Below are 72,089 nucleotides of genomic sequence, written 5' to 3'. Positions count from 1 at the left end.
GCCTCGTCTTTGAGGAGGAGCGATTGCGGGCTCCGGCTTCTTCATCCCTTCCGGTCGCCCTGTCCTCTAGCCCGTTCTCCTCTACGCAGTGCTGGTCTAGGAGGAACCAGCCTGGGTTGCACCGGGGGTTGTCCCGCTTTTTGTCTTGTTGAACTTTTGTCCGGCAAGCATGTCCCTCGCCAAAAGACAATATCATAGGTTAGAGTAGTAAAAAAAATTCATGTAATACGTCTGAGTTTGCCCCAAACAAATGAATGAAATGTTGTTTTCCCTTTTGTCTGACCCCCCTCTTTGTATGATACACCCTTTGCGTTTTCCGGAAGCTTGCCAGCGTGACCGATCTTGCCGCAAGTGCTTTGAGGAAGGGATTCTTAGCAGTTTGTCGATGGGGTCGTTACCAGCAAGACTCCTTGCCGCGCTAAGTGCAACCGTTAGATCATCGAGCGCGACTCGAGGCGAAATAAGGCGCTGCGTAGCCACTTGGTCTGTTGAGCAAGTTTCAAACAGTATGAAGGCGCTGTGTGGACATTCAGGTCGTTGAACAAGTTTGAAATAGAGTCAAGGTGCACTGATCCTCGCAAGGTTCCATCTGCGCGCGGGTTTCTAAAATGAAGATTGGGATTTCTAGAAAGGAAACAACCTATCTACTCGAAAATTTCATCTAAATTTTTTATCACTTATCTGTTGTGTCGCGACACTTCTTACCGCGACGGCTGGATCTTTTGCCGGGGCTTCAGATCCCCGACAAGCAGGATGTTACACTCTCCCAACAACCTCCCCGCCGACAAGGTTCTTGCCGATAGTCTTTGACTATTGCATAGGAAAGGGGTTGCCGGGGTATAAATCCTTTTTCTCTTTTGCCAGGTCGTGCTGGCGGAGCCCCCGAGCGCATCTTCGGTGGGGACGCGACACTTCCCGGGGAGAAAACGTTTCCGCTGGAGTGCGTGCCGGGGCCTCGGGACCTGTTGGCGCATCTTCGACGGCTATGCATCACTCAACACAGGTGCGTCCGCCGGAGGCCTCGCCGAAGCCCCCAGGCACACCTTCGACAACAACGCACTGTCCTGGAGCGGTGCAACATCCTGATGCCATCGAACTCAGGGTCTCCGCCTCCTTGGCCTGCGCTTGTGCAGCGGCGCGCTCGCGCAAGCGTTAGGAGGCCATAGCAAAGTGGAGCGACCACCGCTGCATCCCGCTTTGAGGAACCGTGACGGTGCCCTCAACTTCCAAAGATCTGGTGCAGAGCTTGCTCGAATTCGCGAAAAACCTCTCAGCAGCTCCCCTACCTGGCGCGCCAAAGATGTTGGGAAAAGGACACCTATGGGAACCTCCAAGGATCCCTTGATCATTCGGTGGAGGGAGAGAGGTGGAGCCAAGAGCAGAACTAGCGATCATCACCGACAAGGTCTTTTACCCAGGTTCGGGCCGCTTGGTGCGTAAAACCCTACTCCTAGTTTGTTTGTTGTATTGGATGCTTACTGTAGGGTTACTTGCTACAGTCATTGCCTTTCAGCTGGTGATCAAAGAGTCTAAACCCCAAAAGGTCCAACCCCTAGAACTGAGCTTTGGGCCTCCTTTTGTAGGCAAAGGGGTCACCAACAGTGCTCTGAAGTGGGTTCATGAGTCGCATATTGAACAGGGTTCACCGCTATCTATCTACCGCAGTGTCAGGGGCAGTAAATGCGTTGTGAAGCCCCCTGACCTGCATCTAGGTGGCATCGACACGTACCCAGGTGTATCGACACCTGGGTTTTGTGTTGGCACATGAGGGATGCGCTGGAGTGGTGGCAGTCGGTGGCACTATGGCAGGAGGGACACATGGCGGGTGAAAGGGAGCCTGCCGGCCTGGTGTCCTTGTCGGTGGCCTAACCCGTCTTCCCGGCAAGGAGGGCTTGTCGGGGTCTTGCGAGTCTTCCCGGGAAGGAGGGCTTGCCGGGTTTTTGTAGCTTGGGTTGGTTCTTCACACCCTTGGAGGGGTGTGATCTTGGCGAGCCTGGGTTACCTTCCCATCGGTCCTTCTTCGCGTACTGCCGCCAAGGGTGTTGCTGGCGCCGATGCACAAGTCTAGGGCATAGGAGACCCCAGTCTCTAGTGCACTAACACATGCTCCTTGGAAATGCAAGACAACGCGACGTCATTTGGGCGCCTGTTGTACAAGTTGCCGTCACTCAAGTAGTAGGTCGAGGCTTGTCGTGCTCCTTTTCCGGCAATGTGCCGTGGAGCAGGTATGCCCCAAGTTCCAGCATCCAATCATCGGCTTGTGCCTCCAGGGCTAGGAGCAGTCAAGCCCCCGAGGGCTGACCGCAATCCGGAGCCCCCGAGGGCGGCGCCGGGGGTAGCTCCTCTCCTCGTGGTGCCGTGCCCTGAGGTGACGGCGTCGCAGAAGGCTTGAAGAGTTGCTCCTCGAAGAGGCTTGGCTCTTGAGCCTCGCGATGCGAAGCTCTTTTGGCGATGTCGTCTGCCTCCCTGTTCTCACAACGCGGGACGTGTTGCAGCTCCAGGCCCTAAAAACATTTCTCAATCTTAAGTACCTCTTGCTGATATGATTCCATGTGCTCGTCCTTGGGCGTGTACTCTTTGTTGGAGAAGTTGACGAGAAGCTGGGAGTCGCCCATCATAGTGAGGCACCGGATCCCCAAGGCCTCCACCACCTAGAGAACGGCGATGATGCCTTTGTACTTCGCGATGTTGTTGGAGACCTTCTCCCCATGCTGGAAGCAGAGCTCTACGGTGTAGCAGAGCGTGTCTCCCGTCGGGGAAGTGACCACGACTCCAGCCCCTGCTCCCTTGTGCATGAAGTCTCCATCAAAGTGCATGGCCCATCCCTCAGGTGCCTCCTCACCGGGGGCAATGAATTGGCTCCCTTCCAGCCCCGGTCCGGCGCGTTGATACATCTCCATCGTATCTACTTTTCCAAACTCTTTTGCCCTTGTTTTGGACTCTAATTTGCATGATTTGAATGGAACTAACCCGGACTGAAGCTGTTTTCAGCAGAATTGCCATGGTGTTGTTTTTGCGCAGAAATAAAAGTTCTTGGAATGACCTGGAAATTTAAGAGGATTTTTTGTGGAATATATAAAAAATAGTGGCGCAAGAATTACCTGGAGGGACGGAGCCAGGAGCACACAAGCCCAGGAGGCGCGCCCCCTAGCCGCGCCTAGCTGGCTTGTAAGGCCCTCGTGGCTCCGACGCCTCCAACTCCAGCTCTATATAGTCTCTCTGGCCCAGAAAAAATTAAGAGAGAAGAGTTCATCGCGTTTTACGATACATAGCCATCGCCACCACCTGTTCTTCCTCTGGAGGGCAGATCTGGAGTCCGTTCTGGGCTCCGGAGAGGGGGAATCGACGCCTTCGTCATCACCAACCATCCTTCATCGCCAATTCCATGATGCTCTTCATCGTTCGTGAGTAATCTCATCGTAGGCTTGCTGGACGGTGATGGGTTGGATGAGATCTATCATGTAATCGAGTTAGTTTTGATGGGGTTTGATCCCTAATATCCACTATGTTCTGAGATTGATGTTGCTACTACTTTGCTATGCTTAATGCTTGTCACTAGGGCCCGAGTGCCATGATTTCAGATCTGAACCTATTATGTTTCATCAATATATGTGTGTTCTTGATCCTATCGTGCAAGTTGTAGTCACCTACTATGTGTTATGACCCGGCAACCCCGGACTGACAATAGGCGGAACCACTCCCGGAGATGACCATAGTATGAGGAGTTCATGTACTCACTATGTGCTAATGCTTTGTTCCGGTTCTCTATTAAAAGGAGACCATAATATCCCTTAGGACCCCGCTGCCACGGGAGGGATGGACAATACATGTCATGCAAGTTCTTTTCCATAAGCACGTATGACTATATACGGAATGCATGCCTACATTACATTGATGAACTGGAGCTAGTTACAAATCACCCCATGTTATAACTGTTACATGATGGATGTCATCCGACATAATTATCCATCACCGATCCAATGCCTACGAGTTTTTCCTACTCGTCCTTGCTACGTTACCTTGTCGCTACTGCTGTCACTATTGCTACTGTTAACGCTGCTATCGTTACTATCACACTACTTTGCTACTGAAACTTTGCTGCAGATACTAAGTCTTTCAGGTGTGGTTGAATTGAAACTCAACTGCTAATACTCGAGAATATTCTTTCGCTTCCCCTTGTGTCGAATCAACAAATTTGGGTTGAATACTCTACCCTCAAAAACTGTTGCGATCCCCTATACTTGTGGGTTATCAAGACTATTTTCTAGCGCCGTTGCCGAGGAGGCCTAGCTGTATTCTCTGAGTCACTTGGGATTTACGTATGTTGATCACTATGAGGAATCCGAGAGATCCAAAAACTAAAGTCTTGCCCTCAACTACGAGGAAATGTAAGGAACTGCCATCTAGGTCTGCACTTGATTCACCTTCAGTTATGAGTAAGTTTGTGACACCACCACCTACTAGAAATTTTGATGTGTCGCATGTGCTTGATGATGCTACTTCTGCTATCCATGATGCTTATGATGATGCTTTGCTTGATACTGCTTTGCCACTCGGTGCATTCCTTTATGCACAAATTTCTAGAGTTGCTATTGAATGTGATGATACTTCTGAAACTGCTGAAATTATTGAAGTAGAACCTGCTGTTTCACCTGTTAGAACTAGCTCTCCTAGATATGAATTGCGTGATATACCTGAGGGTTATGTTATGGAGGGAGAGGTAGCTGAGGACTTTCTTGCTTGTAAGGATAGCTATGATCTTGAGAATTTACTGTGCAAGTGGAAGGAAAAATCTCTGAATGCTAGAATGAAATACGATCCTAAGTTTGCTACTTCACCCATCTTTGTAACCAATAAGGATTATGAATTCTCTGTCGATCCTGAGTTAATCACTTTGGTCGAATCTGATCCTTTTCATGGTTATGAGTCTAAAACATTTGTAGCACATCTTACCAAACTGCACGATATAGCCACCCTATTCACGAGTGAGGAAAAGATCTGCCACTACTATATCCTTAAGTTGTTTCCTTTCTCACTAAAGGGTGACGCTAAGACTTGGTTTACTTCTCTTGCTCCTGGTTGTGTGCGTAGTCCCCAGGATATGATCTACTACTTCTCTGAGAAATATTTTCCTTCCCATAAGAAACAAGCTGCCTTGCAGGATATATATAACTTTGTGCAAGTTGAAGAAGAGAGTCTCCCACAAGCTTGGGGAGGCTTGTCCAGTTACTGAATGCTTTGCCTGATCACCCTCTTGAGAAAAATGAAATACTTGATATCTTTTATAATGGACTAACCGATGCTTCCAGGGAGCACCTAGATAGTTGTGTTGGTTGTGTTTTCAGGGAACAAACTGTGGAACAAGCTAAAATTCTATTGAATAATATCTTGAGCAATGATAATTCTTGGACTATTCCCGAACCACCTCCGAAGCCAACTCCGAAGAAAAGAGGTATTCTATTCCTCGGTCCTAAAGATATGCAAGAAGCCAAGAAATCTATGCAAGAGAAAGGCATTAAATCTGAAGATGTTAAGAATCTACCACCTATTGAAGAAATACATGGTCTTGATAACCCAACACAGGTAGTAGATGTAAAATATCTTCGTAGATTCAATGAGAGTGATATTCCTTTTGATAAACCTGCTAGCTTATGCTTAGATGAATTTGATAACTTTGTTGCCAAACAACAAAGTTTCAATGATTATGTTAGCAGACAATTGGAACAAAATGCTTGTATGATTGATCATATAAGTGCTTGTGTGGATAGAAATGTCAATGATCTTAAGCTTTTGAGTAAACATGCCTCTATGGTCACTACTCAAGTAGAACAAGTACTTAAGGCTCAAAATGACTTGCTCAATGAGTTGAATGACAAGTCTGTTGGAGTTATCACTAGAGGTGGTAGAATGACCCACGAACCTTTGTATCCTGAGGGTCATCCTAAGAGAATTATACAAGATTCTCAAGGAGTTAGCACTGAGGCACCTAGTCATCCTAGTAATAGGAAGAAAAAGAAAGATGATAGTAACTTGCATGCTAGCAAACCTACTGCCTTTACACCTGAGAATCCAAATTATATCTCTGTTTCTGATGCCGAAACACAATCTAGTGATGAACATGAGCCTAGTGATAATATCGATAGTGGTGTTCAGGATGATGCTCAACCTAGTAATGATAAGTATGTGGAGATTGAACCTGTTGATCTTGATAACCCACAACCTAAGAATAGGAGATATGATAAGAATGACTTCATTGCTAGGAAGCATGGTAAATAAATAGAACCATGGGTTCAGAAACCCATGCCATTTCCTCCGAAACCATCCAAGAAAAAGGATGATGAGGATTTTGAGCGATTTGTTGAAATGATTAGACCTTTGTTTCTGCAAATGCGTTTGACAGATATGCTCAAAATGTCTCCTTATGCTAAGTACATGAAAGATATTGTGACTAATACAAGGAGGATACCTGAGGTTGAGATTTCCATCATGCTTGCTAATTACACCTTCAAGGGTGGAACTCCTAAGAAACTAGGTGATCCCGGAGTGCCCACTATACATTGCTCCATTAAAGGAAACTACGTTAGAACTGCTTTATGCGATCTTGGAGCTGGTGTTAGTGTTATGCCTCTCTCTCTTTATCGTAGACTTGAATTGGATAAGTTGACACCCACCGAAATGTCTTTGCAAATGGCCGACAAATCAACTGCTTTTCCTATCGGCATTTGCGAGGACGTGCCTGTTGTAGTTGCTAACGTTACTATCTTAACGGACTTTGTTATTCTGGATATTCCCAAGGATGATACCATGGTGGTCATCCTTGGAAGACCCTTTTTAAACACTGCAGGGGCTGTTATTGATTGCAACAAAGGCAATGTCACTTTCCATGTCAATGGTAATGAGCACACGGTGCACTTTCCAAAAGAAACAATATCGAGTTCATTGTATCAATGCTATTGAAAAAACTTCATCAATCCTTATTGGGAGTTTTGAATGCCCTATATCTACTGTCAAGATGAAGTATGATTTGCTTGTTGGGGATATGCACATCCCCATTGAGGTAACTTAGTGATTATTCAAAAATTCTCTGGTTTAATGTGATTCAAAAAAAGTTTGTCAAGGAGACTTGATCAACTTCATTGTCGGATTTGTTTTGATGACCATGAGATGGATGAATCTAAGAGTCACAACCTTCTGTTCCGAACTTTTACTTTCTGTTGTTTAGAAGAAAAATGACAAATTTAGCTTTATTTTCCTGTTTTCTGCTTTTTGCATCCCTTAGAAAAGTGTCCTGAAAATAAAAGTTCTTCAAATGCCCTGAAAATCAAGTATGATTTTTTCTGGAATTTTGAAAAATTCTGAGACACAGAGCTAGTCAAGGGGATGCACCAGTGGGCCACAAGCCTAGGAGGCGCGGGCACCCCCTGGCCGTGCCTGCCAGGCTTGTGCGGCCCACGTGGCCCCCCTCCACTTATTCCAGCTCCCATCACCTTCTCCTACCTCCACAAAAAATCATTCCACAACTCAAACCCATGTTCTTGCTCTTCTTGCTGCATTTTTCGATCTCCTTGTGCAAAGCCCCTTTCACCAAACTGTTTTAGGGGAATTGTTCCTTGGTATGTGACTCCTCCATTGGTCCAATTAGTTTTTGCTCTAGTGCTTTATTCGTTGCGTATTATTGCTGTCTTGATGACCCTGTTCTTGAGCTTTGCATGTTAATTTTTGTTGGTCCCAAGTAGTTTTGATGCATGATTTGGCCTCTAGGCACTTGTAGGAGTAGTTGCTATGAGTTTCGTTGAGCCTTGTTCACTTTTCTTTTGAGTCACTAAAAATTTCAGAAATTTTTAGAGAAATAAAATGGAAAAGATGAGGAGGTTCCTAAGAGGCTCTTCAAGCCGTGACCCCAAGGATGATGAAAATGAGAAGAAGAAACCCAAGTATCCGGTCCCCCGAGTTGCAGAAGTTCGAGCGTGCGAGTGGCCAAGCGATGTGTTCTTACGTGGCTCCGGTCTTTATGAGGATTTTTATTACTTGGTGGAGAACGCAGGCCTTACCGCATTTGTTGAAGATAAGTGTCCACAATACCTCCTCCTCACTAATATTTTCGTGCAAAGCTTTAATTTCTATCCAAGGAAGAGTCCTCCTATGGTTGAATTCAAGTTATATGATATCCCCCAACGCATGTCACTTCAGGATTTTTGCAATGTTTGCAAATTATCTTATGTTGGGGATATTCATGAACCTCGTCCACGGGACTTGGAGGCTTTCATTGATACTATTGTTGTAGGAGAGGAGAGAGGAGTATCTTGCGCTAGAGTTGCTAGCATACATTTTCCCGTGCTTCGGTATTTGTCATTATTTGTGGGAAAGTGTTTGATTGGCCATGGGAAAGCAGGGGCTCTTAGCTCCCCAGATCTTGCGGTTTTTGCGCGAAGCCCTTTATAATGATAAAACTTATAGCTTGGCCGCTATAGTGGCTCAACGGCTGAACACGTACCGTACTAAAGGCGTTGTTTATGGAGGTATCTATGCTACCCGTCTTGCTAGACATTTTGAGATACCTATTAGACTGCACGAGGAAGAAGAGATGCTTCTTCCTGAGATATATCTAGATTATGATAGCATGATTCGCCATGACTTTCTCGATAAAGATATAAATAAGAAGATTATTTATAACTTGGTATTTAGCCAGGGTACTTGTGAGACTATTACTTTGCGTGCTCCTTCTTTGTTCAATATTCATCTAGGCAGGTACATTATTATGCCTCGGACATCTACGCATATTGGGGCATAACGCCACCACAGGCGCCCGTGCCCGAGCTACCAGTCGAGTACCAGACGCGAGTTTATCAGTGGGAGCCAGAGGAGCTCACCCAGCAGTGGCATCCTCAGTACACTTCGGAGTACCCCGGAGACGGTTATTTCCCTCCATGGGAGTAGACCAACTTAGGACAAAATCCTAAGCTTGGGGGAGTACGTGTTTCTCACCGACTTTATATTCTTGCTCACGCTTTCACTTTGTTAGTCGGTGTTCACACCTTGCCACTGTATCATCCATGCTAGTTTATTTCTTTTTCTCGCTTTCTTCTCGTGTTTTTGTTTAGATTGAAAAAAACAAAAAAAATAAGTTGTAAGTTTACTTTCCAGCTTGCTTACTGGTGTTTAAAAAGAAAACCCAAAAAGATTTCCCGTTCTTCTTTTGCTTGTTGGGAGCTTTCCCATGTAAATTGTTTTCTTTTTCTTTGGGTCAAGGTAGAAGACCATGGTTACAATGTTTAGTGGCTCTCGTATGCATTATTGTTTATCCTTCAAAGAGCCATATTACTTTGTCTTCTTCTCTGAGTTTGCTTGCAGATTCCAGCTTAGTCCAATGCGCGAACACTCTCATTATTATTCACATCATTCAGTCGTGCAAGTGAAATGCAATAATGACGATATATGATGAAGTGAGTGAGCCTGGAAAAGATGGTATGAACTCGATCTATTTTGTTTTTGTAAATATGACTAGCTCATCGTTCCTAATTCAGCTTTGTTATGAGAGAAACATGTTTGCAATGACAACTTAGAGATCATAGTTTCTAATGCCATGCTTAATTTGCTAGGAGCTTATAATGGTTTGTCTTGGATGACAACATGAATTTCAAGATGATTATGATGTAGTATGAGAGGATGGTATCCTCCTTTGAATGATTCAAGTGGCTTTGACTTGGCACATGTTTACGCATGTAGTTGAAACAAAATAAACATAGCCTCTATGATATTCATGGTTATGGTGATTTATGTCCTACTCATGCTTGCACTCAATGTTAGTTACTCTCAATGCATTTTGATGACTGTTGTCGCTGTCTAGTTGGTCGCTTCCTAGTCTTTTGCTAGCCTTCACTTGTACTAAGCGGGAATACTACTTGTGCGTCCACTTCCATAAACTAAAAGTTGTTCCATATGCATCCACCATACCTACCTATATGTGGTATCTACATGCCGTTCCAAGTAAATTTTCATGTGCCACTCTCTAAACCGTCAAGTAATAATCTGTTTTGCATGCCTAATCCACTCATGTGGTGACAAGGGGCGGTCAGTATCTTCCATGCTAGGTATTTTATCCTTGATATGTGTTTATTCACTATCACTCACGAGAAAGGGGCCGGTAATTGGAATGCCCAGTTCCATGCTCAAATCGAAAAGATAATTGCAAACAAAACTCCCCCTGGATTGTTGTTGGTATGGACGACACCCGAGGATTCGGCTAGTCGTGGAGTGTGATTGATCGTGGGGGAGTCAAAACTTTACTTTTCTGTTTGGGAACCGCCTATAATTTGTGTAGCATGGAAGATGGTGAAAACTGTTGGTCATTGCGTTGACAATGAGAGCATACCACTCATAATTATTTATCTCTGTTTTAAAAGCTTGAGCTCTGGCACCTCTGCAAATCAATGCTTCCCTCTGCGAAGGGCCTATCTATTTATGTTTCTGTTGAGTCATCCTCTCCTTATAAAGGCACCAATTATAGAGCAGCTCCATCATTTTTATGCTTTGCTATTAATTGTTATTGAGTATGACTGTGACTGGATCTTCTTTGCCATGAATTACAATGTTCACTCAACCCTTGGTCTTTGAAGGTGCTCTGCATTTATGTTTTGCGGTCTCAGAAAGAGCTAGCGAGATACCATCTGTTCATATTGCTTCATGATTGTTTTGATTGAAGTGTTGACGTTTGAAACTTATTATTATTCCTCACTAGTTGATTTTTCCATTGATATGAGTTTACCATGAGACCTAAATGTCATTGCTTATGTGGTTAGCTTATGATCTTGCTGAAAATCTGAATATGAGTTAGACATAATTACAACAAGAAGACCAAACAGAGTTCGCAAAAGTTTTTCCTTTGTCTCTTTCAGTTTGTCAACTGAATTGCTTCAGGACAAGCAAGGCTTTAAGCTTGGGGGAGTTGATATGTCTCCATTGTATCTACTTTTCCAAAGTCTTTTGCCCTTGTTTTGGACTCTAATTTGCATGATTTGAATGGAACTAACCCGGACTAACGCTGTTTTCAGCAGAATTGCCATGGTGTTGTTTTTGCGCAGAAATAAAAGTTCTCGGAATGAGCTGGAAATTTACGAGGATTTTTGTGGAATATATAAAAAATATTGGCGCAAGAATTACCTGGAGGGACGGAGCCAGGAGCCCACAAGCCCAGGAGGCGCCTCCAACTCCGGCTCTCTATAGTCTCTCTCGCCTAGACAAAATTAAGAGAGAAGAGTTCATCGCGTTTTACGATACGGAGCCGCCGCCACCACCTGTTCTTCCTCTGGAGGGAAGATCTAGAGTCCGTTCTGGGCTCCGGAGAGGGGGAATCGACGCCTTCGTTATCACCAAACACCCTTCATCGCCAATTCCTTGATGCTCTTCAACGTTCGTGAGTAATCTCATCGTAGGCAAGCTGGACGCTGATGGGTTGGATGAGATCTATCATGTATTCGAGTTAGTTTTGATGGGGTTTGATCCCTAGTATCCACTATGTTCTGAGATTGATGTTGCTACTACTTTGCTATGCTTAATGCTTGTCACTAGGGCCCGAGTGCCATGATTTCAGATATGAACCTATTATGTTTTCATCAATATATGTGTGTTCTTGATCCTATCTTGCAAGTTGTAGTCACCTACTATGTGTTATGACCCGACAACCCCGTAGTGACAATAGCCGGAACCACTCCCGGAGATGACCATAGTATGAGGAGTTCATGTATTCACTATGTGCTAATGCTTTGTTCCGGTTCTATATTAAAAGGAGACCTTAATATCCCTTAGTTTCCATTAGGACCCCGCTGCTACGGGAGGGATGGACAATAGATGTCATGCAAGTTCTTTTCCATAAGCACGTATGACTATATACGGAATGCATGCCTACATTACAGTGACGAACTGGAGCTAGTTACAAATCACCCCATGTTATAACTGTTACATGATGAATGTCAACCGACATAATTATGCATCACCGATCCAATGCCTACGAGTTTTTCCTACTGTTCCTTGCTACGTTACCTTGCCGCTACTGCTGTCACTATTGCTACTGTTACCGTTGCTACCGTTACTATCACACTACTTTGCTACTGAAACTTTGCTGCAGATACTAAGTCTTTCAGGTGTGGTTGAATTAACAACTCAACTGCTAATACTTGAGAATATTATTTCGCTTCCCCTTGTGTCGAATCAACAAATTTGGGTTGAATACTCTACCCTCGAAAACTGTTGCAATCCCCTATACTTGTGGGTTATGACGCGTCCGTCCACTGCGCCACGAAGTCAGCCAAGGCTGCTCCCTTGATGACCCTGGTTGTGCTGAATTCAATGTTGAAGGCGTGAAGCTCGATATTCCATGCGTCAACCCTTCCCGCCGCGTTTGGATTGTGCAGGATCTTGTCTAAGGGGTAGGCGGAGACAACCTTGATTGGGTGCCCCTGGAAGTAGTGGCACAGCTTGCGCGAAGCAACGAGGAGCGCTAGAAGGAGTTTCTGTTGCATGGGGTAGCGTGAGCGCGCATCCCGCAACACCGTGCTGACGAAGTACACGGGTGCTCGATGAGGACGCGGCCCTCCGGACGTCATGCTCCTTGGCGAGCTTAGGGGGTTGGGGCGTCTCGCGATCCGGAGGAGGGGCCCGGGCCTCAGGACGGCTAAGTGTCTCATGGCCCGACCGTGCGATCTGAACCTGCTATCCCTCCGCGTGCGGGGGAATCGGAGCTCGCGAGTCGTGCGGGCTTCCAGACTCCGCGGGTGGCGGCCCGCCGGGGTACCCGAAGTGGCCCCTTATCGGCTCGCTCCTCCCTTACCGCCACCAACGCGGCGCTAGCGGAGTGGGGGCTGGCAGCAAGGTACAGAAGCAAAGGCTCCCGTGGACGAGGCGTCACCATGACCGGTGGGCTCGTGAGGTATTGCTTAAGTTCATCGAATACTGCCTCGGCCTCCTGGGTCCATTCGAAGGCCCCCTTTCTTTTCATGATCTTGAAGATAGGCAGGGCCCGTTCGCTGAGCTTGGAGATGAAACGACTCAGGGAGGTAACACACCCTGCGAACTTCTGCATCTCCTTGAGGGTTGTGGGAGCACTCATCTTGTTTAAGGCATTGCCTTTCACCGGGTTTGCCTCGATCCCCCAGTGCGACACCAGGAAACCAAGCAGTTTCCCTGATGGGACCCCGACGACGCACTTCTCGGGGTTGAGCTTCACGTTCATATCTCTTAGGCTCGCGAAGGTCTCCTCCAGGTCCTCCACCAGGGTTTTTACGTGACTTAACTTGACCACAATGTCGTCGACATAGGCCTCTGCGTTCCTCCCAAGCTGTGGTCCCAGAGCGATATGCATCAACCGTTGGAAGGTGGCCCCGTAATTCCGTAGCCCGAAGGGCATGCACTCGTAGCAGTACACCCCACATAGGGAGAGAAAGGCTGTCTTCTGGACGTCCTCCATCGCCATCTTGATCTGGTGGTAACCCGAGAATGCATCCAGGAAGCACAGGAGATCGCACTCCGCGGTGGAATCCATGATCGGGTCGATGCATGGTAGTGGGAAGGGGTCCTGAGGGCAAGCCTGGTTGAGGCTCGTGAAGTCGACACACATGCGCTCCTTCCCCCACTTCTTCGGGACGACCACCGGGTTGGCCACCCACTCCGGGCAGCGCACCTCCCAAACGACCCCTGCCTCCTTTAGTTTGCGCACCTCCTGAGCGATGAACACCTGCTTCTCCGGGGCTTGCCTCCTTGCCTTCTTCTTAACCGGGCGCGCGTTCGGGCACACCATGAAGTGGTGCTCAATGACATCCCTCGGGACCACCACCAGGTCGGAGGCACTCGAGGCGAACACGTCCTTGATCACCCCGAGGAAACCCACCAATGCCTTCTCCTGGTCTCGGGGGAGGTTTGCACGATGGTGAAGGTGGGAGCCGAGTTTCCTTCATCCACCGGCACTTGCTTCATTTCCACCCGGTCGTGGGAGAACAACTGCTTCTTTTTCACGGGCGCGACGTTGGGGACGTCCCCCAGGTCTTCTGCGGCATGCGCCATGCCCTTGGGGTTGGCATATGCCATGATTGCAGCCTTGTGGGGGAGCTCGAGCACCAGAGATGCGTCCTTGACGTCCCCCACGACGGTGAGCACGCCGCCGCTCCTGGGCATTTTGACAACGTTGTAGCCCGGGTGCGTTGCCACCATGAACTGCGCGAGGGCAGGGTAGCCGAGTATTGCATTGTATGGAAGGTGGATGTGGGCAACATCGAAGTCGATCTCCTTAGTTCGGAAGTTGGAGTGAGTGCCGAAAGTGACGGGGAGAAAAATCCGTTCTACAGGCGTGACAGATCCTGCCACCACCCCACAGAAGGGCTTGGAAGGCGCAAGCTGTTCTCGGGTGAACTGCAACGCGTCGAAGGACTCTACTGAGATGACGTTGAGGCCCACGCCGCCGTCGATGAGGGTCTTGGAGATGGCCACACCGCTTATGGTCGGCGTGCACTACAAAGGAAGTGTCCCGGCGGTCGTCGTGGCCTTGGGGTGGTCGTCGGGGCCGAAGGTCATGTCGACCTCCGACCACAATAGTTGTTCCACGAGCTCGGGCCTTGGGTGAACCGCCCCCTCGCGCTGTAGGAAATGCTTGACGTGATGGACAGAGGGTGGCGCCTTCGATCCGTCGAGGATGCAAGCGACTGCAGGGGCGACCGTGCTCGCCCGGACGCTGTCCACCGGCAGGGACCGGCGGCTGTTGGTGGCCACGCTCGCCATGGAGTCGCCGAGTCGAGGCTTGGCTCTTGCTATTGGCGTGGAGGCTCCGCCACGCACCCCCTTCCTGGCGCGCCAAATGTCAGATTTTGGGCTGCGTAAAACCCTAAAGATTCGAACTCGGGGGTGCGCGTGGAGACCACAAAGCATCTTTAGCTCGCCTGACTCGTTACTCGCCGAGGATGGCAAAGAACTCACTCGATGGTGAGCAAGACACATAACACGGTAGTTTACCCAGGTTCGGGCCACTGGGAAGCTTAATACCCTACTCTTCTTTGGTGGATTGCCTCTTGTGGAGGTTGGTGGATGAACTAATACAGTGCACGGGGGCCTCCGGAGGCTAGCTGGCCTTGTGCGGTTCTAGTGGGTGAGCGAATGAATCAGATCCCCTTCTACGAAGTAACTTATCCTCTATATATAGCGACGGGCCTGATCCTCTTCCCTTAACATTTCGGCGGGAAGGGATCCCACAACGGCCAATTTCGAAGGGGACAGCGGAACGTGCTTCCCCTGTCCAAAAGCAGTCTTCGCGTGCAAAGTGGGTGTCAACGTAGCAGGGACGGGTCCAGGGATGACATCCATCTTGCTGAGGGGCGGTGGTCGCCTTGTTGCACCAGAATGGAAACCTTTGGGAGATACCTTTGAGACTTGCGTGCGTCCTTGTCCCCTTCGCGCTAAAGAGGAAACTGCTCCGCCCTGCTGTCCGCTGCTCGCGTCTCCTTCTCCCGCGTCATCCTTGACTCCTGAGGCTAGGTCTCGCCTCGGAACATCCTCCGCTCCGGAGGGGTACTGAGGAGCCCCCCTGTGGGTCTTGATACCGTCGCTCCTCGCGAGGCTTGCTCCCTCACGAGGGCCTTTCCTTGAGTGGTGCCAAGCCTGTTGGTTTTTGGTTGATGAAGTGGGCCAGCCCTAGGTCGCATGCAGGCAGGTCTGGGTACCCCCATTCCCAGGACGCCGACAAACATGTACATGCCAATTCCCCACACGTTCTTGGCTACTCACAAGCTTGGCTCGGTGTTCTTATTGCCAGAAGGTATACCTACAACCAATACCATTCTGAGATACACCTTGATGCCTAAATCTGGTGATGACAAAATGGTTAGAGGTCACTCCATCAACATGCTGCCCCATTTGGACTCTCATACTAGATTCAAAGTGATCTTTGATGGACTTGATAGTAGAGACTATCAGGAGGACTGTTGCTGATCAGAAAAGATCTTGTGGATATGCCCCGTACATTCAGATGCTTATCAATGCCAATCTAGGCAAGCATGCATTTCTACTTGATCATCCCCATTTACCCCTTCAACCATAATTTGAAGACAATGAAGTAGTAATGGATGACAATGATCCCCGGTCAACTGCAGCTAGAATGGCAGCAGAAGCTGAGGCTGCTAAAAATGTGCCACCACCAGTTCCACATCTTAGAACTCAAGCTGAGAAAATGGCATTTCTAGTTAGCTCTGTCCAAGGTATGGAGAAGAACATCTCGGAGATCGTGCAAAATCAAAAGAGCCTAGAGATAATCGTGGAAACAAAGTTCCATGACCTGGATGTGAAGGTAACAGAAATGACCACTACAGTCAAACAACTTCAACATGAAGTTGACTAAGTGAAGATTTGACACTCAAATAATGATGATGATGACGTTGATGATGATGATGATGAGTCGCCTCCTCGCACTACCACTCAGTTCAGTACCAAGCCCCCGTCAGCAGTTGTGCTAGTGTCGGAAGCAAGACCAACTTCATGATTTCACGCATCTGCACCTTCAGCTTCAGCTCCAGCTCCAGCACCTCCAGTATCCACTCCTCCAGCTCCAGGACATTCAGCAGAATCCTTCGTGGACGCTCTTCTGTCAACTCCTTCATAATCTACCCAGAGAGACGATTATCTCTATACTTTCGAACTTTTTGGTAACTTGTTGCCAAAGGGGGAGAAATGTATAGATCACAGGGCTGAGAGAGAGAGAGATCTTTTGCCTTTATTTGCTCTCATTTGGGTTTTACAAAACTTTGGTCTTTTGTATGACCTTATACTTGTTTCTGTGTGTCATCATACACTTTGATTGGTTGATGCTACTACATCATTATATTTTAGCTATCCATGTGATGATCATTCACTTATCTTGTTGGTGTCATGCCCATTACTATTCATTCTTATCTTTTTTGCGCACCACCAAGATGTATGTGACATGGAAGAGTGACCCATGATCGTAATTGATTGTGCATTTGCATTCAAATGCAAATTATAATGAATGCACAAATTTAGGGGGAGCTATTGCTTTTCACATACTTGTCAAAGCGTCGATGCTAACCTTGATTATATCTTTTGTAGAAGCTTTGATCTATATGTTGTCATCAATTACCAAAAAGGGGGAGATTGAAAGCACAATTGCTCCCTAGGGTGGTTTTGATAATTGATCACAACATATGCATCATTGGACTAATATGTTTATCCAAGTATATTTGAGAAAAGTTCACAAGATGTATTGGCTAAAGGCTTACGTGGAGATCCCCCTTGATGCAATAAAGGAATAAGATTGGCTCAAGCTTCAAGCTAGAAGACACTTCATTTTATATTCGTGAGAAATCACTTTTGAGTCGAATGGAAAGCCAATACTATTAAAAGGGGGTGAGGTATTAAAATGAACTAGTTGCTCAACTGCTCAAAGTTAGTCACCAAAAATACTCAGTCATTTTTGCTCATAATCTTTCTGTCCAAAGCCTCATACACAAAATCGGTGCCACCAACTTTCCCATTTGGGCACTACCGATTTTCATCTCACACAGAACCCTATCCATAGACACCAAATCGGTGCAACCCAAACCATATCGGTGCTACCAAGTTTAGGTGACCAACTTTCTGTTGCCTCGGTACACAAAATCGGAATTTCTGAGTTTGGGTATCAGTGTCACCCAGTTGTGTCATCTAACCGTTAGCCACCTTTTCGGTGCCACCAAGTTGTGTATATCGGTTCCACCGAGATTCAAAAGTTGCTGCCTTTTGTACAAATCGGTTGCACCGGGTTTATGACTTTGGTGTCACCGAGTTATCCGCTTTAGGTGTAACGGTTGGATTTTAGCCGCTGCCTATATATACCCATCCACCCATCCCCCATTCTTGGGAGAAGCACTCAGAACACACACTTCATTGCCAGATCCATTTTCTGAGAGAGAGCCACCTACTCATGTGTTGAGATCAAGATATTCCAAAACAACCATTTGAAACTTGATCTCTAGCCTCCCCAAACTGCTTTCCAGCAAATCAATCTCTCCTACCCATACCTATTATGTGATAGAGTGATTTTGTGTTGAGGAGACTATCTTTAGAAGCACAAGAGCAAGGAGTTCATCATTCTACCACATCTATTACCTTTTGGAGGGTGGTGCCTCCTACATTGGTTAGGTGTTGCTTGGGAGCCTCCTACTTCGTGTTGTGGGGTTGAACCAAGATGTTTGTAAGGGGAAGGAGATTGCCTACTTCGTGAAGATCTACCGTGAGTGAGGCTAGTCCTATGTGGACGGAAGCCATGGTGGAATAGACAAGGCCGCTTCTTCGGTGACCCCTTGTGGGTGGAGCCCTCTGTGTACTCTCGCAGCTGTTACCCTCCATGGGTTGAAGTCTCCACTAACATGGACGTACGATAGCGCCACCTATCAGAACCATGACAAAAATCGGCGTGTCAACCTCATGCGTTTGATCTCCCTACCTTACTCTTTGACTTTACACTTGCAAGTTTTTACTTTCCACTTATATGCTCTTAGAGCTGCATGTGTAGGCTGTACTTGACTTGCCATAACCGTAAAAACTGACCCTCAACTAAAATTAGGAAAAGGCTAAGTTTTATCATGTCAAGTAGTCTTATCACCCCTTCTAGACATACTTTCGATCCTACACAACGGGATGGTCGGTAGGCTCGATCGCCTCCTTGGCCTAGATGTCGAGGGGGCAGAAGTAGAAGAAAATGACCGTCGCATCCTCGAGATGGTAATGCATGACGAAATAGCGAGCTTGGAGCTTGAGATCACGCTCCAGGCGTACCACGGGCGTGTCAACCGCATGGACGAATGTGTGACCAGATTCAGGTAGAGCCAGGAGCTTCCATAGGTTATGGTGGTAGCCATGGATGCTTTTTATTTTGTTGAACTGTTTCGATGTAGATCCTAACGTGTGCACAACAATCATAATACTGATATGTTTCGATGTGTTAATGATTTATGTTCTATTGTTATGTTTCAATATGTGTAACAACTAGAGCCAGAAAATGAATACGAAAACAGATAGAAATGTGATACTACTAATATATATTAATTGTTCAATAGGTCATTGCACACATCATACATATATCATCACATATATGTGATGATAGTACTTAACTAATACGTATAATGAATAAAAACTAAACTTATAATAACCCCTCCTTGAACGGGGAGCAATAAAGTAGCCTCTTGCTAGCATCTCCGTGGTGCATGACGACTTCCCAACACGTAGGGAGTTTGCTGCGTGCTCCACCTCGCAGCGCTCGATGTGCCTATCAGCCTCTTGCTGGCGAAGGCATGCGACCAGTGGAGATCTTTGGCGGTGGCACGCTCGAGACTATCGGGCCACGCCCACGCAGCGATGAGGCGCCTACCACCTGTGGATTTCATTTGCATGTTACTGACACACCCGCTGCCAAATCCCTAGGTCCTCCTTTTCCGATGCGACACTAAGGGCATTACATGCCGTGAGGTTCCTGTCGTGCTCCTGAGACAACTCCTTCTTGAACGCCACCTGTCTGGCTCTCTCAGCCGGTGACACCGCGTGAAATCTTGACTCCTCACTGATTGCGTTGGTTTCCCTCCAAGCTTAAAGGGTGATGTAGCACAACGAAGATAAGTATTTCCCTCAGTTGTGAAACCAAGGTATCAATCCAGTAGGAAGATCCACAAGACAATGTAAGCAACACCTGCACACAAATAACAAATCCTAGCAACCCAACGCATGGAGGGGTTGTTAATCCCTCGTGGGTAAAGTAAGTATATATTGATATATGCACATAACAGTGATAGCAAATAGAACACAATAAGGTATTTTTGGGTTTTTCGATAATATAGATCTGAAAACAAAAGAGCAAATAAAATAGAAACGCAAATAGCAAAGTAGATATTGCAAATAAATGAATTGCAGTAGACCCGGGGACCGTAGGTTTCACTAGTGGCTTCTCTCGATAAAATAGCAAACGGTGGGTAGACAAATTACTATTGGGCAATTGATAGAAGAGCAAATAATTATGACGATATTAAAGACAATGATCATGTATATAGGCATCACGTCCAAGACAAGTAGACTGACTTCTGCCTGCATCTACTTCTATTACTCCACACATCGACGCTATCCAGCATGCATCTAGTGTATTGATTTCATGGAGAAATGAAGTAATGCCTTAAGAATGATGACATGATGTAGACAAGATCTATTCTTGTAGGAATAGACCCCATCATTTTATCCTTGATATCAATGATACATGCGTGTCATGTCTCTTTCTGTCACTGAGATTGAGCACCGGAAGATCGAACCCATCACAAAGCACATCTTCCCTTTGCAAGATAAAAGATCAAGTTGGCTAGACAAAAACCAAATATCATAGAAGAAATATGAGGCTATAATAATCAAGCATGAATATGATTTCATAGATCTGATCATAAACTCACAATTCATCGGATTCCAACAAACACAATGCAAAAGAGAGAGTTACATCGTATGGATCTCCAAGAGACCATTGTATTGAGAAACAAAACGAGAGAGAAAGCCATCAAGCTACTGCCTACGGACCCTTGGGTCTGGTATGAACTACTCACGCATCATCAGAGGAGCACCAATGAGGATGGTGAACCCCTTCGTGACTGTGTTCCTCTCTGGAACATGCTATAGATTGGATTTCGTGGCTTATGGAACTTGCGGCGACTCAAATGATTTTTCATCGACTCCTCTAGGGGTTTTGAATATTTGGGTATTTACAGAGCTCAGAGGCAGTGGACGAGGTGCCTGTGGGCCCCACTAGATACCAGGCCGCCCAGGGGCCCTCGGCGCTCCTTGGTGTCTAGTGCCCCCTGGCCTCGTTTGCTGCTCATTCTTGGCTCCAAAGTTTCCTTCTGGTCCAAAAACAATCTCCGTAAAGTTTGTCGCATTTGGACTTCATCTGATATTTATTTTCTGCGAAGGAAAAACAGCAAACAATAAAAACTCACACTAGGCACTATGTGAATAGGTTAGTCCACAAAAATGATATGAAGTTTCTATAAAATGATCATCAAACTTCCAAGAATGATAATATAACAACATGGAACAATAAAAAATTATAGATACATTGGAGACGTATCAATGTCCACTTCAGAACTTTATTCTTGTAGACTATGTTGGGCATCGAAGAGTAAAGTTTTGTAGGACAATAGCAATTTTACCTCAAATGGATGACCTAAGGTTTATCAATCCATGGGAGGTGTAGGCTGAAGATGGTCTCTCTCAAACAAACCAGCAATCAAATACAAAAAATCTCTTGTGTCCCCAACACACCTAATACAATGGCAAATTATATAGGTGCACTAGTTTGGTGAAGTTATGGTCATACACGTGTAGTATGGATAGTAGATATAGGTTTTTGTAACCTGAAAATATAAAAACATCAAGGCAGGAATTGTAAAAGAGTGAGGAAAAGTTGTATAAATGGTTGGTAATAAGGTATAGGGTCCATACTTTAACCAGTGCAATCTCTCAACAATGCTAACATAGTAAAATCATATGATCACCCTCAACATGCAAAAAAAATCACTCCATAGTTCCTATGCAGCGGAGAATAATAACATGAAATTGGTGTAGGTGGTAGAAGCAACTCAAAGTTATTCTTCGTCATCAATCTTTTGAGCTATTCCTATAAGTGTCACAAACAACCCTAGAGTTCGTACTAGAATAACACCCACGATACATATAAATCAATCCTAATATCACCTAGATACTCCAATGTCACCTCAAGTATCTGTGGGCTAATTATATGACATGCATCAAATAATTTCAGATTCTTCATATTCAATCCAACAAAGAACTCCAAGGAGCACCCCAAGATTTCTATCAGAGAACATAGTATGAAAATGTGCAATCAACCCCTGTGCACAGATTCAGAAGGTCACTGAAACCCGCAAGTTGATGCCATAACATATATCAAGTGAATAGTTGAATAACCAAATGTCACTATGGGTATCCACATGCAAGACATATCAAGTGTTCTCAAACATGAATATTCAATCCAACATAACAATATCTTAAAGTGAAAGATTAAATTCATCACAACAATAGCAAGGGACAAACACCATATGATCCAACTATATTAACAAAACCCGTGATACATCAAGATTATGACATCTCAAGAATACAAGATAGAGAGATTAAACACATAGCTACTGGTACAAAACCCCAACCCCGAGGGTGAACTACTCCCTCCTCGTGATGGCATGTACTGGGATGATGAAGATGGACACCGGAGATGATTTCCCCTCTCTGGCAGGGTGGTGGAATGTCTCCTGATTAGTTTTTTGTCGATACACTGATTTGCGATGGCGGTGCGGAAGTTCTCTCTTTATTTCTAGGGTTTCTGGTATATATGAGATTTTTCAGCATTGGAATCACGCCAAACGGAGCCACGTGGGCCGCACAAGCTATCAGGCATGACCTAGGGGGTGGGTCGCGCCCTGTTATCTTGTGTCCCACTGGTGGCTCCCCCCTGGGGTTCTTCGCTCCAATATTTCTTATTTCCTCGAGAAAAAATATACAAAAGTTCGGGCTATTTCGAGAATTTTCATTTTCTGCACAAAAAAAACACCATGGTAAATCTGCTGAAAACAACGTTAGTCTGGGTTATTTCTAAATAAATGATATAAAGTGCATCAAAACCATATAAAAGTTTTGTAAAGATAGGCAAACATGGCATGAATACTTCGTTATCGATACGTTGGAGAGGTATCAACATTCCTAAGCTTAATTCCTACTCGTCATTGAGTAGGTAAATGATAAAAGAAATAATTTATGAAGTGTGAATGCTAGCATAGTATATAAGTTTGATCAATGATAATTCCAATCACTTTTTATAGCATCATACCCAACAAATTTTTCATAAAAATCATCATGGTTGAGTAGCAATCAATTCACATGTCATGGTTCAAACAATGCATTCTCTTGAAACTCAACATCATATCTTCTTAGTCTTCAAACCACCGTGATGCATCATGAAGTCTAAGTAAGAGCTCCACATACTCAATTATCTTATAGTATTCTATTATTGCTAATACTCAAGGCATATTTTTATAACAAACAACATCCGTTGGACAGAGAGAAAGATAGGGGCTTAAAGTTTTGCCTCCCAACATACTTATCATAAATATAATTGTCAACAATAATGAATCATTATCAAATATATTTGAGTGGATATATATGTTGATCTTTCTCCACCACATGGTGCTTGCCAACTAATATATTTAGGTTCAAATAAGAAGTTGAATCAACATGAAAGTAAATAGATTTAGGTTGAAAGGGAAGCAGGGATTTGCTGAGGTGCGAGAGCTTGTTGTTTTAAAAGAGAGATGAATATTTAATTTTGGCGGTGTGCCTTTCATGTCAACGTCACAATAGAGTTTTCAATATCTACCATGCTAATCATATTATTGGTGGTTCCGAAACAGAATTGAAATTTTACTGCCTCTCCACCATTCAATTACATTCCATGGCCAGCTGTATCCACGGGTGCCCTCCAAACAATAAACTTTCTAGGGGAGTTCCTGTTTATTATTTTTGTATTATGAAGGACTCGACATCGTGTTTACCGGCCTCTCTCGTGCAATGACAACTGAATAAACACTCATCTTGAGAATAACTCGCTTAACATGGAAGATAATGACCGCCCCGTCGCTCAATGAGCGGTACAGACACACAGAACGGATGTTTATTTGAATGTTTAGAGGTGGCACATGCAAATTTACTTGGAATAGCAGTGAAATACCATATATAGGTAGGTATGGTGGACTCACATGGAAGAAACTTGGTTCAAGGATTTGTATGCACAAGTAGTATCTCTACTTAGTACAAAGTTTAGGCTAGCAAAAGGTTCTAAACAAGCACCACATGTTGGAGGATCCACAACAATATGACTTCTATGCAAATATACCCAAACATAACCATTATGTTGTCTTACTTGCCCAACTTCAACAATTTGATCAAGTATGAAAATAATTAATGGGTATTCACAATCATAAAATATGTCCAAGATAATATTTTCGTATGTGAAAGTTCTCTTTCTTATACTAATCATTCATGAATTGCTTGTATGAGTAATATTGTGATTGTGAAACTTCAACAGATTTTTATTTCTAAACCAAATGTTAAACTACTACAATGCATAATGCACATTGATAATTTCATATTTATTATATTCAATTCATTCACAATTTACTCTTAGGGTATAAGTGAAGCACAAGAGTAAACATCAAACTACTCTCAAAAGATATAAGTGAAGAACAATGATTAGTCAAATGAATAAGTAGTTATGTGAGGAATATCTCAATAAAGATTTCCAGATCTGATTACTTTATTCAAATAGCAAAGAAAACAAAAATGCACTCCAAGAATAGCATGTACCAAGTGGACAAGTAAAAATTTAGGCTCACCATAGGCTAACTTATAATTGTTGACGAACAGAGGTGTGATGTGTAGCATTCCGAAGCTTAGATTCTTGAGACTTCTTGAAATATTTACTTGGGATGAATTGGGCATACCCAAGCTTGAGCTTTTGTATCTTGTTCGATCCTCTCGTATCTCGGTTTCACCTAAGTCTCAAAAACTTCATCCACACAAAACTTGAAAAGAACTCGTGAGATAGGTTAGTACACATAGGAATAATCAACACTTCATGTACTGCAAAGACAAGTTTCATAATAATTTTCAAACATTAGGTACTGTATACTATTATTTCCATAATATATATCCACTAATATAAGCCATGAAAACTCTAGGATAAGTAGATAACAAAACTTTGACAACAATGTGTCCAAACAGAATAGTTTGTAGCAATCTATTAAAATAGTATACTTTTGTAACTCCAAAAATTATGGAAATTTAGGACATGATATATAATTTGTACTAAAGTATTATGTAAAAAATTCATAAGATTTTCATGTTCCACTAAAATCTGATACTTCAAATACTACATCACAAGTTTGTGTTTTTGTACAACACACATCACACATGCAATTCAAGCATTCTAAAGGCTATTATCGGAACTTCTATTGAAAAAAAGATTATAAATAACACCTAACAGATAAAAATAACATAAAATTATGCTCCAATAAAAACACATATCACGTGACGAATAAAAATATAGCTCCAAGTAAGATATGCCTATAATGTTGGAGACGTAAGAGGGGATGCCTTCGTGGGCATCCCCAAGCTTAGACCTTGAGTCTTCCTTATATTATTACCTTGGGGTGCCTTGGGCATCCCCAAGCTCAGGTTATTGCTTCTCCTTATTCTCCTCATATCAAAATCTCAAGCAAAACTTGAAAACTTCAATCACACAAAAATTGACGGAACTTCATGAGATGTGTTAGTGAAATAAAAATAGATTGAAGATCCGTCTTATTACACTAACCCATCTCACGCTTTAGACTAAAAAATTCAATTGCAAGATCTAAATATATACCTTCAAGCACTCACCTCGTGGGCTACTGCGCCAGAAAAGAGCTTGATGTCTACTATACAACTTTATTCTTGTAGACTATGTTGGTCCTCCAAGCGCAGTGTTTTGTATGACAGTAGAAATTTTCCCTCAAGTGGATGACCTAAGGTTTATCAATCTGTGGGAGGTGTAGGATGAAAGTGATGTATCTAAAACAACCCTGCAATCAAATACAAAAAATCTCTTGTGTTCCCGACACACCCAATACAATGGCAAATTGTACACGTGCACTAGTTCGGTAGGGAGATGGTGATACACGTATAGTATGGATATTAGATATAGGTATTTGTAAACTAAAAATATATAGAAAATAAGGTAGAAAGTGTAAAACAATGAGCAAAATGTTGTATAAATTCTTGGTAATAAGACATAGGGTTCATACTTTCACTAGTGCAATCTCTCAACAATGCCAACATAGTAGAATCATATGATCATCCCTCAACGTGCAACAAAGAATCACACCAAAGTTCTTATGTAGCGAAGAACAATAAGATGAAATTGGTATAGGTAGTAGAACCACCTAAAAGTTATTCTTTGTGATCAATCTTTTGAGCTATTCCTATAAGTGTCACAAGCAACCCTAGAGTTCATACTAGAATAACACCCATGATACATATCAATCAACCCTAATGTCACCTAGATACTCCAATGTTACCTCAAGTATCCGTGGTCTAATTATACGACATGCATCAAACAATTTCAGATTCTTCATATTCAATCCAACACAAAGAACTTCAAGGAGCACCACAAGATTTCTATCGAAGAACATAGTATGAAAATGTGCAATCAACCCCTATGCATAGATTCCCAAGGTCACTGGAATCCACAAGTTGATGCCATAACATATATCAAGTGAATCACTTGTATACCTGAATGTCACTACGGGTATCCGATGCAACACATACGTCAAGTGTTACCATTCCTAAATATTCAATCTAACATAATGAAATCTTAAAGTGAAATATTCAATTCATCACAACAATAGCAAGGGACAAACACCATATGATTCAACTATATTAACAAAGCCCGTGATACATCAAGATTGTGACATCTCAAGAACATGAGAGAGAGAGACAGATTAAACACATAGCTACTGGTGCAAAACCTCTGTCCCGAGGGTGAACTACTCCCTCCCTGTCATGGCCTCTGCCGGGATGATGAAGATGGCCACTCGAGATGATTTCCCCTCTTCGGCAGGGTACTGGAATGTTTCCAAATTGGTTTTTCATGGATACAGAGTTGCGGCGGCGGAGCGGAAGGTCTCTCTTTATTTCTTGCTTTTCTGGTACATATGGGATTATTCAGCGTTGGAATCACGCCGAACGGAGCCACGTGGGACCCACAAGCTATCAGAACGCGACCTAGTCGTGCCTTGATAGCTTGTGGCCCATTGGTGGCTCCGCTCCGGTGGTTCTATGCTCCAATATTGCTTATTTCCTACAGAAAAATTAAAAAAAAAGTTTCGAGCGATTCCGAGAACTTACATTTTCTGCACAAAAACAACACAATGGTAATTCTACTGAAAACAACGTTAGTCCGGGTTAGTTGTAAATAAATCATATAAAGTGCATGAAGACCATATAAAATTAAACATAGGCGGACATGGCATGAATACTTCATATATTATCGATACGTTGGAGACATATGAGCGCCTTCCTCAAAGCTAGATCATACTGGACACAAAACCAGTCTAGAGTTGGGGGGCGTGGTGCGATCTCGTCTCGGGCGCGAAGGGGTCCTCCTCATTGATATACTGCGTCATGTCCTCGCTGGGTGGGGCCTCGTCCTCTGCTTGTGCACAGACCGGCCGCGCGTGGCAAAGTTTTGTGCGAGGGGTGGGGGAAAGAGACGAGAGAATGCACATGGGATGACGTCTCGATGGGCAACATTTATAGGTGGCCAAAAATATTAATCGTTGCTAACAGAAAAATGGGAGAGACTGCAAGAGACGCGCCGCTCTCCGGAATTCAAGGGCCTCGATTGCACACGATTGCGTGATCAACAACCGTGTGTGACATAACATCACTAATGATTCTCAATGCATGACAGCGTGGGATTAATAGCTCACGAAAATTGGTTTCCAAAATTTCAAACGCGAAACAGAGTGCCAATCATGTGGGACTCGGTTGTCTTCCCAATATTTACATTTTCTATCCAAATTTAATGCATGTGTGCCATTTGTGTTAGTACTAACTTACTATACTCTCATAATATTGCAAAGTGTAAAAAATAAATACTTTTGTGTAACTCAAATATGAAGAAAATTGCCATGCCATCTTGGTGCCATGTATTTCATATCATTTTCTATTATCTTGAATCTGAAGACCTATATTATTTAATATGATTTCTGTGTTACAAAAGCAAGTGTAGTACTTTAACCACGACATATTGGCCCCATGTCTGGAAATCATGCAGATTTTCATGTACTTTATAGTTTTTATTATTTAGAAACCTATATTATCAACACTTGTGTCCAAACCGTTACTCAAGATGTTTGAAAATCCTTCAAATTTATTGCTTAGGGCATATATACCGAAGCAAGTAGTACATAAATATGATTTTCTAGCCGTTTTTTTGCTTCATCTTGCTTGTTCACATATTTTAGTTATGAAATATGGCCATTAAATTTCTAGAAACTAACTTGATGTATAAAAAGCCAATAGAATGCCGAACTTCTTCAAACTTTGGTATGCTGATCGTAATCGTGCACTGTAATGATGAAAAAAGAACTAGGCTGAATGAGGCATTGATTTGAAGTTCGTCATCACATAAGGCCTCATGTTCCCTCCTGGAACCACGAGCCTTGGTGTGATGCTCCGTTTTGTGAGAGGCATGTGTCAAAGCTTATCTTGAAGAAGCCGTTACTTTAACCATGATATCTTGGCCCCATGTCGGTAAATCATGCATATTTGCATGTACTTCAGAGCATTTCTTTAATTTTTTGAATTTAAAACCTAGATTCTCAATGCTTGTGTCCAAACCATTACTCAAGATGCCAGGAAATCCTTCAAATTTATTGCACGTGGCATATATACGGAAGCAAGTACTACATAAATATGATTTTTCCAGCAATTTTTTGCTTCATCTTGCATGTTTGTGTGTTTCTCTTCTGAACTATGGCCATTAAATTTCTAGAAATTAACTTAACGTATAAAGATGTCAATAAAATGCCAAATTTTTTCAAATTGTAGGATGTCGGTCGTATTCGTTCATTGTAACGATGAAAGAAAAACTAGGCCGAATGAGGCACCAATTGGTGGTTCGTCATCACACAAGGCCCCATGTTACCTCCCGGAACCACAAGCCTTGGTGTGATGCTCTCGTTTGTGATAGGCATGTGCCAAAGCTTATCTTGGACAAGCCGTTATTTTGACCACGACATCTTGGCCACATGTCAGGAAATCATGCAAATTTTCTTGTACTTTGGACTATTTTTTGAATTTAAAAACCTAGATTCTCAATGTTGTGTCCATACCGTTACGCAAGGTGATGGGAACTCACTCAAATTTATTGCACGTGCCATATATATACACACACACACACACACACACGAAAGCAAGTTGTACATAAATATGATTTTTCGAGTAGTTTTTTGTTCATCTTGCATGTTCATGTGTTCCAATTTTGAATCATGGCCATTAAATTTTTAGAAACTATCTTAATGTACAAAAATGCCAATTGAACCCCAAAAATTTTCAAATTTTAGGATGTTGGTTGTATTCAACATTGTAACGATGAAAGAAAAGTTAGGATGAATGACACAACACCTAGCGATTCGTCATCACAAAAGGCCCCATGTCCCGTCGTGGAACCACGTGACTTGGTGTGATGCCCCGGTTTGTGAGAGGCATGTGTCAAAGCTTATCTTGGACAAGTCGTTCCTTTGACCACGACATCTTGGCCACATGTCGGGAAATGATGCAGATTTTCATGTACTTCATAGATTTTTTGAATTTTTTTAATTTAAAAACCTAGATTCTCAATGTTGTGTCCATTCCGTTACACAAGATGTTTGGAACTCATTCAAATTTGCACCACCTGGCATATATATATTTCTAATAATTCCTTATTTAACACTATCTTAAATTTTGTTTCCTTATTTAACATTGGAATTTTTCTCCCTTGTATAATAACGAGTCTAAATTTTATGCTTTGATAACACTTTCATCCATTTTAAGCCTAAATGTCATTTGAAAAGACCGTTTTACCCCTCATGTGGTGTGTGTGTGTAGGGCAGGGACATCCAAACAACATCAATGCAAGGCAGTGACACAGGGACAACATCAATACAGACTGTTGCACACACACACAACAACAGTAACACATACACACGTAGCAACACACGCACACGCACACACATCAACACATACACACAACAACACATACACACAACAACAACACGCACCCGCACACACACAACAACAACAACAACACATACACACACGCAACACACACGCACGGAACCAGAAGTACACAGGAACGTAGCACACACACACCCGTGCAGGACACACACAACAACAGTCACCCATGCATGCATCACACACACACACATAAACATGCACACACGCAACACACACATGCAACATCACCACACATGCACGCATGCATCACACACACACGCATGAACGCATGCAACATCACATGCAGCAACACACACACATGCACACACAGACACGCAACATCACACATGCACACACAAAGCACGAATAGCACACGTGCGCGCACACATATACACAAGTAGCAGCACACACGTGCGTGCACGCAAACATATCTCATGAGGGCAAAAGAGTCTTTCCAGCCATCATTTAGTCTTAAAATGAATAAAAGTGTTATAAAAGGCAAAAACATTAGACTCATTGTTAGCTAGGGAAGAAATTATTTGTCGATGTCAAATAAGGCATAAAGTTTAAGCATGATGTTAATACGGAGTTTTCTCTCTATATATAAGGAAGCAAGTAGTACATAAATATGATTTTTCTAGCTGTTTTTGCTTCATCCTGCATGTTCGTGTGTTCTAGTTTTCAATTATGACCGTTATTTATAGAAACTAACTTAATATACAAAAATGTCAATTGAACCGCGAAAATGTCCAAATTGCACGATGCTGATCGTATTTGTGCATTGTAACGATGAAAGAAAAGATAGGTCGAATGACGCAACACCTAGCGATTTGTAATCAAACAAGGCTCAATGTTCCCTCTCGAAACCACGAACCTTCGTGTGATGCTTAGGTTTGTGAGATGCATGTGTCAAATCTTATCTCGAACAATTCTTTACTTTAACCATGACATCTTGGCCCCGTGTCCGCAAATCATGCAGATTTTATGTACTTGAGAGCATTTTTTTGAATTTTTTGAATTTAAAACATAGATTCTCAATGCTTGTATCCAAACTGTTACTCAAGATGTTTTGAATTACTTCAAATTTCTTGCACGTTGTATATATACACAAGCAAGTAGTGCATAAATATGAGTTCTCCAGCAATTTTGGCTTTATCTTTCATGTTGATGTGTTTCAGTTTTGAATTATGACCATTAAATTTCTAGAAACTAACTTAATGTATAAAAAATCCAATTGAACCCCAAATATTTCCATATTTTAGGATGTCGTTCATGCATTGTCATGGTAGGGATCTTTTTTCTTACAATTATAATAGTATCCATTACTACCGTACCCCAAAATAGTTTTATAATTCAATACAAAAAAGTGAATTGGATACAAACGGTTCAATATGGGAACCCTTTGCGATGAAAATTCACGGAACTATTTATGGCTTACTAGGGAAGCTTCGTTTGCTTCGTCTATCTCGGGTTCCATTCACCCTCGAGCCCCATTCCCCAACAAACACTTTCCGCAAAGAATGACACCGTGCGAACGCTTTGTAAGGGTACATATGATACTTTTGATTTGCGTTCGGTTTTCCATGAAGAGGAACGGATAATCGTAGTACAATACAGGTAAGTATTTCCCCCAGTTAATAAACCAAGGTTAGGAATATCAATCTTCAACCATTTTCAGTGGCTGCACAGAAAAGAGCAAATAACTTGCACCCAATGCGGGCAAGAGGGTTGTCAATCCCCTTGATCTCGTTATTTGCAAGCAAATGAGGTGTGTAGATAATTGTAAAGTGCAAAATAAAATAAAGACAAATAAGAATATCAAGGTAAGGATAACTTTTTGTGAATATATAAGTGAATAGACCCGGGGGCCATAGTGTTATCTAGTGGCATCTCTCATGAAAACAACATATGCTGGGTAAAAAAATTACTGCTCGACAATTGACAAAAAGAGAATAGTGATGCAATTTTCATGGCAATGATCATGTGTATATAGGCATCACGTCCATAAGCAAATAGACCGACTCCTGCCTGCACCTAGTACTATTACTCCACTTCAAGAGCGCTTCTATGCTTGCATCTCTATGTGTTAAGTTCATGACAAACAAAGTAATGCTTGGAGCACGATGACATGATGTAGACAAAGTAAACTCAATCAATATGAATAAAACCCATCGTTTTATCCTTAGTAGCAACAAAACAAAGATGTATATTATCCCCTTCTATCACTGGGATATAGAAACCCATCAGGTTGAACCCACTATGACGCACCCCTCTCACCGAAGAAATTTGAAATTACTTGGCCAAAGCAATTCAATAGACTCGAGAGATTTACAAAGCTATGATGATCATGCAATTAAAAATCATAATAGTTCCAAAGAAGACTCACATACTTTTCTTGAATAACGTGAGCATAAACCCACGATTAATCGGATCCCAACAAATGAAGCATACAAAAGTATTACATCAGATGGATCAAAGCAAAGATGCGAAGCCCATTGTATTGAAGATCAAGAGAGAGAGTGTCGGCGATGCTAGGTAGACACCTATGGGGATCAACATGATACCCTTGTGATCGTAGGGCGGGGAAAGACAACGTCAAGAGCAAATCTTACGATCAACACCCGGCAAGCCTTTTTACCGAGGTTCGGGCCGCTTCCGCGTAAAACCCTACGTCCTGCTCGTCTGATCGTGTTATGCGTTCTTTTGTTGTTTGTTACAGTGATGTTAACCGTCTTCTTGGCCAATCTCCAAAAACTCTAACCCCTTGTGAATGAGCTAAGGGCCTCCTTTTATAGGCAAATGGGTCACCTACAGTGCTCGATGGTAGGTTCACGAGATGTTAAAGTGAACCTAGAGCGGTGCTTATCCATCTACCGCTGTAAGGCGCAATAAATTTACGTCTTGTCCTTGTCAGCTAAGTGTTGGTGAAGACATGTGTCCAGGCATTGTGACACCTGGACACCCCGCTGGTGCATGCGGAATGCGCTGGAACTCGGGGGGCGGTGGCACTGTGGCAAGGGCGGTGGCCCTCTCATGCCTTGCCACGTCATCCTGACAAGGGTGCTTGCCGGGGCCTTGGTGCTTCGTCCCGGCAAGGAATCTTGCCGGGGGGGGGGGGGGCTTTGGTTGTTTTCCCGGCGAGGGAGGCTCACTGGGGCCTTGTGCTTGGTGCGTTCATCACATACATCAAACAGACGTGGCCTTGGGTGTCTTCCCGGCAAGGCAGGCTTGCCGGGGCCTTGGATATCTTGGGGGTGCGTCTTGTCTAGACTCTGCCACGCCCTGCCGTTAGGGTTTCTTCACGCCCGTGCACTAGTCTGGGGCACTAGAGACCCCAGTCTTTAGTGCACCGACTGGAGCCCCCGGGCCTAGGTCGCATACGCGCGCAGAGCGTTGTTGGGCCAGGCCCAAAGAGGTGCATGGGCCTTCGTGGTTGCATCTGCTGGCGGTTGTCTTTCTGCACGCCGCGCATCGGATGCGCGAAGTGGGAGGTCGTGCGCGGAGTGGCCTCTCCGCCTCCTGAAACGCCTCTGCCACGTGCGTGGCATGCGCAGTCATTGATGGACAGGTGGCAGACGAGGCCTTGAAAGGTGCAGTAGTGAATGGGCCCGCCCGTGCATGCATTGGCGCATCAGGGCGGTTCTTTGTTCGCCCGTGAGCTCGAGGGATTGGTAGTAGAGGGTGGTGGCTTCTGGAGTAAGGGAGGCCAACCCCCGAACCCGTACTATAAATTGGGAGGGGTTTTGTTAACCCAACTCCCTCTGAATCCACAAACTCCTCGATCTTGGCCTTCTGAATCTTCTTCTGTGTGCTGGTGGCGCTTGGCCCTAACCATGGTTAGGGGACGGGGTCGGCCACCGTCGGCCGTGAGGGCGGCGAGGAGATCCCGTTCAGATCATGCCACAACTTCTGAGGGTGCCCCAGCGGAAGGCGGCCCGAACGCCCGTGGTGGAGGATGGGCGAGGGTCCGAGGTCACCCCGGAGGCGGAGCGCTACTCCAACGCCTCTGCCTTCCCCGAGGCTTGCTCCTATGGCGGCTCCCCATGTTGCTTTTGCTGGGGAACGTCGCATGGGAAACAAAAATTTTCCTACGCGCATGAAGACCTATCATGGTGATGTCCATCTACGAGAGGGGATGAGTGATCTACGTACCCTTGTAGATCGTACAGCAGAAGCGTTAGTGAACGCGGTTGATGTAGTGGAACGTCCTCACGTCCCTCGATCCGCCCCGCGAACAATCCCGCGATCAGTCCCACGATCTAGTACCGAACGGACGGCACCTCCGCGTTCAGCACACGTACAACTCGACGATGATCTCGGCCTTCTTGATCCAGCAAGAGAGACGGAGAGGTAGAAGAGTTCTCCGACAGCATGACGGCGCTCCGGAGGTTGGTGATGACCTTGTCTCAGCAGGGCTCCGCCCGAGCTCCGCAGAAACGCGATCTAGAGGAAAAACCGTGGAGGTATGTGGTCGGGCTGCCGTGGAAAAGTCGTCTCAAATCAGCCCTAAAACCTCCATATATATAGGTGGGAGGGAGGGGACCTTGCCATGGGGCTCTAGGAGCCCCAAAGGGGTCGGCCGAGCCAAGGGGGGAAGGCTCCCCCCCCAAACTGAGTTGGACTTGGTTTGGTGGGTGGGAGTCCTTCCCTTCCTTCCCACCTCCCTTTTTTTTTCTTTCTCTTTGATTTTTATCTCTATGGCGCATAGGGCCCTTTTGGGCTATCCCACCAGCCCACTAAGGGCTGGTGCGCCACCCTTATGGCCTATGGGCTTCCCCGGGGTGGGTTGCCCCCCCAGTGAACTCCCGGAACCCATTCGTCATTCCCGGTACATTCCCGGTAACTCCGAAAACCTTCCGGTAATCAAATGAGGTCATCCTATATATCAATCTTCCTTTCCGGACTATTCCGGAAACCCTCGTGACGTCCGTGATCTCATCCGGGACTCCGAACAAGATTCGGTAACCAACCATATAACTCGAATACGCATAAAACAACGTCGAACCTTAAGTGTGCAGACCCTGTGGGTTCGAGAACTATGTAGACATGACCCGAGAGACTCCTTGGTCAATATCCAATAGCGGGACCTGGATGCCCATATTGGATCCTACATATGCTACGAAGATCTTATCATTTGAACCTCAGTGCCAAGGATTCATATAATCCCGTATGTCATTCCCTTTATCCTTCGGTATGTTACTTGCCCGAGATTCGATCGTCAGTATCCGCATACCTATTTCAATCTCGTTTACCGGCAAGTCTCTTTATTCGTTCCGTAATACAAGATCCCGCAACTTACACTAAGTTACATTGCTTGCAAGGCTTGTGTGTGATGTTGTATTACCGAGTGGGCCCCGAGATACCTCTCCGTCACACGGAGTGACAAATCCCAGTCTTGATCCATACTAACTCAACTAACACCTTCGGAGATACCTGTAGAGCATCTTTATTGTCACCCAGTTACGTTGCGATGTTTGATACACATAAAGCATTCCTCCGGTGTCAGTGAGTTATATGATCTCATGGTCATAGGAATAAATACTTGACACGCAGAAAATAGTAGCAACAAAATGACACGATCAACATGCTACGTCTATTAGTTTGGGTCTAGTCCATCACGTGATTCTCCTAATGACGTGATCCAGTTATCAAGCAACAACACCTTTGTTCGTAATCAGAAGACACTGACTATCTTTGACCAACTGGCTAGCCAACTAGAGGCTTGCTAGGGGCGGTGTTTTGTCTATGTATCCACACATGTAAATGAGTCTTCATTCAATACAATTATAGCATGGATAATAAACGATTATCTTGATATAGGAATTATAATAATCACTATATTTATTATTGCCTCTAGGGCATAATTCCAACAGTCTCCCACTTGCACTAGAGTCAATAATCTAGCCCTCACATCATCATGTGAATTACATTGTAATAAATCTAACACCCATACAGTTCTGGTGTTGATCATGCTTTGGCCGTGGAAGAGGTTTAGTCAGCGGGTCTGCTACATTCAGATCCGTGTGCACTTTGCATATATTTACGTCCTCTCCCTCGACGTAGTCGCGGATGAGGTTGAAGCGTCGTTTGATGTGTCTGGTCTTCTTGTGAAACCGTGGTTCCTTTGCTAAGGCAATGGCACCCGTGTTATCACAGAACAAGGTTATTGGATTCAGTGCGCTCGGCACCACTCCAAGATCCGTCATGAACTGCTTCATCCAGACACCCTCCTTAGCTGCCTCCGAGGCAGCCATGTACTCCGCTTCACATGTAGAATCTGCTACGACGCTTTTCTTGGAACTGCACCAGCTTACCGCACCCCCATTAAGAATAAATACGTATCCGGTTTGCGACTTAGAGTCGTCCGGATCTGTGTCAAAGATTGCATCGACGTAACCTTTTACGGCGAGCTCTTCGTCACCTCCATACACGAGAAACATCTCCTTAGTCCTTTTTAGGTACTTCAGGATATTCTTGACCGCTGTCCAGTGATCCACTCCTGGATTACTCTGGAACCTACTTGCCATACTTATGGCCAGGCTAACATCCGGTCTAGTGCACAGCATCGCATACATGATAGAACCTATGGCTGAAGCATAGGGGACGGAGCACATATGCTCTCTATCTTCATCAGTTGCTGGGCACTGAGTCTTACTCAATCTCGTACCTTGTAGAACTGGCAAGAACCCTTTCTTGGACTGTTCCATTTTGAACCTCTTCAAAACTTTATCAAGGTATGTGCTTTATGAAAGTCTTATCAGGCGTTTTGATCTATCCCTATAGATCTTAATGCCTAGAATGTAAGCAGCTTCTCCTAGGTCCTTCATAGAGAAACTTTTATTCAAGTAACCTTTTATGCTCTCCAAAAACTCGACGTTGTTTCCAATCAGCAATATGTCATCCACATATAATATTAGAAACGCCACAGAGCTCCCACTCACTTTCTTGTAAATACAAGGTTCTCCAACCACTTGTATAAACCCAAATGCTTTGATCACCTCATCAAAGCGTTTGTTCCAACTCCGAGATGCTTGCACCAGTCCATAAATGGATCGCTGGAGCTTGCACACCTTGTTAGCATTCTTGGGATCGACAAAACCTTCGGGTTGTATCATATACAACTCTTCCTTAAGGAAACCGTTAAGGAACGCCGTTTTGACATCCATTTGCCAGATTTCATAATCGAAAAATGCAGCTATTGCTAACATGATTCTGACGGACTTAAGCATCGCTACGGGTTAGAAAGTTTCATCGTAGTCAACTCCTTGAACTTGTGAAAAACCCTTTGCCACAAGTCGAGCTTTATAAACGGTCACATTGCCGTCAGCGTCCGTCTTCCTCTGAAAGATCCATTTGTTATGAATGGCCTTGCGGCCCTCAGGTAGTACCTCCAAAGTCCACACTTTGTTCTCATACATGGATCCTATCTCGGATTTCATGGCCTCTAGCCATTTGTTGGAATCTGGGCCCACCATTGCTTCTTCATAATTTGCAGGTTCATTGTTGTCTAACAACATGATTGATAAGACGGGATTACCGTACCACTCCGGAGCAGCACGTGGTCTCGTCGACCTGCGTGGTTCGACAGAAACTTGAACTGGAGTTTCATGATCATCATCATTAACTTCCTCCTCAACCGGCGTCGCAATGACAAAGGTTTCCCCTTGCCCTGCGCCACCATCCAGAGGGATGAGAGGTTCGACAACCTCGTCAAGTTCTATCTTCCTCCCACTCAATTCTCTAGAGAGAAACTCCTTTCGAGAAAAACCTCCGTTTTTAGCAACAAACACTTTGCCCTCGGATTTGAGATAGAAGGTGTACCCAACTGTCTCTTTTGGGTAACCTATGAAGACGCACTTTTCCGCTTTGGGTTCCAGCTTTTCAGGCTGAAACTTTTTGACATAAGCATCACATCCCCAAACTTTAAGAAACGACAACTTTGGCCTTTTGCCATACCACAGTTCGTATGGTGTCGTCTCAATGGATTTTGATGGTGCCCTATTTAAAGTGAATGCAGCTGTTTCTAATGCATAACCCCAAAACGATAACGGCAAATCAGTAAGAGACATCATAGATCGCACCATCTCTAATAGAGTACGATTACGACGTTCGGACACACCATTACGGTGTGGTGTTCCAGGCGGTGTTAACTGTGAAACAATTCCACATTGTCTTAAGTGAGTACCAAACTCGAAACTCAGATATTCACCCCCACGATCAGACCGTAGGAACTTGATCTTCTTGTTACGATGATTTTCCACTTCACTCTGAAATTGCTTGAACTTTTCAAATGTTTCAGACTTGTGCTTCATCAAGTAGACATAACCATATCTACTTAAATCGTCAGTGAAGGTGATAAAATAATGATATCCGCCGCGTGCCTCCACGCTCATCGGACCACACACATCGGTATGTATGATTTCCAACAAGTCACTTGCACGCTCCATTGTTCCGGAGAACGGAGTCTTAGTCATCTTGCCCATGAGGCATGGTTCGCACGTGTCAAGTGAATCAAAGTCAAGTGACTCCAAAAGTCCATCAGCATGGAGTTTCTTCATGCGCTTTACACCAATATGACCTAAATGGCAGTGCCACAAAAATATGGCGCTATCATTGTTAACTCTAACTCTTTTGGTCTCAATGTTATGTATATGCGTATCGCTATCAAGATTCAATATGAACAATCCTCTCACATTTGGTGCATGACCATAAAAGATGTTACTCATAGAAATAGAACAACCATTATTCTCTGACTTAAAAGAGTAACCGTCTCGCAATAAACAAGATCCAGATATAATGTTCATGCTCAACGCAGGCACTAAATAACAATGATTTAAGTTCATCACTAATCCTGACGGTAACTGATGTGACACTGTGCCGACGGCGATTGTATCAACCTTGGAACCATTTCCTACGCGCATCGTCACTTCATCTTTCGCCAGCCTTCGTCTATTCCGTAGTTCCTGTTTCGAGTTGCAAATATGAGCAACAAAACCGGTATCGAATACCCAGGCACTACTACGAGAGCCGGTTAACTACATATCAATAACATGTATATCAAATATACCTGATTTTTCTTTGGTCGCCTTCTTATCTGCCAGATACTTGGGAAAATTGCGCTTCCATTGACCCATACCCTTGCAATAGTAACACTCCGTTTCAGGCTTAGGTCCAGCTTTGGGTTTCTTCGTCGGATTGGCAACGGGCTTGCCGCTCTTCTTCGAATTGCCCTTCTTTCCTTTGCCGTTTCTCCTGAAACTAGTGGTCTTATTCACCATCAACACTTGATGCTCTTTACGGAGTTCAGACTCTGCGACTTTCAGCATCGCAAACAACTCGCCGGGAGACTTGTTCATCCCTTGCATGTTGTAGTTCAATACAAAGCCTTTATAGCTTTGCGGCAGTGATTGAAGGATTCTGTCAGTGATAGCTTCTTGCGGGAGTTGAATCCCCAGCTCAGCTAGACGGTTTGAGTACCTAGACATTTTGAGCACATGTTCACTGACAGATGAGTTTTCCTCCATCTTGCAAGCATAGAATTTATCGGAGGTCTCATACCTCTCGATCCGGGTGTTCTTCTGAAAGATAAACTTCAACTCCTGGAACATCTCAAATGCTCCATGATGCTCAAAGCAACGTTGAAGTCCTGGTTCTAAGCCATACAAGACTGCACATTGAACTATTGAGTAGTCCTCCTTACGTGCTAACCAAGCGTTCTTAACATCCTGATCAGCCGTAGCGGGTGGTTCATCTCCTAACGCAGCATTAAGGACATAATCCTTCTTCCCAGCTTGTAAGATTAGCTTAAGATTACGAGCCCAGTCTATAAAGTTGCTTCCATCAACTTTCAACTTAGCTTTCTCTAGGAACGTATTAAAATTCAGGATGACTGTCGCGTAAGCCATGATCTACAACACAAATATATTCAAAGTGGACTTAGACTATGTTCAAGATAATTAGAGTTTAACTAAATCAAATTATTCGCTAAACTCCCACTCAAAAAGTACATCTCTCTAGTCATTTGAGTGGTTCATGATCCACTTACACTAGCTCAAGTCCGATCATCACGTGAGTTGAGTATAGTTTCAGTGGTAAGCATCCCTATGCTAATCATATCATCTATATGATTCATGATCGACCTTTCGATCTCATGTGTTCCGAGGCCATGTCTGCACATGCTAGGCTCGTCAAGCTTAACCCGAGTGTTCCGCGTGCGCAACTGTTTTGCACCCGTTGTATGTGAACGTTGAGTCTATCACACCCGATCATCACGTGGTGTCTCGAAACGACGAACTGTAGCAACGGTGCACAGTCGAGGAGAACACAATTTCGTCTTGAAATTTTAGTGAGAGATCACCTCATAATGCTACCGTCGTTCTAAGCAAAATAAGGTGCATAAAAGGATTAACATCACATGCAATTCATAAGTGACATGATATGGCCATCATCACGTGCTTCTTGATCTTCATCACCAAAGCACCAGCACGATCTTCTTGTCACCGGCGCCACGCCATGATCTCCATCAACGTGTTGCCATCGGGGTTGTCATGCTACTCATGCTATTACTACTAAAGCTACATCCTAGCAAAATAGTAAACGCATCTACAAGCACAAACGTTAGTATAAAGACAACCCTATGGCTCCTGCCGGTTGCCGTACCATCGACGTGCAAGTCGATATTTCTATTACAACATGATCATCTCATACATCCAATATATCACATCACATCGTTGGCCATATCACATCACAAGCATACCCTGCAAAATCAAGTTAGACGTCCTCTAATTTTGTTGTTGCATGTTTTACGTGGTGACCATGGGTATCTAGTAGGATCGCATCTTACTTACGCAAACACCACAACGGAGATATATGAGTTGCTATTTAACCTCATCCAAGGACCTCCTCGGTCAAATCCGATTCAACTAAAGTTGGAGAAATCGACACTTGCCAGTCATCTTTGAGCAACGGAGTTACTCGTAACGATGAAACCAGTCTCTCGTAAGCGTACGAGTAATGTCGTTCCAAGCCGCTTCAATCCAACAATACCGCGGAATCAAGAAAAGACTAAGGAGGGCAGCAAAATGCACATCACCGCCCACAAAAACTTTTGTGTTCTACTCGAGAAAACATCTACGCATGAACCTAGCTCATGATGCCACTGCTGAGGAACGTTGCATGGGAAACAACAATTTTCCTACGCGCACGAAGACCTATCATGGTGATGTCCATCTACGAGAGGGGATGAGTGATCTACGTACCCTTGTAGATCGTACAGCAGAAGCGTTAGTGAACGCGGTTGATGTAGTGGAACGTCCTCACGTCCCTCGATCCGCCCCGCGAACAATCCCGCGATCAGTCCCACGATCTAGTACCGAACGGATGGCACCTCCGCTATCAGCACGCGTACAGCTCGACGATGATCTCGGCCTTCTTGATCCAGCAAGAGAGATGGAGAGGTAGAAGAGTTCTCCGACAGCGTGACGGCGCTCCGGAGGTTGTTGATGACCTTGTCTCAGCAGGGCTCCGCCCGAGCTCCGCAGAAACGCGATCTAGAGGAAAAACCGTGAAGGTATGGGGTCGGGCTGCCGTGGAAAAGTCGTCTCAAATCAGCCCAAAAACCTCCGTATATATTGGTGGGAGGGAGGGGACCTTGCCTTGGGGCTCAAGGAGCCCCAAGGGGGTCGGCCGAGCCAAGGGGGGAAGGCTCCCCCCCCCCAAACCGAGTTGGACTTGGTTTGGTGGGTGGGAGTCCTTCCCTTCCTTCCCACCTCCCTTTTTTTCTTTCTCTATGATTTTTATCTCTATGGCGCATAGGGCCCTTTTGGGCTGTCCCACCAGCCCACTAAGGGCTGGTGCGCCACCCTTATGGCCTATGGGCTTCCCCGGGGTGGGTTGCCCCCCCGGTGAACTCCCGGAACCCATTCGTCATTCCCGGTACATTCCCAGTAACTCCGAAAACCTTCCGGTAATCAAATGAGGTCATCCTATATATCAATCTTCGTTTAAGGACTATTCCGGAAACCCTCGTGACGTCCATGATCTCATCCGAGACTCCGAAGAACATTCGGTAACCAACCATATAACTCAAATACGCATAAAACAACGTCGAACCTTAAGTGTGCAAACCCTGCGGGTTCGAGAACTATGTAGACATGACCCGAGAGACTCCTCGGTCAATATCCAACAGCGGGACCTGGATGCCCATATTGGATCCTACATATTCTACGAAGATCTTATCGTTTGAACCTCAGTGCCAAGGATTCATATAATCCCGTATGTCATTCCCTTTATCCTTCGGTATGTTACTTGCCCGAGATTCGATCGTCAGTATCCGCATACCTATTTCAATCTCGTTTACCGGCAAGTCTCTTTATTCGTTTCGTAATACAAGATCCCGCAACTTACACTAAGTTACATTGCTTGCAAGGCTTGTGTGTGATGTTGTATTACCGAGTGGGCCCCGAGATACCTCTCCGTCACACGGAGTGACAAATCCCAGTCTTGATCCATACTAACTCAACTAACACCTTCGGAGATACCTGTAGAGCATCTTTATTGTCATCCAGTTACGTTTTGATGTTTGATACACACAAAGCATTCCTCCGGTGTGAGTGAGTTATATGATCTCATGGTCATAGGAATAAATACTTGACACGCAGAAAACAGTAGCAACAAAATGACACGATCAACATGCTACGTCTATTAGTTTGGGTCTAGTCCATCACGTGATTCTCCTAATGATGTGATCCAGTTATCAAGCAACAACACCTTTGTTCATAATCAGAAGACACTGACTATCTTTGACCAACTGGCTAGCCAACTACAGGCTTGCTAGGGACGGTGTTTTGTCTATGTATCCACACATGTAAATGAGTCTTCATTCAATACAATTATAGCATGGATAATAAACGATTATCTTGATACAGGAATTATAATAATCACTATATTTATTATTGCCTCTAGGGCATAATTCCAACAGCTTTAGGGGCCCCCACGTGTGCCTCTTGACTGCTGTGAAGGTCGCTCGAGCAGAATTGGGAGCTCTGCTTTGAGCGGCGGTGACGAGGGGGACGGTGGCGGCGGTGGCGCTCTTAGCAGGTCGGGAGCCTGGGGAGTCAAGTCGGTGTATGATCCCCCGAGCTCCGACTGACCGTTGGCCCGGCTGCAGACGCCTCTTCCCCTCCCAGTCGGGGCCTGCATCGACGCCTTTTCTTTGGGCGGCACGATCATTGGACCCATCCCCTTCACCTCCTCTTGTTGCCATGTCCCCGGCGCAGTTCTCGACTACGCAATGCTGGTCCAGGAGGGACCAGCTTGGGTTGCGCCGGGGGATGACCCGCTTTTTTGTCTTCCTGAGCTTCACTCCTCCATGCGGGTCGGTCCTCGTCAAAAGATATGGCTTTAGGTTAGGACAACCACGCTTCGTAAGTGAAGCCAAATGTATCTATTCATATGAATGAAAAAGACTTTTTTTCCCTTTTTCGAGTCGTTCTTTGTATGATTCGTTTTTTGCATAATCTGGGAGCTTGCCGGCGACTACCAGCAAGTCTCCTTGCCGCATTCGGTGCAACCATGGAAATCGCCAAGCGCAGCTTGAGACAAAATCGGGTGCTACGTAGCCGCTTGCTCTGTTGATCAGGTTCACAACTGTTTGAAGGCGCTCTGTGGCCATTCAGGTCGTTAGGACGAGTTCGAAACAAAGACAAGGTGCACCGAACTTTGGGAAGGTCCCAGCACGCGCGAACTCCTCACACAAAGATTGGAAACTTCTAAAGGGAAAGAACAGAGAATCTATCTACTTCATATCTGGATCTTTAGCTTGAAAACTTATCTGTCCGCGCCGTGGTTGCTGGGCGCTTGAATCTTTTGCCGGGGCATCGGAGCCCTCGACAAGCAGGGAATCACCGCTCCTGGTGGTCTCTTCTCCGACAAGGACTTCTTGCCGACGGTCCATGACCGTTGCTTGGAGAAAGAGCTAGCCAGGGTGTAACCCCTTTACTTTTCTCTTGCTAGCCTACGCTTGCGGAGCCCCCGAGCGCGTCTTTGGGCGACGATGCGGCGCTCTCAGGGGCGCAACATTCGCATTGGAGCACGCGCCAGGGCTTTAGGACCGTGTGGCACATCCTCAACGATTATGCATCGCTCCGTGGAGGAGCGCCCACTGGAGTGTGCGCCGTGGCCTCTCTGAAGCGCCCAGGCATGCCCTCGACAACTGCGTGTTGCCCCCCGAGCGACGCATCAGCCTGACGATGCTGCTCTTGGAGCCTCCGCCTCCCTGCCCCGTGCACGCGTGTAGAAACGCGTTCGCACAGGCCTTGAGAAGCCGTAGCAGAATAGGGCGCCCACCGCGGTACCCCGTTTCCAGGGGAGCACGACATAGCGCCCAAACTTCAATGGAGCCGGCGTCGAGCTTGCTCCAATTCATGCGTCTCTCCCCCGCCCCCTACCTGGTGCGCCGAAGATGTCGATGATGGTAGGTCGATACCATGGGGATCAATGTGATACCCTTGTGATCGTAGGGCGGGGAAGACAACGTCAAGAGCAGATCTAACGATCAACACCCAACAATCCTTTTTACCCAGGTTCGGGCCTCTTGCGCGTAAAACCCTACGTCCTGCTCATCTGATCGGGTTAATCATTCTTTTTTTGTTCGTTACAGTGATGTTAACCGTCTCCTTGGCCAATCTCCAAAAAGTCTAACCCCTTGTGAATGAGATAAGGGCCTCCTTTTATAGGCAAAGGGGTCACCTACAATGCTCGATGGTAGGTTCATGAGATGTTATAGTGAACCTAGAGCGGTGCTTATCCATCTACCGGTGTCAGGCGCATTAAATGCACGTCTTGTCCTTGTCAGCTAAGTGATGGTGAAGACATATGTCTAGGCGTTTCGACACCTGGACGCCCCGCTGGCGCATGCAGAATGTGCTGGAACTCGGGGGGCGGTGGCACTGTGGCAAGGGCGGTCGCCCTCTCATGCCTTGCCATGTCATCCTAGCAAGGGTGCTTGTCGGGGCCTTGGTGCTTCGTCCCGGCAAGGAAGCTTGTCGGGGGGCTTGGGTTGTCTTCCCAGCGAGGGAGGCTCGCCGAGGCCTTGTGCTTGGTGCGTTCATCACGTCCATCAAATGGACGTGGCCTTGGGCGTCTTCCCAGCAAGGCAGGCTTGTCGGGGCCTTCGATATCTTGGGGGTGCGTCTTGTCTGGACTCTGCCACGCCCTGCCGTCAGGGGCTCTTCGCGCCCGTGCACAAGTCTGGGGCACTAGAGACCGTAGTCTTTAGTGCACCGACAATGACATATATCCATATAGGTACTAAATAAAGACCCATAGGACTGCGGTGAACTACTCACACATCATCATGAGGACAACAAGGTTAACGAAGAGGCCCTCCGTGATCGACCCCTCCTCCGACAGGGTGCCGAAATGGAGCTCCATATGGGATCACCGTGGAACAGAGACTTGTGCGGTGAAAAAAGTGTTTCGTGATGCTCATTAGGGTTTTTGAAATATATGTGAATTTATAGGCCAAAAAATGGAGTTAGAGGGGGCACCAGGGAGGGACAAGCCATCAGGGCACGTTGACCCACTAGTCCCACCCTGTTTGCTTGTGCCTCCCTCGTGCGTCCTATGATCTTCTCCCTAGTCTTCCAGGTTTTATTTTGTTACAGAAAAAATGATATTTTTTGGAGCAATTGGACTTCATTTGTTACGGTAAACCTCAAAAGGAAAAAACAAGCAGAAAAAACAACTGACACTAGGCACTGGGTCAATAGGCTAGTGATAAAAAATAATACGAATTGGTAAATTATTACTCAAAAGGTATCCTAGAATGATAATATAATAACATGGAACAATAAAAAATTATAGATACGTTGCAGACGTATCAACGTACAACCGTCCCCTCGGCCATGAGCATTGGCGCATCTGCCAAGAGCGTGGCCGCTTCGACCGAGAGCGTAGCCGCATCCGCCTTGATAGTGGTCACATTCACCAGCAAGGCCCGTGTGGAAGCCGAAAGGGCGTATTTAGCCCAGAAATGACAGCTGCAACTGTTGCGAAGGCGGCTGCAAACACCGAGAGCACTCGAGCAACATACCGTGCCACAAAGATCGTCGTGGCCGGTGTCGAGGCCATCCATGCCAATATCGAGAACGCCCATGCGAGGATACCTCAGGCTTCCTCAGAATCCAACATGCACCACACGTCCAGAGAGGTGGGTGCTTCGGATGCCGAGATGCATGCCAACCATGCGGAGGAGGAGGCCATGGAGCCCCTTCCCCACGAGATCTCGAAGGAGAGCTGGTGGTGTGGGAGCCGTCCGGGAGTGACAAGTGCTTGGAGGAGGTGAGCCTGGCTTAGGAGGAGGCCTAGAAGTGCGTGTCCCTCGAGGAATCGGCAATGGAGTACCAACGCAAGCTATGTTGGCGCCACTACTATGAGTACTACAACAATGAGGGCGACGCCGATGGCGAGGACGCCGCCGTGGTCAAATTCAGACTGGGGTACGCATAGTCCAACTCCGACGAAATGTCACCCAGACAAGTCGTCAACATCTCATCAAGCATCAGCGAGGCATAGGGCACTAGCTCGTTGGCGTCTTTGTTAAAATTATGCGTAGTGATAATAGAATTTGTTTGGAGAGCCAGTCTTTTGTTAGAACTATGTTTAGTTCAAGCAGCTTGATTATTTAGTGAACTTGCTCAGTTTAGTAACTACAAGCTATGTGTCCACTAATTTGTATACCTAAGTTAGCAGTTTGTGTTCAATTATGCAATGACCTGCATGTGCACTACAACTGATAATTCCCAAGTGCAAGGAATCATCATATCACTTTCCAAAGATGGAAGTGGTAATTATGGAGTGTCGAACCCACAAGGAGCTAAAGGTGAGATCAATATTCTCTCAAGTCCTATCTGCCACCGAGACGACTCTACGTACACCAAGTGTTTGCTTCTATCTAGTAATGAGAAATGAAATCATGTCGTGGGTATAAAGAGGATAACTTTGTATGATATTGGAGAACTAAAGTATGAAAATAGTTGGTGCATTAGGTAGAGTTAGAATATATTACAATATATTACAAATAGTGAGTGTGGAATAATGATGGTATAGTGTGCGAAATCATCCTAGGCAAGTGATAACAAGATCGGTATTTATTCTTGCAATTTTATATGAGGGAGAGGCATGAGCTAACATACTTTCCATACTTGGATCATATGAACTTATGATTGGACCTCTAGCAAGCATCCGCAACTACTAGAAATCATTAAGGTGAAACCTAACCATAGTCTTAAGTATTAAGTCCTCTTTACTCCCATACACACACAACTCCCTTACTCGGCTGTAAGTTTCTGTCACTCTCGCCACCCACTATAAGAGAATCCTGAACATATTGCAACACCCTCCAGTGTGGATCTTTCACGTCTGCGCCTCATGGAAGCACTTTATGACAAAACCAAAATAAAACATACACTCAAACAAATCAAGATCATCAATCAACCGAAAGGACAACATAAATCTACTAAAAAATCATAGGATATCAATCAATCATTGGTTAATAGTATGTGGCGTGAAACAACATGTTCAAGTATGGGATTACAGCAGGGTGCGGGAGAGTGGACCGCTAAAAATACATGAGGAAGGTGATGAAGACGATCACCACGGTGATGGTTCCCTCAGTGGCACTCCGACGCCACTAGAACAGAGGGGGAGAGAGTCTCCCCCTTAGACCTCCTCCTACATGTCCTCTCCCAAGATGGGGAGAGGTACTCCCCTCTCGTCCTTGAGCTCCATGGTTCCCAGAGGTGCGAGAGCTCCTCTAGGCTTGAATCGCTCTATGTGTTTGTCTCCTGTTTTTGCTACTGTTTTCTCTCTAGATTGGTTTTTGTCGATACATATAGCTACAACAAAGGAACTTCTGATCTAATATTATTTCTCGAGGTTTGTATATTTATAGGATATTTGGGCGTTGGAATCATGCCAAGATGGGCCACGAGGTGCACACTAGATATCAGCCCATGCTAGGGGGCTGGCACACGCTGGTGTCTAGTGGGCACCAGCCCCCCCCCTCTCGTGGTTCTTTGCTCCAGTATTTCTCTTTTCTTCCAAAAAATCATCAAATTCTTTTGACCAACTCTGGCAACATTTATTTTTGGACAAAAAACAACACCAGGTAGTTGTGCTGAAAACAACGTCAGTCCGGGTTAGTTCTAAATAAATCATATAAAGTGGAGCAAAACCATATAAAAGTATTGTAAACATAGGAAAACATGGCATGAATACTTCATAAGTTATCGATACATTGGAGTCGTATCAATTACCAGGGAATAAGTGGAGAGGGGCGAATTTTTGTATGTTCTATATCATCGCACATGCTAAAAGCACACAAATCGCGTCTCATGAATCTCTCTAACCAGGGAATACGTGGGGAGGGGCGAAATTTTGTATATTCTGCATCACTGCACACGCTAAAAGCAGAGAAACCGTGTGTGATGAATCACTATAATCAGGGAATACGTGGGGAGGTGTGAAATTTTGTGTTCTATGTCATTGCACACTCTAACAGTAGGGAAACTGTGTGTGATGAACCTTTGCGCGCCAAGTTCTCCTGCAACTTAGCGAAAAATTTCACCGACCACCAAAATATCTGCCTCTCCCCCCAAGAGCCACATTTCTTCTATTACCTCCCCCTAGTGCCGCCGCCACATCTCTCCCTCTAGCATCCAACCGCCGCGGACACGCCATGGTCTCCTCGAATGACCCCTCAAGTCGTATCTCCGACGACGAATCTCTCACGAGCCAGGTATTCGCCCCTCTTCTCTCTGGCTCAACTAGGCTTATGGTTTTGGTTTGGAATTGGGATTTTAAAGCGGTTGGCCGATTTGAGCCATTTATTTCTCTTGTAGCTAACAAGGAGAATCACTTCCAAGGAATAGAGTGGGGTAGGTGAAGACCTGCGTGTTCATGGTCAACATCAATTTCCATCCGTGAAGTTATTATCTTTTGAATCTAGATACATTGGGAGGAAATTTCTTGGGTGTGCAAAGAATGTTAGCCTAACTCTTGTTGTTAGAAATCATTTGTTATATTAGGTTTGATTCACACTCTTCGTGTGTGCTTTTTGATTCTGGATGTGATTAAGACACTACCATAGTTCTACGATTATGAATGCCATTTTAATTGACACCAGTAGTTATATGTTATAAATTTGTTCGGATCACATGGTAGGAATCTCATAACATGACTGTAAACCATAACATTTAGCGACTTGGTGCAGAAAACCATTTTTCACAAACTGTTTTAACCTAAAGGCATATTGACAACAAGAAAAATATATGCTATAGGACTTATCATGGCATGAAATTTACATCATGGTGGTAAACATGATGCACTTCATTTCATTCAACATGAGCAAGGTATAATTATGCACCGAAACATGGCTAGCACGAACACAACATGGCAATATGAAATAAACACGGTGCAAGAGCAACAACTTTTAACAGATTGGCATGTTTGAAAGCAGAATTTACATACATGTCACTATTAATTTGATCTCATTCACACACTACCGATGTGCATCCTGTACTACAAATACTGTTGCATTTATATTTAGCTTTGTGGTAAATTTGGCATATTTTTTATTACACGTGATAGAAATAGAGGAGGGATAAGAACAAAATCATCCTACTACAAAGACTCTTCAAGCAGAACCATGGCATGGACGATGAAGACCCATTTGAAGCACGCAACTACAAGCATGGCCAACCATTTCTTGTTGGTCAATATTATGAGGAGTGCAGTTCTAGTTGTTGCGAGTTACATACATATTGCATGGACAGAATGTGAGAAGGAGAAGATACTAACATTCCTCAAGTGTACTATGATAATAGGCATTTCAATCACCTTGCAGGTACCATCAATGTGGAATTCAAGGACTTTCATCTCTTCTTCAACTTTGATGAGCATGCTATCACTCTTGCCAAATGCTTGATGTTGTAAGTACTTCACAAACTCTGATCAACTTCTCCATACAAGACTGTAAATGAAAAAAGCTAACCATATTGTATTCCTCTCACGGGATTGACGGTGCAGAGAACAGTAAGGGTGTATGCGTATTTCATAGATCCTAATTTAGCAAACAACATGTGTTAAGTCATAATGGTACACGCACCGCTTCCATTGATCATGTCGCCAAGATCTTGTTCGACTTACAAATGGGAGAATTATTCATGTGCCATATCATGAATGGTAAGTTTAATATACAACCACATATACATTGATCGTCTTTCAGTTTTCAACATAGTTCATAAGTTCAAGGATTTATTAAACTATAGCCATCAATGGATCTTGGTTGTCATTGTAGCAAAACGCAACACAGTTTACTACCTGGATTTTCTGAGAGATTCAAATAAGCCTCAGGATCTGAATGATATTCAGGATTTCATGGATAGGCATTGAATTCTTTGTTGTTAGTATGTTGTGTTCATATCTGGTTCAAGAATTGAGTATGTGAAAATTCATCTTCATTTGTAGTTTATTGTCAAAGAACATCACTTTAGGAGGGATATGGTTCGACCGCCAACTTCCTCGGCAACAAATGATCGTTTCTTCAGTAAGACGATGAAATCCATTATTTTCACAAAATGCTACTCACATGTTCAAGTTTTTAAGTAAACCTCATTCTATTTCTATCCAAATAAAAAAAGAAACAACATACACCGGTTAGGTTGCTCCTAACAGGCCAAATACAATATTTTACAAAAAATTCAGCGTCCTCGACAACAAGGGACCAGCCTATGTGGTACTACGCGTGCGCACACATGATGAACCTATGCAAACATGTTCTATGTGTTCTCGATGCTAACAACATTGAACATGTAAGTCTGTTTCTTAATTACAATCTTCTACTCCACACGTATGTCACATTCTGATCTAAGAAACCTGCAGTTGATCTTCAAACCGATGACCTCTGAACTTCTCATCACACATGCATTGTTGTGTGTTAGGAAATTTATCAGCACCTTCTTTGTGAATCTCTATATTAACCCCACTGAAGACATCAAATACTTCAGTATTGATATCCCCCAAGAATAAGTATGTATTCATATAGTGTTATCAGCTAAACATATACACATGGATGCATTGTTCACCATGCGATCATGTCTTTGTATTTCATACAATATAATTATGTATTGTGTATGTCCGTACATCTGCGGAATTTATCAAGCACTTTCTCAATTGCATATTGTCGTGAATTATGATGAATGTTCTTCTTGGGGAGACTATTTGTTCAATTGCATATTCTGGCGAATTATGATGAATGTTCTTCATGTGGACACTATTTCTTCGATTGCATATTGTGGCATATTTGCTATTCGCAGGGTGCTTCAAATGCATCATTTTACAATAACATGGCCATTTCAGCACACACGATTCAAGCAATCAAGCGTGTGCGATCTAGAACAAAAAGCACACGCGGCTGATAGCGTAACCGCCTATGATCTATAGGAAAATCGCATGAGGTATAAACTGAAACATTCGTGATACCTAAGAAATCATAGATGATTTGCAGCACTTTTATGTGTGCGTAGGAGGTCCTCAATCGTTTGCGATAACACCTTATCTCACAAGTGAGCCAAAAGGAACCCGTGCATGATGCAAAGACAATCCCACGCGTAATTGTTTTGGGAAACTTGTGCAATTATATCATGCATGGAAGATGGTTGCGAGGGAAATCTCGTGTGTAATGATGAAGATACCAAACATAGTTTCTACCATGGCCCGTGTGGATTAGGTAATGTTTCACAAATGGTAAAAGGCCGAACACCGTTTGATCATCAATTATACGCGTTTGGCACGTGATAGACATGTGTGATTGATCCCAAATCCCACACGTACGCCCAAAATATAGTTTCTGCCATATGTTCCTGCATCGCACACGATTATGTTTGGTAGATCATCTGCTTTCATCGTTCACCATCGCCGATGATTTTTCCCTGTCGTGCGGGATGTACCGACCTATCGCCCACACATGCAAGGCGACGGTTTAAACATTCGTTGCGGAAAGGGGTTACAAATGTTTGTATAGCATGTCGCTGCACCAGTGTTAACAATCTTAAGTTAACTCATGAATCTACTCAAGAAGATCATAAAGAGCTTCAAAGAACTTGTGAGAAGTTATGCTTCGAGAAGCTAAATTTAGAGCAAGAAAATGAGTTTCCTAAAGCTATCAATGACAATCTCCAAAACAAGAGTTCTTCTTAACTAGCCAAATGATTACTCTTGTCTACTTTTGTTCCACAAGTAAAATCGAATCAAACTAGTAATAAAGGCAAGAAAGATTCTTCATCTAGTAGCAACAATAAAAATGCTAAATCAAATGATGTTGCTTCTACTAGTTCTATTGATTCCATTGATGATTCTCTTATCCAAGTTACACTTGAGAAAGAAAACGATTTATTAAAAGGGAATATAGAAGAAGGTGTCTATAAGATTCTTGCTGAAAGTAAGCAATTTGAGGAGATTGTACGCAAGAAAGGATGGCACCGAAATAACCAAGGCATTGGCTATTTCAATGCCAATGGAGTTGAGTGGGAAGAACGTCAATACCCCAAGACGAAGTTTGTTCCCCCAAAAGGAGAAGTGTGATCCTACTCTCCCCAAGGGAACAAATGCTCAAGATGACCTTCCACCACAAGACCACAAGCTCAAGGGCAAGGACAAGCTTCACATTGACTCATTTGAAGAAAAATTCTCAAGCCATGGTCAAGTGGGTTCCCAAGGGTACCACTAGCTCTATTTCATCAAGTGTTGACTCAACTCCAAGGATCCCCACAAAGTTGATTTGGGTCCCCAAGAACAAGAACTAGAGAAGTTCTTGAGGGGTGACTCCACCAACAAAGTTCATTCACACTCATTTTTGGCAAGAGCTATTAGCAATCAAATCCAACCTTATGCAATAGTTCAAGGAGCCACACATTCCCTCATAGGTAAGCAAGGGACATGGTAATTAATATATCAATGGCCATCATCTTTCATATGTTTCACTCCATGTCCATATATATCCTTGTATTTGTTCCTTATGTGGGACTAACCGATGTAGGTGAGAAGAGTACAAAACAACAAGGATCGCTCCCAACACAACATGATATTTATCAACTATGAGCATCCACGACTACAACACCTACATGAAGTCTTCAACGACAAGCCAAAGCTTAGTTTATCCATCTTAGGGGGATGCCACATCAAGGGGGATATTTACCCTAAGACTTGAGCCAAAGCAACTCATAAGATGTGAACGCATTAAAAGCTTTATGTAAAAGTGACAACGTCACTTGTGCTTAAACGATGAGTATGACCTATGATCAAGCATTCTTGCTTGGCTCCTTAAGTCAATATACTCATACATTGATGACTTCGCAATCGCCAAAGTGCTTGGTAGATACTAGAGTGGTTTTGCATGTTTGCCATCTTTTATTTAACATCTTATTGTTTGAACATGTTGGTATGCATATTTTTGTTAATTCGAGGAAATCCAAATTTATTATTTGGCTTTCATTTTCTCTGGACAATTGGATGTACAAGCATGACTACATACCCCCTCTAGCTATATATGATTTCTCTACTCAAATTATATTAATGCTTCATCACAAAATTTGTGCAAGCACTTTTCGGACCCTTCGTGTGAGGAGCACTCGGAGTTCCTTTCGACAAGGACTAACTTTCAAAACCTCCCATGTGCTAGTCGGTGTAACCAGCTCTCAAAACTCGGTTCCACCAAAGCACTAGGTTTGCTCTAGGTTGTCAATGTCGATACTACCGACCTTAAAATCTCGGAGTCACCGAGTTGCTCTATCCTCACGCAGTTAAGCATCATGGTGGAACCTAAATTTTTGATTCGGTGTCATCGACAGCAGGTGGGTATATATACCTTCATGGGTTCATACTTTGAAATTCTTCTTCAAATGACACCCCTGCACCCCACTGCTGTCGCCGCTCGAGTCCGCGAATAATCTACATTGCCTCCCGTGCGCCCTCGCCGCAGGAGTCCGTCACCGTCAACGGGACTATCCACTGTTGCTGTCATAGAGAAGTTTTCGCCGAATTAGGGTAAAACGTCGACCCCCTATTGCACTCCAATTTAGATTCATGCGCATTAGGATGTATTGCACTCCTTGCCAATAATTTCAATGATTTCATCCACTAGAAAATTCCATAGAGGTAGGCGAATGACAAAAATTAGGTTTAGGTTTCCGTCGTTTGCGTTTCAGAATATCCGAGTGGAAATGAATAAGTGTTACCGATGTGGGTCTCCAATAACAGGAAGGGCTTCTCGGTGAAACTGAAAGTACCTCTCAGTGTTGCCGATTTGGAGTTTTAGGCTTTCTGAGAACAGTCTCGATGAGACCGAGTCACTTTTCAGTGAAACCAAAAACCGTTACCAAGTCTCTGTTAAAGAGGTTGCCAGCCTCGGAAGCTCCGAAATCTAAACTCGGTTGAACCGAAACCAATACAATTGAAATTCGAAACTAATTTTTTGAGTTCATATTTTGGGAAAATATCTGTATTTTGTGATGCTCATCTTGTCCACTCCTCTTAAATCTAAATCACGCGGTCAGCTATCAGCTATGTTAGGATGAAGTGACAGTCAGAATGATTTCAGAGAGCCAAATGCAGATCTTGATGTTGGCACTAGTCCAGATGCTAGCTTTTCAGACCTAGGCGTCCCCAACTCACATGGCTTGCCCAAGGCAGCCACCAGGGCCAGGAAGAAGAGAAACTCTGATGAGGAGGATGAAGATTTCATCCCATATGATGCTTCTTCCAAGAGGAAGACTGCCAGAAAGGAGTATGCTAGTTCAGATGTAGTGAGAGCTCCAGAGACAACTAAGGGTGTTCAGAACCCTAGTTCATCACGAAGGAGAAAATCTTTGGTTAAGAAGTGAGGAAATAAAAGGCAGAGAACAAGATTTATTAAAGCTATTGTGCACCCCTCCACTCCAGAGTATCATGATGATGAGGAGGAGGAAGAAGATGAGGTTCTTGCTGCTAACCCACCTCCTTCCAAGCAAAGGAAGCTTATGAAAGATGGTATGCCAAGAAAGCCTACACCTAAGGCTAAACCATCTGCTCCCAAATCCAACATAGCTTCCACCAAACCAAAGAAGACTACAAGAGACATTGGAGTAGCTAAAAATAACAAGGGCTCAACATCCACAGATGCTGCTGAAGAATATGAGGAACTTGCTATTTTGAGGAAGCTCGGGCCTCACCTGCCAGATCATAATGATGATTTTCTAGTGGCAGAAAACATTTGGGAGAGGAAGGATCAAGGGCTTAGAAAATAGAGAAATCTGATCCGTATGCTATCAGGAGAAGGATAACTGTTGATGCTCGCTTTCACACTAAGTAGCAGCAAGATTTTTATGAGACTGTGTTACTCGACGGAAGTCCAGCTATCAGTGACATGAGATACATTGATTGAAAGTTCATCATGGAGAATGAAGACTACTTCCCTCGTGTACTAGAGAACTTATACTTTTGTTCGCACAGAGTTGACATCTTGGAACGATGAGATGATTATGCAGTTATATTCCATAGCACGTTTTTATCGAGATGGGAAGATTGCATGGATGACTGAGGGCATCAGATACGAGTCGTCAGTTGATGATTGGGCTGCCATCTTAGGAACCCCAAAGATGGAAGAAGGAGATCCTTATGTGTACCCTGAGTCCAAGATGAATCAGAACTCCATTTTAAAATATGTATAACCTAATTCCCAAGGAGTATCTGAAGACCCACACGCTTGGCTCAGTTTACTTATTGTAAGCAGGACTGCCTACCACGAATACTATTGTGAGGCATACCTTAATGCCCAAGTCAGGTGATGATAAGATGATACACGGTTATTCCATTAACATGCTCCATCATGTGGGTAGCCATACCAGGATCAGGGTGATGGATTTGATTGTAGAGACAATCAAGAGAACTACAACTGACCAGAATAGGTCATGTAGATATGCTCCATACATTGAGATGCTTACGAATTACAAATTTGGTAAGAGCCAATATCTCCTTGGTAGACAACAACATCCCCTATAGACAGAGTTTGAGGATAATATCATGGTGGTGGATCCAAGCCATCCAACTTTAGCTACTACACAAGCTGAGATTATGGCTGAGGCCCGGGCAGAGATAGCCAGAGCCACTAGTTCTCAGATGCCAAGGACAAAGGGTGACCAAATGGCATATCTCATCAGCACTATCCAAGGAATAGAAAATAACGTGAGTGAGATCCTCTGTAATCAGAAGAGCCTTGAGGGGATAGTGGAAACTAAGTTTCATCACCGTGATGTCAAGGTGATTGAGGTGACCACCATGGTCAACCAACTGAAGCATGAAGTGGATGCTATGTCAAGCACCAGATCTAGTGATGATGATGACAATCCTCCTCTCCAGACTCACACTCACTTCAGGACATAGGCCAGATCTTTTGTCGTGCCAGCTTTAGATACAAGACCATCTTCATCAGCACCTGCATCAGCTCCATCAGGTCCCATAGCACCTTGAGTGTCTACTCAAGTACCTCACATGACTTCCGTAGAAGCATTCGACGATGCTCTCTTATCGACTCCCTCCATGGCCAACGGAGAGGCTTCACTATCTCATGGAGGAGACCATGCTGATGACCCAAAAGTATAGGGGGTCAATCATAGTCCTTTCGATAAAAAAGAGTGTCGAACCCACCGAGGAGCGGAAGGAAATGACAAGCGGTTTTCAGCAAGGTAATTTCTACAAGCACTGAAATAGTGGTAACAAGCTGTTTGATAAGAAGATAATTGTAACAAGTGACATGTAGCAATAGTAACAATAGGTCCAACAAGGTAGCCCAATCCTTTTGTGGCAAAGGATATGCCAGAGCAATTTCTTATAATAGGCAAAGCATTCTTGAGGGCACACAGGAATTTCTTCTAGTCAATTTCATCAGGTTGGCTTAATTCGCATTCAGTATTTTTATAATTTGATATGTGGGTGGAGGTGTGCTTGGGTTCTGTTCTTACTTAAACAAACCTCCCACTTATGATTAACCCTCCCTCAAGCATGCACAACTACGATAAAAGTATTAATAATAAATTCTAACCATAGCATTAAACATAGGGATCCAAATCAGCCACTTACGAAGTAGTACCTAGACTGGTGTTTAAGTTTCTGTCACTCTCACAACCCACCCTCTAATTAATACTCCACAATGAATTCCCTCAGGCCCAAAATATGCTGAAGTATTATGTAGTCGACGTTCGCATAACACCACTAAGGAAATCACAACATTCATATCATCAAAATATTGAACGAATATCAACTTCACATGACTACTTGCAACATGATTTCTCCCGTGGCTTCAAGAACAAAAGTAACTACTCACAAGTGGTAAACATGTTCATGATCAGAGAGGTATTGAATAGCATAATGAATCTAAACATATGATCTTCCACCAAGTAAACCATAAAGCATCAAGATGTAATAAATATTACTAAACACACCGAGGTACCAATCCGAGGTTCCGGTACAAGATTGAGTACAAGAGATGAACTAGGGTTTTGATAGGAGATGGTGCTGGTGAAGATGTTGATGAGTATTGGCCTCCCCAAGATGTCAGGATTGTTGGTGATGACGATGGCCTCGATTCCCCCTCCGAGAGGGAATTTCCTCCGGTGGAATCGCTTCGCTGGAGGGCAAAAGTGCTCCTGCCCAGGTTCCACCTCGAGGCGGCGGCGCTTCGTCCCAAAAGTTCTCTCCTTAATATTTTAGGTCGAAGGAGAATATATACGAGAAGATGGGCGCCAGAGGTGGGCAAGGTGGCCCACTGGACATCAAGCTGCGTCAAGGGTGCCTAGCGCGCCCTCGTGTCTAGTGGCCGCTTGGTGGCCCCCTCCAGCACTTCTTCTTCCCAGTATTTTTTATTTATTATAAAATAACTCTTCGTAAATTTTCAGCCCTATTGGAGATGTGCATAATAGGTATCTCTCATGTAGCTTTTTCAGGTCCAGAATTCCATCTATTGGTATTCTCCCACTTGGTGTAAACCTTGCATATTATGAGAGAAAAGGCATTAGAATTACTCCACCAAGTGGCAAAATGCATAAAAACACTATAAATAATAGTAAAAAAACATGATGCAAAATGGAAGTATCAACTCCCTCAAGGTTAGATCTCGCTTATCCTCAAGCGAAATCTGATAGCGAAAATCATGACCACATACTTTGAGAGAGAGGTGTCAATAAAAAAAGACGGACATAGCAACATGATGCTCATTATTATAACAACAAATAAAAATTTATAAAATACGGACATAGCAACATCATCCTCATTATTATAAAAACAAATAAAAACTTTATGAAATACTTCATCATAGCATTTTCATCATATAACTTTTATCATAAAGGCTTCTTATAAACAAGTAGCAATTTGTCACAACATTGAAGTATGAAGCATACACTCTATTGAAAACTAACAAACTATGTTCTCAGTCAACTCTGCAACACAATTGATCATATTTTCAGGAAGGGTCACATATCAGATCTTTTAAGCAAGTCTACATACTCAACCATCATTTAGTCTTCTATGATTACTAACACTCACTGCATACATATAAGCAAAAGGTTCAACAATAATAATTCATGGCCCCCCACATTCAGCTGGATATATATGTTTAGATCTTGCCCCACCACATGATGCTTGCCAAAGAGAAGATAAAGGAAGTAGAGGAAAATAGTTTGAATCTTGCACAAAAGTAAATACATAGAGGTAAAATATAGGCCCTTCGCAGAGCGAAGCATAGGTTGTCATGCGCTTTTGGGTTGTATGCTAAATCTCTTAGTGCAAAGGAACGTTACATTATATTTCCCCATGTGATGGAAACCTTTATTATGCAGTGTGTCACTTTTATTATGGACATCACAAGTTTGTAGAACCCTTAATTTACCTTACATACCCTAAATTATCAAACATATTTATAAGCAATTTTTATTGCTTTGTGCATCAATGTCAACTTACTTGAAGGATCCTACTCAATCCATAGGTAGGTATGGTGGACTCTTGAAACATGGGTTTGGGTGTAAGTTTTTCTGATGCACAAGTAGTATCTCTACATAGTGCGGAGTTTTTGGCTAGCAAACGTATTGGGCAAGCACCAATGTTAGAGGATCTATAACAATATAACTTCTTTGTGAATGTGACTAAGCATAAATCATTACGTTGTCTTCCTTGTCCAATGTCAACTATTTTGGCACATTATAATTAATGGGGGCACACAATCATAAAAGATGTCAAGGATAGTGTATTTGCATGTAAATCTTCTCTTCCTTTATTAATTATTTCAAGTGTTGCATCACCGACCAATGTTATGTTTGTCAATCTTCAACAAATTTTACCACTTATACTTTTCCTTATGTAATGTCACTACTTACTATAAGATTGGCATATGATATTTTTTATTATTTTATTTTATTTTGATTGCAACAAGAAAGTAGAGAAGCAAAACTCAAACTGGACTTTATTATATAACTCTCACTCCCTTACATAGATATATAGATAGATCATGAAACTAGCACCCAAAAGAAAGAGATTGAACTAAAGTTTTATTTGACTAGATTTCAGGATAGCTAAAGATAAAACTAGGATGGGTAAATAAAAAGAAGGGTGATGGTGATATGAAAATGGGGCACAAGCCAAGGGGAATGCCCATACCCGTGTACTCAAGTCTCTTTCTTTGGTGGTGAAGATAAAGGTGGTGGTGTATTTTTCTTCTCCAACTTGCGTCGGAGGCTAAAATTATCTTCCCTCATACCCTCGTTCTCCAACTCCAGCTTTAATATATTTTCAAATAATGCCACTCTTCTCTCTTGTAGAAAGTTGGAAGGGATAAATTGGACCTTAGGTTTGTACTTGTTGGGGAGGCTTGACTTCTTGAATTCCACGTGCATATTTCCAGGTTGAGGCAATGGATCTTCCTATTCCTCGGAGCTATCCCCCTTTGCTTCTTTCATATCCTCGTCTTCCTCCTCCTCCATAGTCCAAACGTAGTGATCCACCTCTCCGTAGACCTTAGGGTTTGCAACAAAATCTGCGATGCAGCTCTCTCCCTCTAAATCTTGAGACAACATAATTTCAGATTTGTCAGGAAAAACACCTTGAAGCAAGAACACATGATTTCTCCGTGGTACTAGTGCCAAATAATCAGGATATATATATATATATATAAATAATTTTTATATAAGGGAATACATGTTACACAAGAAAAGGAGTCACGAAGGTACCAGAGGGGCCCACTAGACATCAAGCCGCGCGAGGAGGTCCTGGCGCACCGTGATGTCTAGTGGACACCTTGGTTGCCTTCCCTTGTGTTTCTCAGTTTCTAACTTTTCTTAAATTCCAAAACTTCCAAAAAATATTTTTGCAGATTTTTGTGAGCCTATTCAATTACTGTATCACATACCTCTTCTTTTTAAGGGTTTTGGAGTGTTCTCGAAGGTCTCCCTAATGTGCTCCTCCGATGTCATGGTTTGGATAATACTTGTTTCAACATTAATTGGTGTACCTGATATGTAGTGCTCTATTATTAGTCCATTGACCACCTTCGGGTTAGTGCCTTCGGGATTAATGATCTTAATGGCTCCACACCGATAAACTTCTTCGATGATATATGGTCCTCCCCATTTTGGTAGAAGTTTTCCTGCAAAGAATCTAAGACGTAAATTGTACAATAGAACATATTCACCAACTTTGAATTCTCACTTTTGAATTCTTTTGTCAGGCCATCTTTTAAATTTTTCATTAAATACTTTGGCATTTTCATAAGCTTGGTTTCTCCATTCATCTAATGAGCTAATATCAAATAACCTCTTTTCACCCAGCAAGTTTGAAATCATAGTTGAGTTCTTTGATTGCCCAATAAGATTTATGTTATAACTCAAGAGGTAAATGACATGGTTTCCCATATACCATTTTATAAGGAGACATACACATAGGAGTTTTAAGATGTTCTATAGGACCACAATGCATCATCTAATTTCTTAGACCAATTCTTTCGGGACCCATTGATAGTCTTTTGCAAAATTAATTTTATTTCTCTGTTGGTTAATTCGACTTGACCACTAGAGTGTGGATGACAGGGATATGCAATTATATGGTTAACATCATATCAAGCAAGCAGCTTACGAAAAGCACCATGAATAAAATGTGACCATCAGTCATTAAATATGTACGGACTCCAAAACGTGGGAAAATAACTTCCTTAAGCATCTTAATAGAGGTGTTATGATCATCACTATTGGTTGGAATAGCTTCTATCCATTTAGTGATGTAATCAACAACAACCAAAATATGTGTATACCCATTGGAGGAAGGAAAAGGTCCCATATACTAAAATCACCAAACATCAAATGGATCAATAACAAGTGAATAATTCATAGACATTTCCTCGCATATACTAATGTTACCAATTCTTTGACATTCATCACAAGAGAGGACAAACTTACGAGTATCTTTGAAAAGAGCATGCTAATAAAATCTAGACTGTAATACCTTGTGTGCCGTTCTATCTCCCGCATGGTGTCCTCCACAAGCCTCGGAGTGACACTTCCGAAGGATATGTTCATGTTCATGCACACGTATACAACATCTTATAATACCATCTACTCCCTATTAATAAATATGTGAGTCATCCCAAAAGTAATGTCTTAAATCAAAGAAGAATTTTTTTCTTTTGTTGATAGATGAAACTAGGTGATATGTATTTAGCAACAATATAATTAGCATAATCAGGAAACCACAGTGTGTTATGAGAAACATTGAACACATCTAGTTATTCATCAGGACAACTATCATGAATAGGTAGTGGGTCATTAAGAACATTTTCTAACCTAGACAAGTTATCAGCTATTGGGTTCTCAACTCCTTTCCTATCAATGATATGCAATTCAGATTCTTGTAGCAAGAGAACCCACCTAATAAGTATAGGCTTAGGGTCTTTATTTTCCATAATATATTTAATTGCAGCATGATCAGTGTGAACAATTACTTTACAATCGAAATTGTAAGATCTAAATTTATCACAAGCAAATACAACTGCTAAGAATTATTTTTCAGTGGTATCATAATTCCTCTGGGCATTGTCTATAGTTTTTCTAGCGTAATGAATGCCATTTAATTTCTTATCAACTCTTTTTCCTAGAACAACACCAACATCATAATCACTAGCATCACACATAATTTCAAAAGGCAAGTTCAAATCAGGTGGTTTAACAATAGGTGCGGAAGTTAAGGCTTTCTTAAGTGTTTCAAAGGCTTCTACACATTCATCATTAAAAAATGAAAGGACCAACCTTTTGTAATAAGTTAGTAAGAGGCCTAGAAATTTTAGAGAAGTCTTTAATAAACCTCCTATATAAACCAGCATGACCAAGGAAACTACGGATACCTTTAATACCTTTGGGACATGGCATCTTCTCAATTGCATCAACTTTAGCATTATCCACTTCAATACCCCGTTCAGAAATTTTATGAATCAAGACAATACATTCATTCACCATAAAGTGACACATCTCCCAATACAAGACAAGATTAGTTTTCTCACATCCATGCAAAACTCGATCAAGGTTGCTTAAGCAATCATCAAAAGAAGTTCCGTAAACAGAAAAATCATCCATGAAGACTTCAACAATCTTGTCACAAAAATCAGAGAATATATCAGTCATACATGTTTGAAAGGTCGTAGATGCATTGCATAATCCAAAAGGAATACATTTAAAAGCATAGGTTCCAAAAGGACAAGTAAAGGTGGTCTTCTCTTGATCAGGTTGTGACACAGGTATTTGAGAGAAACCGGAATAGCCATCTAGCATTTGGTCTATGAACGGTAAAGGATAATCATATTTTCTAGTAGCTTTGTTTAATTTTCTAACTTATATTACCACAGTCACAATTCTTTATGGAATGAGTTCATTTTTATCATTAGGAACAACAGTAGTACCTCCTTTCTTAGGGAGACAATGAACGGGACTTACCCATCTACTAGCAGCTATGGGGGAAATTATACTTGCTTCCAAAAGCTTTAATATTTCATTTCTCACCACTTCCTTCATTTTGGTACTCAGTTTTCGTTGGTGATATGTGGTTCCATATACAATAGCAGCTCGGTGCTTCCTTAACCTTGTGCTGATAGGGATTGGGACTAATGCCCTTAAGATCATCAAGAGTATACCCAATAGCAGCTCGGTGCTTCCTTAGAGTTTTTGAAATCTTTCTTCTTCATGCTCTGTAAGCTTAGCACTGACAATAACATGATATATCTTATTTTCATCAAGATAAGCATATTTCAAAGTGTCAAGTAATTGCTTTAGTTCAAAAAAATGACAACCGTTGGCTGGAGGAGGACCTCCTAGTGTTTCAATAGGCAAATTGTGTTTATGGATTGGTTTTTTCTTGAAGAACATATTATCTTTTCCATTTGTTTCATGCATATGCATGTCATATTCATGGTCTAGCAAAGATTGTTCTAATGGATTCGTAAGAAGAATGAAAATAGAAGCAAGACCAAATACTTCATCTTTACTAGGCAATTCTTTATCATGGGGTTGCTTACTAAACTTGGAGAAATGAAACTCATGAGAAGTACCACCAAAATTAACACTGAAAATTTCATTTTTGCAATCCATTCGACCATTGAGAGTGTTCAAGAAGGATCTACCAAATATTATGGGACAAAAATTATCTTATGGGGAGCGAGGTAATAGAAAATCAGTAGGGTATTTTACTTTTCCACACAAGACTTCAACATCTCTAACAATCCCAAGTGGTGTGATGGTGTCTCTATTAGCAAGTTTAATAATAACATCTATGTCTTTCATCTCAGTCGGTGCTATCTCGTGCATAATTTATTGATATAAAGTAAAAGGGATAGCAATAACACTAGGGCCATATCACATAAGCCATGATAGCAACAGTCTCCTATTTTAACTGAAACGACAGGCATGGCAACAAGAGATTTATTCTTGTCTTTAGTATTAGGTTTGGCAATTCTAGCAGATTCACTACAGAAATAAATAACATGCCATCAATATTGTCTACCAAGAGATCTTTAACCATAGCGGTACTAGGTTCTAACTTAATTTTCTCACAGGGTTTGGTTGTTCTAACATAAGTTTTATTAACCACAGTTGAAGCTTTAGCATGTTCCTTTATCCTAACACGGAAAGGTGGGTTCCAATGTAAGCAGTAGGCACAAATGGGTCAACATTGTAAATGATAGTTTTAGCTTCAACTTTGATTGGTTCTTCAATTTTTCTTTAATACATGGATGATGTTTAAACCACTTCTCTCTAGGGATATCAACATGAGCAGCAACGGTTTCACAAAATGAGGCTACCATCTCACAGTCAAGTCCATACTTAGTGCTAAAATTATTGAAAGCATTGGCATTCATAAAATATTTAACACAATCAAACTTAGGTTTTATGCCCGACTCTTTACCTTCGTCGAGATCCCAATCTTCAGAGTTGCATTTAATCCTATCCAAAAGATCCCACCTGAAATCAATAGTCTTCTTCATAAAAGAAATAAAGCTAGAAGTATCGAGCATGGTTTGATCATTACGAGAAAGCTGAGCATAAAAATTCTAAACAATAACTTTCTCGAGAGCTCATGATTGGGGCATGGATATATCACTGACTTCAGCCTCCCCCAAGCTAGAGCGATGCTTTCTTCTTCACGAGGCCAAAAATTATAGATAAAATTCCGATCACGGCGAACAAGATGCATATAATATTATTTTTTGTGAAACTCCAATTGTAGTCGATTCCAGTTTCAATATTTTGCATCATCACATAGCCTATACCATCCCAATGCTTCCCCCCCAAAGATAAAGGGAAAACCTTCTTCTTGACTTTATCTCCGGATAAACCCGTAAGATTAAATAATCCAGAAACTTCCTCCACATAGATTAGGTGCATATCGGGATGTTTTGTTCCATCTCCCGCATAAGGATTAGCTAGCAGTTTCTCTATCATACCCGAAGGAATTTCATAGTAAACATTTTCAGTAGGTGCAGAAAGTTGAGGGACAACTCTTGATGTGTTTTTTAAGGTGAAGATACCCCGAACAAGTCCCTCAAAGGATTACATTCCATAGTGACAAGTAACAGTAAATTTCAGCACGTAATATAAATTTTCCCTTACCAAATTCCGCTTACCAAAGGCGCTTCACTCTCCGGCAATGGCGCCATAAAAGATTCTTGATGACCCACAAGTATAGGGGGTCAATTTTAGTCCTTTCGATAAGTAAGAGTGTCAAACCCACCGAGGAGCAGAAGGAAATGACAAGCGGTTTTCACCAAGGTAATTTCTGCCTCCACTGGAATAGCTGTAACAATTTGTTTCATAGCAATATAAGTGACAAGTATCAACAGTAATAATAGGTACACCAAGGTAGCCCAATCCTTTTGTGGCAAAGTACATGCCAGAACAATTTCTTATAATAGTCAAAGCGTTCTTGAGGGCACACGAGAATTTCATCTAGTCACTTTCGTCATGTTGGGTTAATTCGCTTTCTGTATTTTGATAATTCAATATGTGGGTGGACCAGTCCTTGGGTTATGTACTTACTTGAACAAACCTCCCACTTATGATTAACCCTCCCTCAAGCATTTGCAACTACGAGAAAAGTATTAAGAATAAATTCTAATCATAACATTAAACATAGGGATCCAAATCATCCCCTTACGAAGTAGTGCCTAGACTGGGGTTTAAGTTTCTGTCACTTTCGCAACCCACCCTCTAATTACTGCTCCACAATGCATTCCCTTAGGCCCATAATATGGTGAAGTATTATGTAGTTGACATTCACATAACACAACTAAGGGAATCACAACATTCATATCATCAAAATATCGAACGAATATCAACTTCACATGACTACTTGTAACATGATTTCTCCCGTGGCCTCAAGAACAAAAGTAACTACACACAATTGGTGAACATGTTCATGATCATAGAGCTATTGGATAGCATAATGAATCTAAACAGACGATCTTCCACCAAGTAAATCATAAAGCATCAACTACAAGATGTAGTTAACACTACTAGACACACCCTAGGTACTAATCTGAGGTTCTGGTACAAAATTGAGTATAAGAGATGAACTAGAGTTTTGATAGGAGATGGTGCTGGTGAAGATGTTGATGAATATTTCCCTCCCCAAGATGAGAGGGTTGTTGGTGATGACGATGGCCTCGATTTCCCCCTCCTAGAGGGAAGTTCCTCCGGAGGGAAAAGGGCTCCTGCCTAGGTTCCACCTCGAGACGATGGTGCGTCATCTCGAAGGTCCTCTCCTTAATTGTTTTAGGTTGAAGGAGAATATACACCAGAAGATCGGCGCGAGAGGTTGGCCATGTGGCCGACTAGACATCAGACCGTGCCAAGGGTGCCTCGTGCGCCCAAGTGTGTACCGGCCGCCTTGTGCCCCCCCTCCGACACTTCTTCATTCTAGGATTTTTTATTTTTTTAAAAAAAATCTCCGTAACGAATTAGATATGTGCAGAATAGGTATCTGTGACTAGCTGTTTCAATTCGAGAATTTCATCGGACAGTATTCTCCCACTTGATGTAAACCTTGCATATTATGAGAGAAAAGGCATTACAATTACTCCGCCAAGTGGAAAAATGCATAAAAACACTATAAGTAACAGTAATAAAACATGATGCAAAATGGACGTATCACATGCCCAAAGCGACGCTTAGATCTATACCTCCGAGCTTTTTGGTAACTTGTTGCCAAAGGGGGAGAAGTGTTATAGATCACAGGTCTTCAAGAGAGAGTGTTGCAATTTGGTTGCTCTCTTCGTTTTAAAAACATTTGGCCTATCTTTTGTTTGTCTTAAAACATTGTGGTGGTTGATCATACGATTTGTGATTGTTGATACTATTTCCTATATCCTTGTGATGTTTATATGATGATCAATCACTCATGTTTGGTGTTATGTGCATTGTAATCCATTCATATCATTTATGTGCATCACCAAGATGTATATGCCATGGAAGAATTTCCCATGATCCTAATCTATTATGCATTTACAGTCAAACAAAAATTTAAAATACTGCACAAATTTAGGGGGAGCTCTTGCTTATCACATACTTCCCAAAGCAATGATGCTATTCATTGTTTATATCCCTATTGAAGCTTTGATATATATGTTGTCAACAATTACCAAAAAAGGGGAGATTGAAAGCCCAACTTCAATGTAGGTGGTTTTGGTAATTAATAACAACATATATTTCATTGGACTAATGATTCTACCAACTATATTTCAGGGGAAGTTCAATGAATGGATTGGCAAAGGATTATGAGGAGATCCCCTAGATGCAAGGAACATCTATTGGCAATAAGCTTCAAGACTCTACATTTTGCATTTTGTGAGAAATCACATTTGAATCCATAGTAAAGCCAATACTATTAAAAAGGGATGAGGTATGATTTGGTTTCTCAAGTGCTTATAATTAGCCACCAAAAACCCTCATGAAATTCTCCCACATAAACATTTTGTCCAAGCCCCAAGTCCAAATTCGGTGCCACCAACATTTCCAAAATTGGCCCTACCGAGCTTTACCCTAGAGAGAGTCTAGAGACAACCCAACCATCTCGGTGCCACCATGTTTGATTTCGGTGCAACAAAAAAATAGTGACCGACTCACTGGTAGCCATTTGCTAAAAGTTGGAATGTCCGAGTTTTAGGAATCGGTGCCACCGAGTTTTGGTAACTGCCTAGGCTAGTCAAATCGGACTCATCGAGAATTTTATATCGGTCTCACCGAAACACCAATAATTGCCACATTTTGCACTTGTCGGTGCATCCGACATTTACTTCAGTTTCACCGAGTTGGGCAATAATGTTGTAACAATTGGATTTTCGGAGATGGCTATGTATACTCCTCCACCTGCCTCTCACTCGTAGAGGAAGCACTCTGAACAAGCCAACACTTGCCCCATCTATTTTGTAAGAGAGAACCACCTACTCCTTTGTTGAGATCAAGATATTCCACTCCAGCCATATGAATCTTGATTTCTAGCCTCCCCAAGTTGCTTTCCACCTAATCAATCTCTTCTACCAAAGCCAAATCTGTGAGAGGGTGATTGAGTGTTGAGGAGACTATCTTTTTAAGCACAAGAGGATGGAGTTCATCATACATACCACATGTATTACCTCTTGGATAGTATGATGAACTCCTAACCAAGAAGTAATACATGTGGTATAATTTCATTTGCACCAAGAGGTAATACATGTGGTATGTATGCTTGACTTTGTAAAATTTCTAAAACTTGCCAACTATTAATATGGAAAAGGCTAAGTTTTTATTCAGTCAAGTAGTCTAGTCACCCCCCTCTAGACATACTCCGGATCCTATAGAGAACCATACTATTAAGAGGGGGTCCACATCGGAAAAGTTTGGGTGGAATCAACACATACACTTCCGTTTGCACCCTTGTTCCTTTCTGTCATCATTGGAGTTCCGAAGTTGCCTTTGTTCTGGTCCGGAAAGAACCAAGCGGAAGTACTGCACAAGGCAATACCCCTTATCTATGGTAGTACCGCTCTGGGCAGCGGTAGTACCACCCACACGAGGTAGTGCCATTGCCTAGTGTTGCGCGCTATACTGCTGGCTTCGGTGTCTCAACTTATCATGTTGGACTGAGAGGTTTCTAGTCGGCAGTACGGTGTGGTAGTACCGCTCCCAAGCGGTTGTACCGCGTGTTACTACCGTGCCACTACCAGTCTTCTTTGTGGGCTTGGAACCCTTAGCAAACTATAAGGGTAGTAGGGCGTGGTACTACCTCTTATCTGCAGTGGTACCACTCTCACGAGTGGTAGTACCACTTAGGTGGAACTACCTCCACTCCTACTTCCTCTCTGGGTTTGTAGAGCTGCTGCTCTACAACCCAAGCGGCAGTATCGCTTGGGTGAGCGGTAGCACCACTTCGGCGGTACAACCATGCCGTGGCTCCATGCCATTACCCTGTGCAGGTGGCTCAGTAGCCCAAGCGGTAGTACCACTCCCATGAGCGGTACTACTGCTTGTGTGCGGGCTAAGAGAGAATAACATTTGGATTTGTTACCCCACTATATAATGGTGATATTCTTCCTCAAGAAGACTACCTCTCCTAACCCTAAGCTCCATTGTTGCTCCAACCTCCATTTTGCCCAGCCTCTCTCCCTAACCAACACAACTTGTTTGTCTTCTAGGGTTTTCTTGAGAGGGCCTTGATCTATACTTTCAGCAAGAGAAATTTGATTCGCCCTAATAATCCCTTGCGGATCTTGTTACTCTTGGGTGTTTGAGCACCGTAAACGGTTAAGGTCACCTCGGAGCCACAATCCATCATGATGAAGCTTAGTGGTGTTTTTGGGAGCCTCCAATTAACTTGTGGAGGTTGCTTCAACCTTGTTTGTAAAGATTCGATTGTCGCCTTCAAGAGAACCACTAGTCGAATCAGTGCATGTTACATTGTGTGAGGGCGTGAGGAGAATACGATGTCCCTAGTGGTATCTTAGGTAGCATTATGCCTCCATACCGCTCCAACGGAGACATACTTCCCCTCAAAGGGAAGGAACTTCGGTAACACATCCTTATCTCCATCGGTTCTGCGTGTGGTTATCTCTCACCTTTACTATGTGCAAGCTTTACTTGTGTTGTATCCTTTGCTTTCTTTTTGTGGTTGTTGTTAGCATCATATAGGATGTTCACGTAGTTTCATATCTAGAAAACTTATTTGTTGCTAAACCTAATTTGTTAAGAAAATCTTAAAAAATGGTAGTTCCCTATTCACCCCCTCCCCTCTAGTCCACCATATCGATCCTTTCAATTTGTATGAGAGCTACATCTCTTTATTAAGGGCTTAACCGCCCGAAGAGTATGGTTAACTATGGATATTGGGTTGTGGACTTATCCTAGGACGAGGGAGTAAACACGGCCTCTGATGAGGATTTAAATGAGGCAATTGCCTCACTTAAATCCTCTATGATGACCGAGGTCAAATCCTTGTTTAAGGAATTCCTTGATGGTATCAAACTCTCTATCGACCCATTGCTAGTGGTCAATCCCACTAACTCCTAGTCAAATTCCTACTCCAAAAAGGAGGGGCTAGTAGTGGTAAGGATAAATTATGTGAAGGAAAGGATGGGACAGAAACCTTTGCCTCGGTTCCCCTCCCACGGTCTATGGAGGACCGGTCCACGCACCTCATATTAAAAACATAGGTCCACCTCCTGAGCTTGTGGAAAATACTTTCGCTAACTGGGTTTTTCCTATCCAGTTTCATTTGAATCACAACTCTATTCACCTTTGGAGAATCATTGAGCAAGGATACTACCCACATGATGCAGATAATCTCACCACAAGAGAAGAGGTAGACAGTCAACTCAATCACTCCGCCTTGTTCATCCTTCAATCCGTAGTGCCTCGAGAAGAGCTAGATCACTTGCGTCCTTTTACTCATGCAAATGATTGTTTGGAACACATTATATCTTTATATAAGGGAAGCGCTAGTATTCAATGGTCCAACTTTGAGGTGGTTCTTGATGGGGCCGATGAGTTTGTGATGATTGATGATGAGGACCCTTGTGAGCTTTACTGGAGATTGACAACTCTCGTGACCGCTCTTCAAAATCATGGGAGTAAGGATAAAAATAACAATTGGATGAAGCACAATTTTCTCAAGGAGATCATGCCATTCAACAAGTCCATGTCCTCCATTATCGTCAAATACCGGACTTTCACTCCTTGTCCTCAAGCGATGCGTTGGGCGAGTTTATAGCCACAGACATCTTGAACAAGACCGTCAACAACTCTCTAGCTTGTGTATAACGGTCAAAAAAATCCTCACCCAACATTGATTTGAAGGCCAAGGCTATTACGGAAGAAGAAGAAGAGGGGTGTTGTCCCGAATACACCAAATATGCTTACCATGAGCACATGGCTCTTGCGTCAAGGCAATTTTGGGACAACAAGAGAAACTCAAGGCCCAACTTCTCCAAGAACAATTAAAGTGGGTCAAAGGCAAGAAACGTGTGAGGACTTGCTACAATTGTGGCAATGTGAGTCACTATGTGGTGGATTGTACGTATGAGAAGTGGCAAGACAATGGTGGAAAGCTCATTCATCAAGACAAAGCCAAGTCCTACCCCAACAAGAAGAACTTCCCCCAAAAAGGTGCCTGATACTTGTGATCCGCATTGCGTTTTCTATGAAGAGGAATGGGTTATGACAACAAAATATGGGTAAGTATTTCCCTCAGTTACGAAACCAAGGTTTATTGAACCAATAGGAATATCAACCACAACCGTCTTGAGTGGCTGCACACAAAAGAACAAACAACTTGCACCCAACGCGGGCAAGAGGGTCGTCAATCCCCTTGGTCTCGTTATTTGAAAGCGGGTGAGGTGTACACATAATTCTAGATAGTAAGATAAAATAAAAACAAGTAAATGGAAGCAAGGTATTGAAGGTTTTATCAATATGTTGTGAATAGACCTCAGAGCCATAGTTTTTCCTAATGACATATCTCATCAAAAATAGCATATAGTGGGTAAATAAATTACTGTTCGGCAATTGACAGAAAAGCAAATAGTTATGCCATATTCTCGGCAATTATCATATGTATATAGGCATAACATCCATAAACAAATAGGCCAACTCTTGCCTGTACCTATTACTATTACTCCCCTCATCGACCGCTAGCCAGCTTGCATCTAGAGTATTAAGTAAAACGGAGTAATGCATGGAGAACAATGACATGATGTAGACAAAGTAAACTCAAGCAATATGAATAAACCCCATCATTTTATCCTTACTAGCAGCAACACAAAGACGCATCTTGTATCCTTCTGTCACTGTGATATAGAAATTCGCCAGCTTGAACCTACTACAACGCACCTCTCTCACTGAACAAATATCAATCTAGTTGGACAAACTATTTCAATAGATCTTATGAAGCTATCATAATCATGCACATAAGAATCATATATTTATCCAGAGGAGACTCACATATTTATCATGAATAACTGAACATAAACCCACAATTCATCGGATCCCATGAAACGCATCACACAAAAGGAATTACATTATGTGGATCAAAGAGAAGATGCGATGACCATTTTATTGAAGATCAAAGAGAGATAGAGA

Source organism: Hordeum vulgare, chromosome 3H (genome assembly GCF_904849725.1).
Source record: "Hordeum vulgare subsp. vulgare chromosome 3H, MorexV3_pseudomolecules_assembly, whole genome shotgun sequence".
Classification (NCBI taxonomy): Eukaryota; Viridiplantae; Streptophyta; class Magnoliopsida; order Poales; family Poaceae; genus Hordeum; species Hordeum vulgare.
The sequence above is the reverse complement of the archived record's forward strand: the minus strand, read 5'-3'. Positions refer to the sequence as shown.